General features: G+C 34.5%; 1 long non-coding RNA gene and 2 pseudogenes across 7 annotated transcripts; 1 reads left to right on the forward strand and 2 right to left on the reverse strand.

Annotated features, from left to right (window-relative positions):
* Nucleotides 1–2,813: 2,813 nt before the first annotated feature.
* LOC148780593 (putative amidase At4g34880) lies at nt 2,814–41,051 on the reverse strand (annotated as a pseudogene). The gene is made up of 8 exons (XR_016040196.1): nt 39,148–41,051; nt 33,420–33,427; nt 31,019–31,031; nt 29,787–29,820; nt 26,101–26,312; nt 23,333–23,567; nt 19,442–19,641; nt 2,814–3,253 (listed from the first exon to the last, which is right to left on the reverse strand). The product of XR_016040196.1 is annotated as a putative amidase At4g34880 (transcript).
* On the forward strand, nt 29,920–36,652 carry LOC110007885 (uncharacterized). 6 transcript variants are annotated; one of them, XR_016040197.1, is made up of 3 exons: nt 29,920–30,139; nt 32,637–32,796; nt 33,720–35,226. It is a non-coding gene; the product is annotated as an uncharacterized LOC110007885 (long non-coding RNA). The 6 variants fall into 6 exon arrangements; XR_016040198.1 differs by having other exon boundaries at nt 29,938–30,008; XR_016040199.1 differs by lacking the exon at nt 29,920–30,139 and adding an exon at nt 31,609–31,626.
* Nucleotides 41,052–48,496: 7,445 nt separating the features above from the next.
* Nucleotides 48,497–58,621, reverse strand: LOC18441754 (putative amidase At4g34880; annotated as a pseudogene).
* Nucleotides 58,622–60,929: the final 2,308 nt, after the last annotated feature.

Here is a 60,929-nt window from a genome sequence, read left to right on the forward strand (position 1 = left end):
TGACGTTGACTTTTGAACCCAGAAGAACATTACCGGAGCGGACTATCACATTGTTAGAGCACACAAGTGTCGAACCGCCCTTTACAACAGACGGACCGGCCATTTCAATTGACGGACCGTACTTTACACAGTGCCAGAGCCCTATAGCCGATCGCACTAAACACAGTGCCAAAGCCTTACTGCCATACCGAACTTTACACAGCATAGGAGTGTTATACCGGACCGTATTGACCAGAGCCCCTATTTTGGTGGGAGAGAGGCTTCGGTCAAATAAAAGTAAGGGATGGTAGTTTAAGTATTTTTTTATTTTGTATTTGGCAAGGGTTATAGAAAGTACATTTTGGAAAAAAAACGGGAGAAAAAAAGCTAAAACTGAGAGTAAGTTGTTTTTAGAGGTTTTTTTAAACTTTTTCAATAAAAAATAAAGTCGTTACACTTATAGCTGCGGTTATTCCGAGGGACAGGATGATGACAACCAACTGCAAAAGCCCAAATGAACAATATAGAAGGGGTTGCGCTCCTCAGATATAGGGAAGTATAAAATATGGTCATTTATCTTTGGTAGAAGGCTTCATTGATACTTTTAGCCGTTTATTGCAAAATCTGAAGAATAAAATATGGGCATTTATGTTTGGTACAAGGCTTCACTGGTGCTTTTAGCCTTTGATTGCAAAATAAGACAACTTAGGTGCGGTTGTGCCACCATGGGAATGAAATCAAAAAAATAATATTCTTGAACTTTATAATATATTCCAAGCTATTAAATTCCGCATTTAACAATTAAAACAATTGTGATCTTTGTACCAAGCCATGTGTTGTACAATCCCTTACAATCTTGAAGGACAATGTACCTATTAATAAGTATCTTGTCAAAAAAAAATGTACTTATTAATAAGTAACATTGGTGAGAAAGTTCCCTTTCCACTCGTGACAAAGGCATGAAAAACTATTTTTTGCGTCAATACCGGCGGGTTCCAATCTTACTCCGGTCCATAACGATTTACCTCATCTATTTGTTTAGTTTAATATATAATGGGCATGGTTTGTATAGAGCTTAGGCTCTAAACAATCAAGTTAGAGCCTACCTTCAAATAGTATCGAGAAATGTAGTTTCAATACTGAAAATATTTGTGATAGCGCTAAAATATATTTTCATATTTATTTATAAGGTTCAAAGCATCAAAAATAGTGTAGATTGATAGATATATGAAAACTTGAAAATCTTGAAAATTGACGGTCCAAAAATGTATTACAAACTACACAATTTGCAAAACTTGAAATCTATTTTTTGTCATGTCCATGCATCTTGATGTCCATATAATGAATTTGAGGATATTTCGGCATGAAAACGACTTCTTTTAGAAAAATTTTGGAGGTAGGCTAAAATTTGATTGTTTAGATTGTCGGCTCTATATAAACTTTTCACATATATAATTAGTCGTCAAGGCACTGGTTGACAATTCAAACTAGTCAGACATGCCTATGTACTCCAGCCTGGATAACCATATGTAAGGGCCCCTTTTTGTCCAAGTATTTTACCGTCCAAAGAAAACAACAATTATGAGTGTTACAGTCGAATATGACCATAAGTATATCAATGAGGTAATCTAGGTAAATTTATGAGAGACATTGAGATATTCCTATGAAATCATTAAACATGTAAGCATTTCCCTCGTGCCACTAAAGGAGGATAAGGTTCTTTGATGTGTGCATGAGATCTTCTAGCAAAAAAACAAAAAATAATTAGTTGCATGATATGCAACTTTAAAGATAAAGAGGCAACACTAGCTTATTGTTTAGACACACACAAGGAGGTTGAGACCATTATAAGGAAGGTTATGTCTATGGTTGTTGGCTCATTCTTGCCTCCTTCTAATGATACTTGTGGACTTAGCGATTGGGCTAGAAGAGGATGGGATTTGTCTCGTCTCCCTGAGATAAAATGTTTTGGAGGTGATCAAGTTGTATTCATGCTTAGATCGAGAGTGAGGTGTTTCAAGTGCTTCATCATAGATTTTGGACGGGATGAGATACGCTTCCTACATTGGACCAAGTTGCATTCATCATATGTATACTATTTGGATCCAAATCTGGATCTAGGTGGATCCATACCAAATCTGAAAAATTCTTACCCTTAGGTTAAGGGAAATTTTAAGGTCATCACTCTTTTTAGACCTCACTTTTAGCTATTAGATGTGAAATCCAATAGATTAAGTGTGTCAAAACATTCAAAAATTTTTGTTTTGGACTTCGGGCCCAAACAATGACACATCCTCAATCGTCCGATTCTAGATCTTACAGTTAATGATGATTGTGACATCCTTATATTAAAAATAAATTGTCTCATTATATATATTTCCTTGCCAATGTCATTCCACTGAATAGTAATTTTTTTTTTTTTTTTGGGTAATTACCATTGAATAGTAGTCCACCATGCTAAAATGACACTTGTTCCAAAGCAACGTTCAGAGACTTTTATCCTAAAAAAATCGAAAACTGGCCTTAAGCTAGAGTCATGGAGGTCCAAAATTTAAGAAGATTCTTCCAATATAAAGAAAGTTAAAACAAACAATAAGCTTTTTGGATTCGTAATTATGAATTATTATTACTTTAGAACCTCAAAAGACGAAAGATATGATTTAGCTTCACAATCTAATGATCAATTCATCATGCAAGAACACTTCAAATAAATTGCCTAATACATTACGACTAATCATCCGAATAAGAGCACAACAGTAAATCTACATAAAGGGCAATGATTTCATGTCACTGTATGCCAGTCGATTCAGTTTTTCATTCTGTATATTCAGTGACCCACTTACATGTCCTACTCCTAGGCCCCCATTTATTAAGCTAAAAGAAGGAAAAGTGGGTGATTGTATTGCATGAAAGATGAGTATCTATATCACTGCTTGAAAGTTGGGGGCTTTCTGATGTGTGTTGCTTGCTCAAAGGAATAGGCAATCTCAATCAACTTTGGCTCTGAACCCCTTAGGCCACCAAAACAAATTCCAAATGGCACACCTTCTTCGTCATAGCCGGCGGGCACAGTGATCCCAGGATAGCCTCCAATGGCTCGGCTGTTACCTGGAGTCATTATCGCATCTAGTTTCTTCTCTTTCATCACCTTTTTAAGACCATTTCTTGATAGATTTGCCAGATTAGACAGTGCATTCTTTGCTTCTCCGATATCAGTCTTGTTTAAATTTTGGGCCTTTATGAAAATCTCCTGCCCGTACTCTTTTATTCTTTCCTGTCCCAATCAAACATTCAGTTGTATACGTTGATTTTCTCATCAAGGATTTCCAAAGCCAATCTTTAGCATGCATACATAACAGCGAGCCCTCTCAAGTTGCAACCCAGTTAAAGTAATCAAGAGGAAATAGAAAGAACTTTGATAGAGTTCGATCATTAATTACCATTATGAGGACTGCCTATAATTAAGCCAAGATCATCTTTGCTACTTTAAAGTGGTAAATTTGCATTTTTAAGAGGGAAAATATCACTTTTCATGTCCAAGTCACCTCACAAAATCATCATGGAAGCTAAACCATTCAACTTGACATTAGAGGAATTACTTTTTATAAGTTTTATTTCACTCAAGGACATTTTTATATATTTATTTAAAAATACCCAAAATGGGATTGGAAGGCCTGAACATGTAAGTGGATTTTAATAGTTAGAAATTATAAAGTATCTGGACCCAAATGACATAAATACACCTTATTTGATTATACTCAAGAACTAAAAAGAAAAGTTTCTAATGAAAAAAAAATGATTTATCTATTGCTAACACCTAACAAAGAGGGTTATCACTTCGTTTTGATTAGACCCATTAATTAAAGAGTAACGACAATAGTAGCCCTCTTTTTTCAAACTTGGGAATGATTTTCATAAAAGCAATGTTTTCAGTTCCTGAACTTGAACAAGGTGGGTTATACCAGTCAGTTTCTCGGACCTCTTATTTCAAGTATAGAGACTAAATTACCCCTTTATATTTAGAGTTAGCAACCCATAAAAGTATATCCAAGAAAAAAAAGGATTGTATATAATAAGATTATTTATCTTTGGTACAAGAAGATCACAATTATTTATAGTCATTCAATGTGAAATCTGATAGCTTGGGTATGTCACAAAGTCCGAAAAAATTTCTTTTAAACTTTGAGCTTGGTCAAAAGAGTAAATGCAGCCACCCAATTTCACATCCAGTGGTTAAGATTAATTGTGACCCGCTTGTATTAAAAGCAATGGACTTATTATGTACTTATTATTAAAAGCAATGGACTTATTATATACTTTTCCGTTAAAAAAAAAAATTTAAGTTTTTGAGCAATTGAGGGTTAGTTCATTGGTCATTGGACGTATGCAATGTTGGCATGTGCTAACATTGCAAATACCCCTGCTTATTCTATTTTAGAAACCCTAAACAAGAGAATCTAACCTGACCCAACCAACCGATCAATTCCAGATCCAATGCCCTGGATTCGACTTGGGTCCTGGTTGGATCTAGGTCATTGACCCAGACCCGACATGATCCATTCATACTCCTACATTGGTGAGTCAAATTATCAAAATTTCTCTACTTATTTAGGCTTCTAAAAACATAGCAGGGACAAATTGTGCATTTTTAAACGATTCTTTTAGGATACCTCAATGAAGTAAAACTTATAAAGTAGGTATTCTACTCAAATTGTTGGGATTGCATTTTAAGAAGGATGTGGTATGCATAGGGTTGCAACCTTAAACAATCAAAGTGAGGTGCAACTCTAAATTTTTTCATAAGATATAATTTTTCCATAAAAAATTCTTATGATTAGCCTAATAATCCATTTTAATCTCTATTTATAGAATTTTAAACTCAAAAAATGGTTCAAATCAAGTAGATATAGAGATGCATGAAAATCTTAAAAATGGATGGTCCATATTATATAATGCAAGATGCACTATTTTTTGGACTTAAAATCTTTTTTCTTTTCCATATTCACATATCTTAATATTGAGATGATCAACTAGAGGGTTTTCCAATATTAGAACAGTCATTTCCGGTAGATTTTGTAGGTTGATCTTAATTTTACATTTTTAAGGTTGCAAACTTATATAGGCTCAAGTGGTTAGCAATTGATGTCAGCAATGCAGTAGTTTGAATTTAATTCCTATCACTTAATTTCCCAAAATAATATTCTACTCATATCGGAATAATGATTAAAATAATATTCTACTCATATCGGAATAATGATTATGTGAAACAACTTTAAATAAAAAATTTTACCACTAAAATTATGATCAAGAGATATGTTTGTGGCAATAAGCCATGGCCTAATTTGAAAGGTAAAATCAATTAATGAACTTAAGAATTTTACGATATCGGGTTTATTATCTTTTTTTTTTTTTTTTGTGCACATTTCAAAGGGTTTTTTTTCTTCGTTTTGGGAAAACTCTTGTAATTCCTCCCAATGTGAGAAATAAATGTGAGAAATAACCTTTCAATGTATTTCATTAATCAATAAGATTACAATGCAATTGTGTATTTATAGGGAGGGTACAACCAATACTTACTAAAACTATAGGATATAGTTTTTATAGAGATATATCATACAATTAGACACTGATATATCTCAATAACCAGTTGCCATATCTGTTATAGTTGTCATGTCTGTTCACACTCTCCCTCAAACTTGAGAGGATTTGAAAGGAATCATGGAGAGTTTGGAAACAAACTGTGAGAAAGAATGCAGGGGATGAGACTTAGTGAAGAAATCAGCGAGTTGTGCTGCGATGGTCACATATGATAAGAAAATTATGCCGGCGAGATATTCTTGTCGGACATAGTGGCAATCGACTTCAATATATTTGCACTCATAGAATTCCGGATTTTTAGAAATATAAATGGCACTCTTGTTGTCATAATAAAGTGGAATGCGAGTTGAGATAGTGACACTCATATCTACAAGCAGCCAACATAGCCAAACACTCTTGATGGTGGTTTATGTCATAGCTCGTATTCAGCTTCCGTAGTTAATTGAGCAGTGCGTTTTTGTTTCTTGCTTTTTTCAAGAGATAAGAGAATCACTGAGAAAAATGTAGAATCATGTGGTAGATATGCGATCACTCGGATTCCCTGCAAAATCACAGTCTGTATATGCCCAGAGCTCAAGAGAGGTAGAAGAGGAGAAGAATGAGGCTTGGTGATGGGTATCCCTAATATAACGATTGATACGTAAAACGACAGCGAGATGTATAGAATGCATGACACTTAAAAGCTGACAAACTATATGCACTACATAAGCAATATCAGGCCATGAAATGGTCAGATATATAAGTTTTTAAATCAGTTACCTATAAAAGGTTGGATCAGGAAGAGCTTCTTCATCTAGCCCGAAATTTGACATTGACTTCAAGAGGGGTATCAACTTTCTTTGTATCATTTTGGAGTCGATCTTGAGAAACAATCTATGAAGCATATTTTAGTTGTGACAACATATAGCCACGAGGAGAATTAGGCAACTTCTAGTCCAAGAAAATACTACAAGAAACCTAAATCTTTCATTTCAAAGGTGTTATTTAGCTTTTGTTTAATTTTATGAACGGTGCCCATATCATTACCAAAGATAATCATGTCGTTGACGTATAGTAACAAAAGAACTCGCCCTTCAGAAGTCTCAAATACAAAGAGTGTTGGATCATTATGACTTTATCGAAGTCCACCGAAAGAACTTCATTACAAAATTTCTCAAACCAAGCATGAGGTACGTGTTTGAGTCCATATAGGCCCATCGAAGTTTACACAAGCGTCTTTGTAAATCCACAACGGCAGGATGTAACTTCATATATACTTCCGAATCAAGATCACCATTGAGAAAAGCCTTTTTGACATCTAATTAATAGAGAGGTCATTGCTGAAAATAAGCTACTGAGATTAGTGTACGAACTGTAGTCATATGAGCAACAGGAGCAAAAGTTTATGTAAAGTCGATGCTATATTATTGATTAAAACCTTTTGCCACCAGGCAGGCTTTGTATCATTCTAGATTGTCATCTGCATTGATTTTAATTTTATATATCCATCGACAACCCACAATAGTTTTTCTTTTCGAGGGACGTGTCAAGTCCCAAGCATACATACGTTCGAGAGCATTCAACTCATTAGTCATTGCTTGTTGCCACTCAGGTTGACTGGCAACTTCTTTAAAAGTCTGGGGTTTAGAAAAATAATGAACAGAGATAAGGAATGTTTGATGCAGAGGTAAAAATGTTTCATAGTCAGCAAGTCAGGGAGGTGGAACAGATATCCGAGTGCTCTATCTAAGAGCAAGGAGAGGCAGAGAATCAGCAAGTGCAGGGTTTTAATCAGGACTGTCATTATGAGATGGTGGAGTGCCTTCTTGGACTTTAGAAGGAGGGACACGAGTGGAATGACCAGAGGAATTAGAAACAGAATCAGCGAAGGGTACCAAAACAAAAGGTGAGAGGGTGAGGTATTATTGTTATTGTCAAATAATAGAATGTGCTCAGAAAATAGTACATGTCGGGATACCCAAAGTCTGTTGGTCATAGGGTCATAACACCTATATCCTTTTTGATGATTAAGGTCATCAATAAAGCAACATTTGACCGTATTTGGAGATAACTTATCTCGCTAGGTTGGGGGTAACAAAACAAAGCAAGTGCAAACAAATACAAGTAGGAGGAAATAATCGGGTGGTCGTGTAAATAATTTTTGGAAAGGTGTTTCATCAGATAAAATAAAGAATAACATGATGTTGATGAGAAAGACTAATGTACGAACAGCTTTTGGCCAAAATTCTTTGGGGACAGATGTAGAAAAAAGAAGGAATCTTACAGTTTCTAAGATATGTCGATTTTTTCGTTCAACAACACCATTTTGTTATGGTGTATAAAGACAGGTTTTGTGGAGTTGAATGTTATGTTTAGCAAAAAAATGTTGAAGCAACCCACTGATATATTCCCCTCTAGAATCTAAGCGTATGGCCTTGATTTTAGCGAAAAATTGGGTTTCGACATATGAATAAAACTGAGTGAAGATTTTAAAAAATTTTGTGCAATTATTCATAAAGAAAACCTATGTATAACGAGTATGATTATCAATAAAGGTTACAAAATAGCGTGACCCTCATTTAGATAGAATAAGTGTAGGATCCTACACATCAGTATGAACAAGATTGAACATAAAAGGTGAAACATAAGTACTTCGAGAAAAAGGTAAATCATGAGACTTAGCGAATTTGCAAGTTGCACAGTGTTGGACAGCAGTAAAAAATTTGTTTCATAAGCACCAAGCACATTGCGGGAAAATAAAGACTGTAAACGAGAAGCAAAGATGTAACCAAGACGTTGATGCATAGAGATGTGTCATCAACAGTGGAAACAACAATGGCATATGCAGATAGTCCAGGTAGTACAAATTTCCAACTCTACTCCTAGTCCCCATCAATTGCCTTGACTGCCAATCCTGTATATAGTAAGAAGATATAGAAAAAACAGCATTACAATTTAAACTGGTAATATGACCAACATACAATAAATTCATGGCAAAAGAAAGAACATGGTAAACATTAGAAGCCTTTAAGTTACCAGAAGGGTCAGAGGTAAGAGATATAGAGCCCATTTTTTATACTTTCATAGTGGCTCCATCAGTAGCATAGATAGTATAAAAAAAGACTTACAATCAACTAGGAATAACTCATTGGAGGTCATATGATGATAAGCTCCTGAGTCGATCAGCCAAGAGGTAAAAACATAGTTACCTAAAACAGACGGATTGGGTTTAGATGCCAGGTGTGACTGGGAAAGCATAGACTGAACTTGTTCCAATGTAAATGTCATAGGTGGTGAAGCAGGAGTAGGACTGGGACCTCCCATTTGAGTTGGTGGGTACTTGATCAACGGTGTACTTATATCAACAACAGCAGCGAAGATGTGTTTCTTCTTGTTTGGGCAGGTGTACTTGATATGTCCCAGTTCTTTACTGTAGTTACATCGGAGAAATGTCATATTCTTGGGAGGGACATAATACGAATTGCGCTGATTTTGTTTAAGCACATGGGATCTATGAAGTCGGGTTGCCACAAAAACTGTTTCTCCTTTAAAACTTGAGTTAAGAGATTTGATCTTGGTTTCTTCTGCAATTAGCTCATAAAGACTTTGATTCAGGGTTAGAGAGAGAGTTTCTATGGACTAGGCCATTTCTGACACTCTCAAATTTTGGACGGAGTGCCATTAAGAATTCAATAACTTGAAATTCTTCTCGAGATTTGACAATTATTTAAACGCTACGACTATCTTCAATTATAGGTTCCATAAGTACGAGAGCATCCATATGTGTCTTTATGGAAGAGTACAAATTCTGAATGGATTGCTCTCCCTGTCTGAGGAAGCAAAGTTCCTAGACTAAGTGGTACTTGCGTGCCCAGTTAATCTGATCATAAATTTCCTTAAGAAATTTTCATGCTTCTCGAGCAGTTTTGAAAGTGCTTAGGTTGATCTTTGTATTACTTTCAGATGAACCCATCAACCATGCTATAATGCGAGCATTATTTATGCCCCATTCTTCAACTTTTCCTGGCTCAATAGGTTTTTTCTAGGTCCCATCTATGTATTCGCCGAGACCTTTTCCATGAATGTCATTCCGCATAAATGAGGCCCAAAAAGTTTAGTTGGTGCCATTGAGTTTAACTGGTACAATCTGAAAAGCCTTTGATTTTTTCGTTTGAAGGAAAACGCAAGAGAGAGAGAGAGGTGATTCTTAAGAGACAAAGGGGGGTCTCTCTTGACAGACACACCAAGAGGATCGAAAAAGAGAAATAAATATAAAGCTCTAAAAATTAGGGAAAAATAGGAGCAATTATTAAGTTTGTGGACTCTGTAATTTGATTTGTTCAAGAATTGAGCAAAAAAGAATGATTAAAATCGACACAAAAACATAACAAATAATTGAATGTGAAATGAAGCAGCCGAATGCAAGGTTTTACTCCATTGCCACAAGTCCAAGCATTGATGAGAGAGAAGAAATTTAGTGAATGCAAAAGACATTGCAATTAGAAGAGAAGACTTGAGATAGAGAAAGACAAGCAAAACTAGAGAGAAAGAGAGACATAGGCTTGGAGAGCTATTGAGAGACTGCAATTTAGAGAGAGGGAGAGGCTTGTTAAGGTAGTGAGAGAGATTCTGGAAGATCTAGAGGGACGAAAGTTTAGAGAGTGAGATGGGAAAGAAAGGATCGCAAGAAAGCCTGCACGTCAAGGATACCTATTACCTGCAACTTAAAGAGAGAGTTAGCAACTCAGAACTTGAGAGAGAGAGCCTGCAACTTAGAGAGAGAAAGTCAAGGATACATATTGCCTCCAACTTAGAGAGAGAAAGTCGGCAACTCAGAACATGAAAGAGAGAGCCTGCAACTTTAGAGAGAAAAAGTCGGCAACTCAGAACTTGAAAGAGAAAGCCTGCAACTTTAGAGAGAGAAAGTCGGCAACTCAGAGAGGAGTCAAATATTATGTAACTTTGGAGAGAGAAGAGGGAGAAGGCCTAGAATTTTAGAGAGAGAAAGTCGGGTCTGAGGAAGAGAGCCTATCTACCCAAGCATACGAATCAGTAGAATTAGGGTTTCTTTTTTTTGTTCGTTGTTTCTTTTAGAGAGAATGATACTTTCTTAGAGAGAGAAGGAATGATTAGAAGAAGATGGCAACCAGCATTGTTCTGTGGCGGAAGGATGTCTTCTTTTTTGCAGCAGAGGAAGTTCAAGAATCGGTTTATGTAATGGAATCAGTTTATGGGACGAAAACCTAATAAGAGAGGTCAGAGAGAAGGGATATACAAGAGAAATAAGAGAGGGATTAGAGAGATGAGGATAAAAAAGATATGAGATCTGAAATTAGAGAGGTCAGAGATAAAGATGAGAGAGATATGAGATCTGAGAGAGAGAGAGAGAAAGAAATTAGAGAGATCTGAGAGAGGAAAAGACCGAGAGAGAGAGATGAGAGAGAAAAGATCGAGAAAGAGATTTTTGGGGGCAGATAGATGTGAGAGAGATTAGAGGAAGACTAAGAGAGAGAATAGAGAGATCGTGAGAGAAAGTTTAGAGATAAAGAGAGAAAAGTACCAATTTAGAGAGAAGGAGTAGAGCACCAATGGCAGAGATTTCTGAGCCAAGGTGCTTACACAAAAAAGCAAATCAAAGAGAGACCAGAGAGATTGAGAACAGAGAACCTTGCTCTAATACCATGTGAGAAATAACATTTAGTGTATTTCATTAATCAATAAGATTACAATACAATTGTGTATTTATATAGAGGGTATAACCAATACTTACTAAAACTATAGGATACAGTTTCTATAGACGTACGTCATACAATTAGACACTGACAGATCTCAGTTACCAGTTGTCATATTTGTTGTAGTTGCCATGTCTGATCACAATAAAAACATATTTTCTTTTAAAACGTCAAATTAAAACCTTCCATTTTAATTTTCTCAAAATACCCACAACTTTTTTTTTTTTTTTTGAAAAACAACCCCAATATATTTTTGTGTAAACAATCACTACAAAAAGGGTAAACTCTAAAAAATAACAAGAGACACTCTCTCTTCAACACCATGACATCCGGGATAAATATTTGTAATATCTAAAAGAGGAAAATATATTTTCAAAGAAGTAAATTTTCATTAAAAATGAAGCAATATTTTGAAAAAATTAATATAAATATCTCTTTGTTTAGGCTATCTAAAAACTCTCTTAATTTTTAAAATTTTCAAACTTGTCCCTTTTTTTCTTTCTTTTGACTTTTAGCAAAATGCCTGCAATTTGGAACTTGGAGCTCCATGTGAAATTGTATAATATTTCTTAAATTAGGTCGCTGTATTAGGATAATTTTCTAGCTTTTTTTATATATCATACAGGTTGTATAATTTTTATTTTTATTTTGTATACTACCCCTCTATTATATGTGGGATTTTCTCCCACAAGTTCAACATATAAATATAAAAGGACAATATTTTCACATGGTATCGGAGTTTTGGCTAGTCTTGTGATACCACTCTTTTGAAATCAGTATTTGAATACCGGTAAATATTTAAATACCGCCTGTAATACCATCCTACAAAACCACCCTTCAAAAACGCCCTACTAAAACTACCCTCCTACGAAACTATCATGCAATACCACCTTGCAAAACCACTATGCAAAAACCACCTAAAATAGTCAGATCTGAACCTACCTACCATCTGAAACCACAAAACCACTAAAATAGCCAAATAAACCACCTATTTTTTGTTTTGTTTTTGTTTTTATCTTCTTGTCTCTCACGTTGTTGCCCGCTTGTTTTTTTTTTTTTTTTGCCAGTTTCTTTTGTTCTTGCTCTCTCTGTTTACTCCATCTCTCTTTTCTCCTTTTGTTGGCTTTTCTTTTATACCTGAATAAAAAAATGCACCTCTCTCTCTATTTTTGTTGGGCATCCTCTCGGTTACTTTTGTTGAGTATTCTCTTTCTCTTTATAAGGGCAAAAAGTGCACCTTGAGCAAGTGCACATCTAGGCTCCTTACTATTTCGAAAATCTTGCATTCATTTGATAGATGAAAGCCTCTTTATTTGGGTAATTTTTTGGTTACTTTTGTTGAGGTTCTTTATTAGTTTAGAAAAGGATGTGCTTTTTAAATTTTTTAAAGAGGCCTATTTTGTGAAGCTGTCACATTTGAAAAAAAAAAAAAGGAAGAAAGGAGGAGTTCCTTGTCCCTATTATTCACCCAACTACTTCCATGTTATTTCTTATCCAATCAAAGCTTGATCCCGTCATATAAGGTGAATTTGTGATAGTTCTTTTATCTGTTGCAATTAGAATCTTTTGCTAGTAATAGTTCAACAGCAGTGGCACTTACGCTGAAACAATTACAGTCATTGCTCTCACAATCACGTTCGTCAAAAGGAACTACATCTGCTTTTCCAGGTCATATTGTTTCACCTTCCTGGTTAATAGACTATGGTGCTTCTTGGCATATAACGGCTAATGAGTCTGTCCTAGTCAATTGCAAATCTTGTTTTGATACTATTCGCACTGCTAATAACAGCCCTATGAAAGTTTCTAAAGTTGGCTCAATTACTACATCATTTGATCCTTCTGGTAAATTGAATGGTTTTTCTATTTATCATGTTCCCTTTGTTGTTATGAATCTGCTTTTGTTGGTCAAATTACTCGTTCTAATTGCAATGTTGTGTTCACTTCCTTTGGATGTCATGTACAGGATCGACAGTTAGGGAAAACTGATTGGGACTGGGTGCAAAGTTGGTGATCTTTACCATCTTAATTTAAAAACTCCTACTGAGACCTTTTGCATGTGTTGTAATACCTAATAAAGTATATGTATGTCATTAATGTTAGAGTCATATTTCTACCTCTCGGTTAGAATTTTATTTTCTCGTGGTTTTATTAATTCTATTTCTTCTAGAGCATTATTTACTAATAAATACTGTGAGTCATGCAAACTCTCTAAAATACATGCGTTACCATTCACTCACAGTAATTTAATTTCTACTTCTATGTTTGATCTAGTACATAATGATGTCTGGAGACCAGCTCCTCTTATATCAAAGAGGAGGTCACGGTATTATGCCATTTCTATTAATGATCATACCAGATATACTTGGGTTTTCTTTACAAATAACTGCAATGAACTATATGACATTTTTGTCTGGTTCTATTCATACAATGAAACTCAATTTTCTACCAAAATCTAAGGCCTACAATCAAATTCTGATGGGGAGTATATTAGTGGGATGTTTCTAAAGTTTCTTTCTGACAAAAATAGTCGACATTAAAAATCTTGTCCATATACTATTGAACAAAATGGTAAAAACTGTAATATCTTAGAAGCTGCATGAGCTCTTCTTTTGTCAACCTTGATTCCAAATGAATTCAGGGCAGAAGTTGTTCGCACAACTATTTATCTAATTAATATTATCCCTTCTGTTACATTGCCTAGATATTCCCCTTTTGAATGACTATTTGCTCAACCCCTAGACCATTCTACTCTTCATGTTTTCTGTTGCACTTGCCTTGTTCTATTGCTTGCATATGAATGGGGTAAATTGTTTGCTAAAGCAATTAAATGTTGTTTCTTGGGTTATCCTGATCACCCAAAGGCCTATAGATATTATGACCCACTGAATAGGAAAATTTTGGTATCCCGACATGTGGTATTTTCTGAACATATGTATTTCCATTCCCCTCCAGCAGTTGATGGCTCCTCTTCCACTTCTTTTCTGGTCCCTTTCTCTGAAGATGTTTTTGATGCGTCTAGAACCTCACCTATACCTCCTACAGATGGTCTGGCTATAGAACAGTCAACTGCTACTGATGAACCACTTCAGGTACCTGTACCTACTGCTCATGTACATATGCCTTATGTCCGCCGTAGTAAGTATGTGTCTTACCTGCTCATTTTGTTGAGTATGAAACCTTTTTAACAAAGTATAAAGCCATTCTTGCTTTTGTTCATTCTTACTATAAGCCACGGACTTACAAGGAAGCTACCACACAACATTAATGGCGACATGCCATGATAGAAGAATTGATTGCCCTTGATATAATGCATACTTGGGATATTGTCCCTTTTCCTAAAGTAAAAGTGTCATTGGTTGCTGGTGGGTGCGCAAAATCAAAACTAAAGCTGATGGCAATATCGAGAGCTATAGGGCACAACCTATGGCTAAAGTTTATAATCAACAATTTGGAATTGATTTTATTGAAACCTTTATTCATGTTGCCCACATGACTATAATTCGCACTTTGATTATGTAGCTACTATATCAACTCGATGTCAAAAATGTGTTTCTTAATAGCGATCTTGTAAAAGAAATTTATATGAAGTTACCTCTTGGGGTTTTAGATCTTGACGATACCACAACACACACTCTATGGGCTTAAACAAGCTCCTCATACTTGGTTTGAAAATTTTAGTTACATTGTTGTCTCCGCATTTTTTAGACAGAGCTATCATGACCCTGCCATATTTGTCTCAGTCATACCCAGAGGATGTGTAATTCTCCTACTCATGTTGATGATATAATTATATTTGGGGATGATGAGGCCATGTAACAATCCTAAAATTAAAAAAAAAAAAAAAAAAAAAAAAAAAAAAAAGGAGAAAAGATGCTTTTAAATAGGTGATGGTCTGTTTGAGTATGATGGTCCTTGGGGACTATCACTATTTTCAAAAACTTTTACTTCGTTTAACTTTTGCTTGCCTGTTTTGCTTGCCTGCTTTTACCTCCTGCTGCTTGCAGCTGGCAACGTCCTTTAGCGGACGTGGTTTTCGTACGATAAAAGTCTGCTTTTAACGCGACACCTCAGGTATGAGGTAGAGCGTAAGAAAATAATATAATAATACGTTATAAGAATTTAAATAGGGGATGTGAGCACTCCCACCCTGAAACAAAATTTTGAGATCTCTCTCTCTGGTCGAAACACAGTGAACTTCTCTCTCGAACCGAATTTTTTATCGGAAGCTCCCTCTCAAATAATTGTGGGTAAGTGACATCGTCTTTCTGAAAAATAGTCTATTTTTAATAAATAGTGATATTTCCGTCTAGGATCTTTATTTTATCAGTTTTATGTGTAAGTGACCTCATTGTCTAGAAAAATAATCCATTCTTTTTAAAAATGAAATGAAATAATTATTTCTGCTTATTATCATGAATTTTAGGCGCGATAAATTTTATGCGCACGTGACCTCATTATCATGAAAAATAATCTTTTTAATAAAAATTGTGATATTTTATCTATGTTAGAAATTTTGAATGCTGTAAATTAGAAAAATAAATTTATTTATTTTTCTTGTTTATTGTTAGAAATAAATGTGATATTTCTGCTTTTAGTAAAATTGTGATATTTCTTTCTACTGTTTTGAATATTTAGACATTGTAAAATTCGTGTGCAAATAACTGTCGTATTATTTAAAAATTGACATTTTTACAATTTATTATAGTATTGTTGTGAAATGTTTATTTGCAAATTAACATCCCATAAATTGTGATAATTCTGTATTCTTGAATTTTTATAAGAGTTTTTCTATACATATTAAATTGGCAATTATGCTAGAATGCCTTTACAAACTGCTACCTTTCTAAATTTGAGCCCAAGATATTTGATTGGTTATTTTTGAAATGTTATATAGAGTGATTGTTATTACTGGTTTAAGTGAAATTCATATTAATGATTTTAGTGATATGTTGAGTACATGATATTGCTGCTTTCGAATGTTTAAAGAGATTTAGAAATAATTTAAGTATGCAAGTGGACTCATCCGGTTCGCCGGTGAGGTATAAGTGGACCTATCTGGGACGCCGGTAGGGATTAAGTGGACTCATCCGGTACGCCGGTGAGGTATAAGTGGACCTGCAGGGATTAAGTGGACCTATCTGAGACGCCGATAAGGATTCAGTGGACCCATCAGGACGCTGATGGGGTATATAGGTGACATACTTGGGACGCCAGTAGGGTATTTTGTGAAATCCTTTGAATTATGTACTGTCGTTAAAAGTGTTATAAGCATTTCAATTACTCGGATTATACTTAATTATGCAATTATTGAAAGTGAAATTGTTGATGCATTTCTATTAATAGATCTCATTTTGGAAAATATTGATATCTTTCAATCATGATTATTTTTAGGATTATGATGATCACTTACTGAGTAGCCAAACTCATCAAACTATGGTAAACATTTTTTCAGGATAACTACGGATTCATTTTGCGTGCTAGTCAAGATCAACCTTGGAAGATACTGTTGTTGTGCTAGCTTTCTTTACTTACTATGTAAGACCTCGCCACTGTAAATTTGTCCTATCAATAGATGTATATATGTTTTATCCGTCACATCTCAGGAATAACAGTACTGTAAATTCTTGGGGTGTGACAGGCCACCATTGATCTAATCAAGCAACACCTTAGTTAGCTTTCCAAGATGAAATATTTGGGATTCTTAAAATATTTTTTGGGCCTAGAAGTTGCTTATTCTCCTTGGGATATTTTCTTTCTCAACTCTCTGATATTGTTTCTCGAGTTCGTCTGGCTGTTGATACACCTATTGAGTTGAATGTTAAACTGTGCTCTACATATGGTGAGCTCCTTCTTGATCCTATATTTTATAGACAACTTGTTGGAAGCTTGATTTATCTAACTATCTCTCAGCCAGACATTGCTTATGTTTTTCATCTCGTTAGTCAATTCTTGAGTGCCCCTCGCTTTGTACACTTGACAGTCATTTTATGTATTATTTGTTATACTCGAGACATACTTGATTATGCTATGTTGTTCTCTTCATCCTCCACTCTTAAGCTTCGTGCTTACACTAATTCTGATATTGTGGGGGCCACTACCGATCGGAAGTCTACTACAAGTTTTTGTATTTTTCTTGGTGAATCCCTTATTTCTTGGTAGAGCAAGAAGCAAAAATGTATTGATCAGTCCACAATTGAAGCTGATTGTCGAGCCATAGCTCAAACAACGACATAGATTGTCTGGATTCATTGGTTATTAGCTGACTTGGGTGTGAAACCTTTTGCTTCTACTCCCTTTTATTATGATAGCAAGATTGCTATTTATATTACTAAGAACTCAGAATTTCATGAGCGCACCAAGCATATTGAAGTAGATTGTCATTTTGTTCGACATGAATATTTAGCTGGGACAATCTCTTTGCCATATATCTCATCCTCTGTACAACTTGCTGACTTCTTTACGAAGTTCCATAATGCTCATTCTCAAGCCTTGTTTTCAAACTCTCAATGGTTCGTTTTCAACCATCACGAGTTTGAGGGGGAGTGTGAAATTGTACAATATTTCCTTGATAAGGTAGGTTGTATTAAGATATTTTTTCTTGTTTTTTTTGTATATCATACAGGCTGTATAATTCTCTTTATTTTTTTGTTTACCACCTCTATATACATATATGGGATTTTCAACCACAAGTTCAACACAGAAATATAGAAATGCAATATTTTCATACTTCGAAGTGACTGCTTTGTTATTTTGCCTTCAGTTCCAAACCAATTTTTCTGTTTTAAAATATGATTTGGAACTCGGAGTTTGAAACAACAACTTTTGGCTAAGATTTCCGTTCAAAACTTTGTTGATAAGAAAGGTTGTTTGATACTCCAACTTCTAAATTGCCTACTACAAACAAAAAAAAGGCCATTCGCTGACAGATGAAATAAAATAGGTTGGGAGCATGGAGTATCAAACAATATAAATTTGGGTTTCGAATTCCAAGTTCTGAACTCATAATTTAACCAAAAAACTAACAAAATTGTTTAGCCTGCACCACTTCTGGTGTAGATCCTTAAAGTGCTCAATATTTTTACATATTTAGATACCCTTATCGTATAGTATATTAACCTTTTGCTTAGGGGTATTTCAAGTAATTAATCAAGGGTAAACTAGAAATTCTTAATAGAAACAAAAACATTCATTAACAATAGTGGACAATGACATCACCAATATGGTGTGTGACATCATCCACAAGATGCATTAATTGTTTTTATCTACTAATAGAATGCTACTTTTTTTATAAAATATCCATTCTACCCTTCTAAATGATCAATAATGCCTTTACTTGAAATTTTTGTATTACAATTCAAAAGTATTTTAGTGTCAAAAATATGTTGAGTACTTTAAGGGTCTACACCACCAAATGGTATCGCCTGACAAAACCAAAAACTAAAAGGGAAAAGTTTATATAAGGTAGCAACCTTAAAATGTAGACTCACAGATGCACCTCAAAAATCTATCGGAAAGGGTCTACACCACCAAATGGTATCGCCTGACAAAACCAAAAACTAAAAGGGAAAAGTTTATATAAGGTAGCAACCTTAAAATGTAGACTCACAGATGCACCTCAAAAAACTATCGGAAATGTTGTTTTAATGTTGGAAAAACCCTCTAATCAATCATATCGACATCGAGATCTATGAATATGAAAAAAAAAAAAAAAAGTTTTTGAGTCTCGGAAATAGTGCATCTTGCAACACATTATCTAGACCGTCCATTTTCAAGATTTTCATATATTTATAGATCTACTTGATTTTAACCATTTTTTAAATTTAAAATTTTCTAATTAGGTATGAAAATAGATTTTAAGATAATAATAAAAAAAAATTACAACAAAATTACATGTTATGATAAAATTTTAAGATGCGCCTTAATCAGATTGTTTAAGGTTGCAACCTGATAGAAACCTCAAACTAAAATAGCAGAGTTTTATTGTATTCTAAACAATTGGATTTTCTTGAAAGGCAGCCTTGTAACCTATTATTCTCTTTTCTTTTTCTCTTTATTGCCAATGGCCAACACACATTTAACATTGTTGTGAATCTTAACCAAAAGAACATGGGCATGAAAATAAGTATAGTTAGGAGGAAGTAGAGAAGAGATACCTCTTTTGAATGCCGTATGTTGAAGGCCATTACGTCTGCCAATGTCCTAACTGGCGATGTCACGAGCTCCGATAAGTATGCATTGAGGGCCTTCCTTGAACTCATATGCAAGTGCCACATCCTCCCCACTTTCATCAGGCTCCAAAATCACATTAATTTTTTGTATCTTGATGTTGTCTACCAAAATCGCTCCTTCTTGCCTATGTGTCATTTAATTCACAAAGTTAATCGGAAAAAGTTTATAAAAAGTGTCAACTTTAAACTGTACAAGTAAGGTTCACCTCATAATTCATCGGAAAAGTTGTTTCGTTAATAGAAAACCCTCCAATTAATCATCTCCACTTCAATATGTATGAATATGAAAGAAAAATTAAATTTCATGTATTAATAATAGTATATTTTTTAAAACATTATCTAGACCGTCCAATATGAAGCTATTTAAGTGTTCATATATTTGCTAGATCTGCAATATTTTTGGAGCTTTCAATTTTATAATTGGGGTGATAAATACATTTTAGGGCGATCATAAGAGTTTCAGCGCCTAAAATACATCTTATAATGAGATTTTGGGGTGCACTTTACTGTGATTGTTTAAAGTTGACACCTTATACAAACCTCATCCAAGTTAACTAAATATGATTTCTCAGTAAGGTAATTTCTAATGAGCACATATACTATGCTCCTGTAGGAGCATGTACTACACTTCTACTCCCTCTCTCAAAAAATATGCTTCTGAGGATTTTTCTGAATGAAATTTTGGGATCCACCTAAGAATCAATAGATGATTATTTACAAAAGTAAAAAAAGAAATAGGAAAAAAATTCAATCATTATTTTTTTTGGCAATGTGATCGTTTCCTTCAAAAATTTCACGGTCTTTGTTCAATCTTGAGCATTATTTTTTCCTAGTACATGGAGATTTCAATTGAGAAATTCTTGTTAAGATTAGTCAATGGGTTGAAGAGATTCCGCACCAAAAATTTAGAGCCCTAAAATTACTCCAATATTGGGTTTTACCCAAGGGAGTAATAAATGGACAATATACTGTTGCACGAGTATAAAATCTTTTGACATTTCTAATTAGATATTCCATGTTTTAATTTGTCTTCAAAAGTTTTATTGGAAAGAAAGATATAAAATTAAGAACGTAAAAAAATGGGGCACACAAAGTATTAAATAAATAGAGGAAAGGAAAATTTTGTTTTTCTAAGAAAGTGTAGATTCTTCTTACTTGCAAACTTGAGTGTCTAGGAGTTATTTCTCGTACTTACAGAGAAGTTGGTTGAACATGAATTCCAGAAAAAACCATCTAAGATAAAAATTTTCAAAATATTTATAAGAAATAATTTCTTGAACTTATTTATGTGCCATCATATCTTATTTGTAAAAATCGTAGTGGAGAATCAATAATGAAAGAAGGAAAAACATCGTATTATTTAATAACATGTTTGCTTTTTCTTCTCTCTCTTTTAATTTTTATATCAAGAAATATTATTTTGGGCTGTCAAAAAACTATATACACATAGAATGAGTGTAGAGGAGATCAACATGAATTAGTGTAGCGGAAATGAGGATGTTGAGATAAAAGAGCGACAAGACAAGAAGGGATAGAATTCGAAATGAATACATGCGAAAATTTTTAGAGAAAATTATAAAACCCTCAAAAATTAACATTTCTAAACATCTTACCTCTAATATTTCTTATATCACACCTTAAACCTCAACATTGCTTTTCTTTGTAGTTAACCCCCCAGTTAAAAAGTTAATAAAATTGAAACAAAAATATAATTTTCTTATCTCTTCCTCATGTACCCGCCCTCTCTCTCACTTTCTCTTTCTACCCGTCCTCTCTCTCACTCTCAACCCCCTCTCTATTCTCTCTCTCCACAAAGATGCATGCAGATCTAGAGCTTTTTTAATAGCATGCAGATCATAAATAAGAAATGGGTTTTGAAGAAGGGTGCAGTTTGCATACGGATGTATTCGTAGGTGTAGAGGTAAGGTGCACCTTCAAACTTTAACATGGTATATAATTTTGATGTAAAATGTTCTTAGAATTATTTCAAAATCTATTTTTATTTCTAATTATAAAATTTTAAATGTAAAAAATGTTCAAAAATCAAGTAGATCTATAAACATATGAAAATCTTGAAAATGGACGGTGTAGATAATATGTTGTAAAATGTACTATTTTTTAGATTTAAAATCTTTTTATTTTTCATAGTCATATATCTCGATGTCGAGATGATCAATCAAATGGTTTTACAACATTAAAACTACATTTTCCGATAGATTTTTGAGGGGCATCCGTAGTTCTACATTATAAGGTAGCATCCTCATATAAACTTTTTCCTTTGAAGAATGTCGTTTATACGCGAGCCAAATATGACATCCTGTGATCTGGGAGCTTCGATCTTCCAATTCTTTAATCTTTGTGTTTGTTTGGATCAATCGTGGAATCCCAAGATTTCACTGTGATTTTTTGATAAAAAAAGGAAAAACTAAACATGGTGTCTTCACTTGGTCTTTTAGAGCATTGAATTGAATCTTGGGCATAGCTTTGAAATGAATTGGGCTTTCTAGGGGTTGCCAGAGAAGACATCAAAAAAGTTGGAAAGTGATTGGATTGATGCATTTAGAGGAAGAGTCAAAGAAGATATCAAAATAGTTGGAAAGAGATTGGATTGAGGCATTTAGAGGGAATTTAGAGAGAGAAAGACAGAGGACGGGTGGAGAGAAGTAGAGAGAAAGTAAGAGAGACAGATTACGCGATTAAAGGAAAAGAGTAAAAAAAAGGGAGGAGAATGAAAAAGGGCAACTTTGTCCCAGAATGCATTAACTATTTGACTGGGATAAATATAAGAAAAAATAGTATTAAAGTTTAGGGTATAATACAAGAAACATGTTTTTATACTTCACCTACAACATAGAAGATCTATACTTCTCCTTCCATCCAGCAGTCCAATTTTGATCAAGAGAGCCACTCACCATTTGATAATTAGATCCGTCGTCTCAAAGTATTTTATTTTTAGGTTTTTTATACAATTTATATGAATATAAAATTTGTACGTGTCATCTTCTCATTGGGGCGTACCTATAAAAAATATTGAAAATAATTTTTCAATCAAATATAATGACCAAAATACCCCTTGAAACTTTTAGGGGTATTTTGGTCATTTTATTATATTGAAATATTTTTTTAAAATATTTTTCGCTAGTGCGCGTTTAATAGAGGATTGGACGTATAAATTTTTGTGTCAAAATAGTTTATAGAAAAAACATTAAAAATAAAATAGTTTAGAGACATGACATTGTTATTGGGTCAATCTTAGCCCTCCATTCAGAATGGATGGTTGGATAAGGGGAAGTATATAAGTTTTATGGTGTAGGGGAAGTATATAAAGCTTGCCCATAATACAAAGAGTATTGGAGGATCGGATATGTAGAAAGTTGATTTTGGGAGGGTATATATAATTTTTCTAAAAATTTATGTTTAGCTAAGAATAGGCGATAAGATGAGAGAGAGTAGTATTAGGTGGGCTGGCCATGTATGACGCATACCTAATACAACACCTGTTAGGATGTGCGCGTTAGATCAAATAGAAGGCTTGCAAAGGGCAAGTGGTAGGCCCAAAAAGACATAGTTAAAAGTAGTGAGAAAAGATACGAGATTTATAGTCTCATTGTGGATAATAGCCCTTAATAGAGCATAATGACGTAAGAAAATTTTTGTAGCCGATCCTAATTAGTTGAAAAAATCCTTAACAATGATGATAATCAAATAATATTATTTTCACAACTAGGATTTCAAAATTCTAAATTCCTCCAGCCGAATCCCATGACCATAACTTATAAGACCAAAGAAATTCAAAATGGCTAGTTTGATGAATACCTTAATGTTTGAAAATGAGCTTCAAAAGTCTGAGCTTCCACTGAGTTCTTCGGGAAATCCAAAAAAAGCTTGCCCAATCTTTTCCCTTTAAGACCTTTTGCTTTGAGGAATTGGTTATAACCGCCAACTGGTATGAACTTTGATGCGGCTCCTGTGGCCTTCTTGTCTCTCCAATCGAAGCCCACGATCTCATCCAACACGCAATACCGCATCTGATAAGGTCCTACAAATTGGCCTGCCATTTTTCTTCATATTAATGCTATGCATTCACTGATATATTTCTTGATCAGTGATTCTAAGGGGCAAGTTAGCTGCGCAGCATTCCTAGCACTGTTTTTATATATTGTATCTTCTTTACATTTGTTCTTACCTGTGTAGCAAGACAGCCAGGTCCACTTCGAGTGGGCCGAGTAACTAGGCCACGCCCTGTGGGTGAGACGAGTTCTGCCCAAGTGGGTTGTAAATTATGTGTATATTGTTTACATAGTATTAATTTGTCCATTGTAAGATCAAATATAGCCCAAATAGCCACTTGGGTAGCATGCAGGTTTATCCCCCGAAGTGGTGGGTTGGAACCAATGTTGTCATCTTTGCTTCACTCAACTGAAGTCCTCGGATTTGCCCCACCAGAGAAGCGAACCGAATAGCGAAGAGTATATTAAGAATAGGAAAAATATCTCTATACACCCTATTTTTAAGTTTCTTTTCACAATAGACTCAAAGTTTTAAAAGTTATCTTGAGGCAAAAAATTTGTAAATTTTATTTCTTGTAACCCCTGAGTTAATTTAAACATGATATTTTAGGCCAAACAAATCTTAAAAGACATGTTTTTTTTAAAAAACTATCTCTCAAACTTCTAGAGAAAGTTAAGGGCTTCATGGAGGTGTGAAGATACCAGGCGGAGAGAGAAATGTGTTTAGAGAAACATGAGAGGAGAGAGAGAGTGATAGATGCAAGAAGAGAGAAAAAGCGATAAATTTAGGGTATATAAGTGAAAAAAGAAATGATTGGTATAAAAAAAATGTCTTTTTCACATTCATTTAGATTAAAAACTAGGTTTAAAGTTACCAAAATGTTAAAAGAGATATTTTAAAACTTTAAGTTTATCAAGATATGAAAGCGAAAATGGAAGATACGTACATATTTTCCCTTAACAATACTCTCGTGTCTTAAAATTTACCTAAACAACGTAAAATATGAAACCTTACGGATAGTAAGAAGTACAAAACCAAACTACTGCCGTACATATTTTGACATGTATAAAGTACAAAAAAACAATACAACTCTACATACTTTGACAGGGGTCAAACGAAAAAGGTATTGATATTTTTTAGATTTGAAAGAACTATTTAAGCACTTTTCATATTTTTTAAACTTAAAAGAACTATTCAAGTACTTTCCAATGTTTTTACTACTATGCTCTTAATTCCAAGGTATTAAAAAAATAAATTTAAAATTAGTAGCATTAAAAAATATTTTTATTATTTTTATTTATTATTAAATATAGTAATAAATTTATATATTATTACTTTTTTATTTTTACAAATTAAAATATACATTTCTATTTCTTTTAAAATTTAAAAATAATCCAAAATCTTCCTCCAAATCAACTACCAAATGTTTTATTTTATAGACCAAACTGAAGCGGGCTTGAAAACGAATCTAACAACATTAGTTGGAAACCCCTCAAACCCCATTCCTTCATTGTTTGTCGGACAAACTTGTTTAATTAGCATACGTATTACCAAAGTGTTCATAGTCTGTATAAAAGTAAAATGAGTTTTTTTTTTCTTTTTTTTAAGAAGACATGAGTTAGGAAGCTCGTGAAAATTGAACCCAATATATAAGGTAAAGAGGTACCCTTAGAGCAGCCGCCCAACCAACGCATTATTTAATGCCTTATGTGAGAAACCAGGAGGTTATTCAATTCTATTAGTTCATTTTGTCTTTATTTGTTTTAAACTCGAAATGAATTGGACGAGTTATTTAGACCCACCCGAGTAACTCTTCTCGAGTAAGGGCCAAGTACCTTGGTCAAAATATATACCAAGCTAACTTTTAAAAATCATCCCAGGCTAGCTTTTAAAAATCATACCTCGTTTTTCAGTAGACTGATTCTTACAAAAGACATACCAAACTAATTTTTCATGATTTTCAAATGTAATATTACTATCATAAAAGCATACTTTAACAGGTGAAAGTGAAATTCTACTCTATACATTTTTTAATATGTTATCTAGGTGTATATTATGTATTTTATAGGAGCATCGCAATGGTTATCCATCAAGATGAAGTAAGGAATAGTTCATCTGGTGGGAATGATCCCTATATGGTTGGCAACCAGTTTGGCTTGGGGCAAGTCCAGCCTTGGCTTTGCCCTGACCCAAACCTGGCCCATTGGGGTTGGCTTGGCTGGCTAAAAACAAATTAAAAATAAAACAAATTAAAGAAAAAACAAGAAAAGGAAGAGGGCCGGGCTAGGCCAAACTGGGCTGGCACTAGCCCTAGCCTAGTCTGGCCCTCGGGCCACAGTTTGTGGCCCAAGCCCTACGTCTTCAGGGCCCAAGCGCAGGCCCTGCAGGCTGGGCCAAAAACAAATGAAAAAAAACCGAAGAAAAAACAAGAAACAAATAAAAGGGCCAGGTCAAACTGGGCCGGCACCGGTCCTAATAGTTTATAGAATATGGTCTCCCTTAATTATATTTTATGCCCATTCCACTGCTGGTTGGTGCTATGAAATAACTATCTCAATCAAGAGAACTTTTACCCAACGCTATCTTGTTTTGGGGATATGGGGATTACACCAGCTCTACTGGTGAGACCAAGAGTGGGTTTGATCCGAACTACGCCGTTGGCACTGGAGGGACAATGGCTGGAGCCATCTGTTTCCGTGCCCTAGGTCATCGTTGCTAGGTTCGGGGCCACACCCACAGCTGACCCAATGCTTGACCCACATGCGGCGGATAGGACGTATGGGTTGTGAAAAAGAGGGTTATTATTTAGTAATAAGGATCCAATGCAGCAAGCACATTCACATTATAAGTGCTCCATAAAGAATAGGTGTGTACTGTCAACCAGCTAATCTACTTTCCAAGTTGGCATGGCCAAGCTTGTAATAAACTTGGTAAAAGGATGAGGCTTCTATAAGACCTAGGTTTCATAAAAAATAAAATAAAGCCTCACCTTAGATCTTCATCTGGAAGCACTTTCGGTAACGGAAATTTCTATGATGGTTCTAAAATCAATTTCCAACACCTACAACAAAATTTGAAACTAAAAAAATAATACAGATATTGTGGATCTATGAACCCTTCTTTTAGGTCAAAGTGGACAATCTAGATAATTTGTTACAATCATTATTTTTAGAGCTTGAAATATTATTTTTTTTCCACAATTTTTATGTTTAAGATAAGAGGATCGATATAAAGGTTTTCTAGTGCTTGAATTATAATTTTCGACAAGTTATGAGGTGAGGCTTAACTTATTTTAATAGGCCATTTTTATTGATTAAAAAACATCTTAAGTTAGAAAGAATTAGATAATAATAGTAAGAATAAACAAATTTAGATAAAATAAATAGGGATTATTATAAGACCATCTATTTTATGGGATAATATGGTCCCAAGTCGCTACTAATCCTGGCCATCATATATAAAAGGGAGAGGTTTGTACAAGGTGTCAACCCTAAACAATCTCATGTAAGGTGCTCATTAAAAGATGCATTTTCGGTGCCGAAGCTCTTTATGCTGGCCTAGAAATCTATTTTTCACCCTTATTATAAAACTGAAAGCTCCAAAAAAGGTGTAGATCTAGCATATTAGTGAACACACTAAACTCTTGACAATAGATAGTCTAAAAATATGTTACAAAATTACTATTTTTAATACTTAATTTTTTTTTTTTCATATTCATATATATCGAGGTCGAGATAATTAATTGGAGGGTCTTCTAGTGACAAAACAACCTTTCCCGATGGGTTTTTGAGGTGAACCTTATTTATACGGTATAAGATTGACACCTTATATAAACTTTTTCAATATGAAATTAGACAACTTAAAATATGTCACATAGAGTTCGAAAAAATTATTTTCTAGAAGTATTCAAAGCTACACAAAAGAAATACCTCAACTTTTATTGAATCTATAGAAAGACTTATTTTCTATTTGATTTCTCAATTCACAACATTGTGCAATTCACATTCCATTAGCTAGTATATTAGGCCTAGGCTTTATGAAAACAAAATAAAGCCTCACCTCAAATCCTCATCCAGAAAGCACTTCTGGTGACAAAAATATATAATGGCTCTAAAATCAATTTCTGACGCTGACACTAAAATATGAAACTCAAAAAGTAGAATCGATCTTGCAGATCTGTGAACACTTATTTTTAAAGCAAAATGGATAGCCTAGAAAATATGTTATTATACACTATTTTTAGAGCTTAAAATTCTCGTTTTTTTCACAACCATAATGTTTAAGTCAAGATGATCAATGTAAAGGTTTTTCAACGCTTGACTTGCAATTTTCGATAAGTTATGAGGTGAGGATTTACTTAATTTGATAAGGCTGCAGCCCCTATCAAACTATTTTCCTACAAATAATTTGAAAAGAATATATGCTCTCGTGAGAAAAAATGCGTAGCTTAGAAAATTATTGGGCCCAAAAATTTTGGGGATTTGACCTGCTCAAACTAACAACAAATGAGGAACCCAAAAGAGAGAGAAGTTCAATATTCACCTTAGAACCGCATGAAAATAATTACATCACGGAAAGAAATCCCAAACGAATTCGGTGGAGCTCCATTCAAGAATACAAAATAATGGCTTCTATACGATACACAAGCGAGGTTTAAAACTCGGCCATTTTCGATCCGCATCATCCATTTGGATGGGAATCGATTAGAATCGAATAGGTTTTGCATGGTATAGTTCTCGGAATGATTCCCCAAAAAACTCCCCCTCTTATAAATTTTTCCTTTCTTTAAGCTTGCTTAATGGTTCTTTAGGTCCCTTTCAATCCCCACTGCATAAACGCGTAAGTTTTATTTTTATGCTATTTTATTTTTTTATTGTTTATTTTTTATAACCAATTAGATGTATCCGGACCCGATGCAAATTGCTAATTCACCAATCCAATATGGACTTGTAGGTGAACAAGCCGTTTCCTTCGTTCCGAGTTTTAAAACACTGACACAAACCTTGGATATGCTTTTGAACATAGCCCTTTCTCTCTTGGTTTTGGATAGGAATAATTTGGTGCAGTAAAGTCACTTTTTGAAATTGGAAGGCACATGGCTAGTACAATGACATTGTACCAGTTTTTGCTATTTTCAATCTTGCCCCATGATAGAAATACTCCAAATTAGGCTGATTTACAGAGTAGTAATTAGGGCAGAATTTTTTTTTTGTAAATTAAGAGAGAGCTCACCCTAAAGGAAGGTCATTTAATTTGCCTAAAAAGAGAAGTGTCCAAATTAAGTGGCTATATGCCAACTATTAATTTTGTTTTATTTTTTATTTAAATAATATATTTATCCAAATTTTAGGGTATATTTTTATTTTTATAAAATATAACTAAATTAAAATAATTAAAATAAAAAATAACTAAAATTCTCCTAAATTTATTTTAATCAATACTTTTTATTCTATATATATATATATATATATATATATATAGGTTAGATTCATATAATTTTTTAATAAAAAGTAAAGATAAAAAATAAAAATTAATTTTGACAACCCATAAAAACGTGCTTGTGACTGTTAGACACCATACCAACTCTTTCCAAAAACAGAGAGAAATGAGAGATTTATGGATAAAATTTCATAGGGGAGCAATATTTTCTTTGGAGACAAGAGGCAAAAAGAACATGAGAGAAGCACTTATAGGGGAAAAATGTCATGCGACATGCTTATATGTCAGAGAGATTAATGGAACAGCGTTTAAAGCTACTTAGACTCGGACGCCTACCTTGAGACACCTGTCAGCTGGTATCTAATTGAATATGTAGTCTTTTTTTATTAAAAATTTGTCGCCGGATCGGTAATCGTTGATCTAGACATAGAATCGGTTCCCAACAAGCCCATTGCTTATTGGAATTGTGAATCAATCCTACTCAGATGGACTCACCCGATTCTATCAAGGAATCGGTCCATCAGAACTTGACCACTTAGTTCACATCATTATTTTTATTATTTTTAAAAATTTTTATTTTTATGGACTGAACGCCAGAGAATTGGTCTAATATGTCAATCCAGATCGACGATTTGCCTTTCTAAACCAGATTTTACGAAGGCATGTTTACTTGACAGTTCAACTTTTCATATACAACTAAAAAATGATTTAGACACGGCCTCAGGCGAGTCCCAAAGTGTTGCCTTAAGACTCGCCCTATTCCGATTTAAGCCGTTGTGTTGAGAGAATCCAGGAGTCAAGTTGACTAGCAAGAAAACATGGTTGGCTTACCATATCTGCAACACCATGAATGAAGGCAACCCACTTGTTATATTAATCGCAGGATGAATAAGGGATTACAATTTACCTTTTATCTTTATCAAATGTAAAAGTCTATATATTTGATGGAAACCTTCTTGTAATCCTAACAAGAATAGAGAGTGGTTTCTTTATCGTGGAAGTAGCATTCCAAGCTGAAACATGTAAATCCTTTCTTATTGTGGTGAGTTTTTCTCTTCTAATACTTTTCATGGTATCAGAGCGGGAGAATCTCCTGGTGCTAGCATCTTTTTCGACCATATTTTGTGGTGCGCGCGAACAAAGACCTTTGTTCTCAACTGTGAGCCTCTGTTTGTGAGTCTTTCTCTGTTCTCTGCTTGTTGCATTCTTTCTGTCAAATTTTTTTGGGTGGGCAGATCTCAGATTTGTATTGTTCAAATTTGCTTTTTCTCTCTAGGCGTCTTGCTGCCATTAGAGGGAGCCTGCGATTTGTTGGTTGATCATTGTTTCCCACTAAAATCAAAATACAGGGGCGATATGTGAACCAGAATTTGGGAGTTGTTATAACTATATCCCAAATGAAGTGGGGGTTTGGTCTTGCTTTTATTTTGTTTGTCAATTGACTGCTTAAAACCAAAAAAGAGGCTTGTTTTTTTTTTAAGAGGAAAGTGGGTGCTTCCCTTTTAGAAGTAAAAACTAAATAACTGTCTACCCAATTTTATTTTATTTTCAAGGAAAAAGGCACCCCTTCCTTTTTTTCTAAACTCCTTTAGTTGAATATACCTTGTCTTCCATTCATTTTTTTTTATCATGGCTGATGAAAGTAAACACTTTGAATTTTCTCAAGCTATTGTGCATGAATCGGAAGGAAACACTAGTATAAAACTTACCACTATTCATTTGAATAGCCTGAATTATCATATGTGGTCAAGGACCGTTTCAATGGCTTTAAATGCAAGACCAAAACTAGGATATATTACTGGAAAAAAGGGCCTCTAAAAGAAGATGATCCTGGTTTTGAGGAGTGAGAATCCAACGACCAGCTTGTTATGTCATGGCATTTAAATTCTATGGAGACATAGAAACAATTCTAGCAAATTCTGATAATGCCAAGCACTTGTGTGATCCTATAAAAGAAATATATGGGCAGCAAAATAATATATCTCGTATTTTCAAATAAAATATGAAATCTCTCAAGTTAAACAAGAAAATAGATCTATCACCGATTTGTTTGGAAAAATGAAACCTATGTAGGATAAGGTATCTATATATTGTCCCACTACCACTGACCTTGCTATCATTCAGAAGAGGGTTGAACAAGACAAAGTGTTTTCAATTTTTAGCTGCTCTAAAACCAGAATATGAACAAGTAAGAAGCCAGATTTTATTATCCTCTGAATTACCAAGTTTTTCTAATGTTGTGGCCACTATTTTGAGAGAAGAAAGAAAGAAAAAGGTCATGAACCCAAAAGCTAAGAATGAGATTGATAATTCTGAAAAATCCTCCATGGTTGTCTCTAAAAATAAGCCCGAAAATAGTAACAATGCCTCAAATAACTTTGAAAGGCGATGAACTGGAGGATATCGTAGTGGTCGTGGTAGGGGACGTGGCAGTAGACCACCAACTAGATATGACCACTATAAGGCTTTTGGGCATATATAAAACAGGTGTTGGCTTCTTTACCCTCATTTGTGAACTCTTAGAGAAAAGCCAATTGATAGGCCTACTGCTCAAACTCCTAATGCTGATTTGCATATTTCCATTGCACAGTTAACCCAAGTTTTACAGCAACTTGGTAAGAATAGCTCATCTTCTACATATGATTTTTCTCATGATCCAGGTAATTCCTTTGCCCATTTAAATTCTGCAAATTTAAATACTTTTACATTGATTATTGAGTCTGGAACCACTGACCACATGACTGGAAACTTAAAATACGTATCTAATTTTCAAGAAGTGGCCAATAAAACTCTAGTGTCAATTGTAAATGGCTCAATGGTTCATATCCAAGGAATTGGAAAACCAAATTTTTTTTCAGACTCCTGTAATTCTCAAGTTTTGTATATGCCTTCCTTCCAATCCAATCTTATATCAGTTAGTAAAAACACACAAAATCTTAACTGCAATGTCATTACAAAAAAATTATTTTAGTTCTCCCCTTCAATTGTAACGATAAACTCAGATTCAATATTTACATTATAAATGGTTCTCCTGCAGAAGCATGAGTTTAGATTGAACAAATCATATTCAACAGTCAGATCGACCCATATTCAATCTTGGCCGTTAGTTAACACTGTAGTTGTTAGCCTGTGGGCTGACATGATCCATTCCCAATAATAAAAGTGGCAAGGATATATACAAAGGAAAAAATTTATAGAGAGCTGAGGCTCTAAACAATCAAATTTGAGCCTACATCAAAATTTTTACTAGAAGAGGTTGTTTTGATGCCTAAATATCTTCAAATCGATTATTTCCACATCAAGATACATGGACATGAGAAAAAGAAAACGGATTTCAAGTTTTGGAAATAATTTATTTTCAAACGCATTTTTTGACCGTCTGTTTTCAAGATTTTCATAAATTTATTGATCGACTCTATTTTTGAAGCTTTAAAATTTATAAAAATAAATAAAAATATATTTTAAGGCCATCACAAAGATTTTTGATATTAAAACCACATTTTTCGACACGATTTGAAGGTAGGCTCTAATTTGATTTTTTAGAGCGTAGGCTCTATACAAACGCGATCGACATACAAAACGACAATTATGTAAGGAAAGACCGAAAACTCACCACCAAAGTAAATAAATATCAAATTAACTAAGTCAAATGGACTACTTCTATTCAAAGGAGAAAGCAGAGGGGGATAGAGACTTTCGAGAGCGAGGTTATACCACTGCAGAGGGAGAGGACATTTGTGCTGATTCTGCTGCTGAGAAGATAGAGAAAAGGTCGAAGGAAAGAGAATTCTCTTTTTATCTGAGATTATGAGAGGAACACTCATTCTAGGGTACGTTGAGTTCAGTCTGATTCATAAATATCAATTGAATTCTAGGGTTCTAGGGTTTTATTTCATTTTCTTGAATTTTCTTTTTCTGTCTGATATATTTAGAGAATATCCCATTGCACTGTTATGCATGTCTCTCTAATACTTCTTGTATGGTTCCCTAGGTTATTTTCTTATTTCTCAAATTTTGTTTGACCCAAAACTATCATACCTATTCTAATGTTGCTTGCATTTCATAAATATTTTCTGTTTTTTATGAGTTTAATTTTATGTAATATTCTTAAAGAATCCTCCACTGTAGGGTTACTTAAAGGCATGTACAGAGACGTCATTACATGGTTCCCTTGGTTCTTTTCATCTTCAATTGAACATTTGCTATTTGCTTTTACCTCGGATCTTTAAAGGGCCAGCCCCCATTGTACCTTAAAGTATATTTCAAAACATTTATTTGATGGCTTCCTTGGTTATTTTCATCTTTATTAATTTTTTCTCATCTGACATTTTTGAGGTAGCCCTTACAGGGTTATTTGATCTACCCTTATGTTATGATCAGTGTTCGACTAATCGGGTTGAGTTCCAAGTACTTGGGCTCGCCAGAGTGGCAAGCCCTAGTATCCCCGAGTTGCGTATCCCACTTGGTGATGTTAAGCAATTTTCAAAAACAAAAGTTAAATGATTTGTGATATATATATTTTTTATTTTATGTTTTCTATCATTTTGGCAAAGATTGGAAAGTGCTTTGGCAATATTAGTTATTTTTACCTTATCCCTTGTTTTTTAGATCATTTCTAAAATACCCCTTCTCAAATTGATTGTTTCAAATTTCACTACTTTTTTAACTTGATTTAGATGTTCTTTGTTTAATTTTGCTTTAAATATATTTTCCTATTTTTGGGATTTCTTTTTAACACTTTTTAGCTAGGCAGGAACTAGGCCTTACTTGGGCCGAATTAGTGGGACTTGGGCCGAGTCTGAGTACTTGGCTTGGGCACCGGCTGGATAACCGGCCTGAGTCATTGTTTCGAACACTAGTTATGATGGAGAATTGATGGGTCAAAGCTGGTGGCTTCTCCAATTATGGCGAAATCATGTGAATCGTGTGCTTTTATGCCGTATTGGGAGGTTGAAATAAAGGAATGCAAACAGACAATTGTCACATTAAAGATGTAGACCTGTCTCTGAAGACTGCATTGGCTCAGACCAGTCACGACCTCAATTGATGAAACAACGATGCAGAGATAAAGTTCATAGAAAAACTGTTCCTATACTTGGGGGACCTTCAAATTCACGACTCTCTAGTTCAATGCAATCCACCCTATCGATAGCTTCTTCTGCGCAAACCCAAACGCTTGAAAATGTTATTAATGAAGATTGGATACATATTGAATGGCTGGTTATTTTGCACCATGGCAGCAAATGTTCAGCTCTGGAAAACCAATGCGCATATCATGTCTGTGTAAATGCACAAAGGCTTTGGATGCACATTTCTAGTTGTGAACGTGTTCATTGTCTCGTTACCCTTTGCCCTTTGCCAGCCGCTGAGGAAATTGTGGGGGCACTATTGTCATTGTAGCGAGGATGCTTGCTTTTTTTTTGTACTCACGTGATTACATTTGAACAAAAGCCATCTTTGAACCAGCCATCAAATTCAGGGAAGGTGGATTTGATAAGGAGTAGGGAAGAGGCTATGAGCTCAGAGCTTTTGGGGGATGTGCAACATCCATTGAAAAGAATGACGGTTGAACAATCTGGAAGTGCAATACCCATTTTCACCAATGAAGATTTAACCAAAGAAGTGCAATACCCAATATCAGAGGTTTGTGATCTTGGGAAAGCAAAAACAGGTGTTCAAATCAAAGAGCCTAGTTTTGTTGATGTTGGGAGTTCCCTACCTTTGTGTCATGAGAGTCAAGGGAACAAACTGGAAAATGGTATGGAGCACACTTCTCAGGTGAAAGGTGATATTTCTTTCACTTCCTCAGATGGGTTGTTATCCCAAGCCACCAATGAAGATTGCACTGAGATAAACGAGTGCCGAATGGAAATAAACCAGGAATCTGTTATCTTACTAGCTGATCATGAAGCAGGAACTATGCATGGGATGTAGAAGCTAAGAGGTGCTTCTTTGCTTGAGTATTTCACTCCAGAGCAAATTAGAACTCACATCAACTCTCTAAGGCAGTTTGTGGGTCCGGTTAGTACTCTACTTTCTCAAGGTATACCATTCTAATTTCATGCTTCTCGACGTCTTTGCTATGGGGGGAATGCAGGCATTATGTTTTCTGTGGGATTTACATTCTGAAATATATTAGCCTTGGGGTAACTAATTGCAATCGTCATTTTTTAAGCTTATTGTAACAGTAAGATTTACATGTTTCTCTCTGGGATTGCAAAATTTTAATTTAATAGATATAACTGTCTCGTCCTATGAAATTTACAACCACCGGTCTACTTTCTTTTTTCACTGTGAATGCGGTATTCTGCCTTATTTTTATGATGCATATGATTAAATGGATAAGACTGTCGAGGTAATTAGATTTTCAAGTAGTTATTTGACTTAGTATTATGAGAGAATTGATTTCCAGTATATTTGTGGTATTGTGCTTCTTTTTTTCTTTTTTTAACTTTTTGGGATTATTCTGTCTCGAACATGATATATAAAATATTGGTTTGATCGTCTTGTTGGCACCAATTTTTCACTGTACGCTGGTCTACCTTTGAGTTCTTTGAACTTTGTGTAGCCTAGTTTTGTAAATGATAATGTTAAAAGAAAATCTTGCACATTCTTCACGAAAATTTCACAATATTACTGTTTAAGTGCTTTCTTCTACATGCATGAACTGGGACAGCGCATCTGTGGGCTTCTAGAATAGTTGGACTTTTAATATGCAGTCATCGTTCTTGTTCTTTCTTGTTTTCTTAGTTGGCCTTTTTCGTTTTTGATTGGTAACTTAATTTCATTAACTTTTGGAGAACTTTCATGTACATAAACTTACATGTAAATCTGATTAGTGGGGAATGTGTTAGTTGATTTGTTGGCCTTGAACCCTCCCTTCATAGATTCTGGGTAATTGAGGGCCATGTTAGTATATTGACACTTGAGGAAGGCTTGATTGTATTTTTTATACCCGTCCACAATGTTGATGGTTCGTTTCGGCAGATAGTGGTGTCTCGGGATTAGTATTTGTGTTTTTTCTAGGGTTTAATACATTGTAAACATGCTGAGAAGTTAACTGTACTGATTCTTTGGTGTTTTTCATTATAGTCATTCTAAGATACCATAACATTATAGCCACTCTAAGATGTTGTACATAGTTTTATCTTGTGACCTCTGCAAGCATAAATGTGTTAATTTTTTTTTTGTAATATTAGTTATTTGATCCCAGTTTTCATTGAATATGGTTAAATGCGAGTAATAACTTGCAGATTATCGAACTTTTTATGTTTTCAATGTATCTAGACTAAATCGAAGGCAGAACAATGTCAAGCACTGCATAATTCTTCAAATCAAAGTCGTTGCCAGTTGTGTTGTATGGAGAACATTTGCTGTCATGGTGCAAAATAACTCGCTATTTAACATGTATCAAATCTTCATTAGTAGCATTTTCAAGCGCTTGAGTTTGAGCAAAAGAAGCCATCGATATGGTGGACTGCATTGAAATAGAGAGTCGTGAATTCGAAGGTCCTCCAAGTATAGGAACAATTTTTTTATGAACTCCGTCTCTGCATTGTTGCTTCATCAATTGAGGTCTCTGCATTGTTGCTTCATCAATTGAGGTCGTGAGTGGTCTGAGCCAATGCAATATTTAGAGATAGGGCTACATCTTGAATGTGACGATTGTTTGTTTGTGTTCCTTAATTTCAACCTCCCTCAACCTCCCTATACGGTATGAAAGCATAGACGATTCACATGATTTTGCCATAATTGGACCCAATGTAAATTGCTAATTCAGCAATCCAATATGAACTTGTAGGTGCACAATTCGTCTCATCGATCCGAGTTTTAAAACAATGACACTAACCTTGGATAAACACTGATGCAAACCTTGGATATGCTTTCGAATAGTTTAAGAAAGGGAAATTATTGTTAATATATTTATATTTTAATAAAATCGCAAAAAAATTCCCAACATCCCAAAATCTCGCCTATATCTTTTTTCTCAAATTTCGGTTTTTTTGAATGAAAATACTATTTACGGTAGTTTTTCTACCGTAATATATTTTGATCTTTAATGTAATTTAAATATCGTTACAAATTGAGATAGTATTACGGTATATAAAATACCGTAATAGTGTGAAGTTATATTATGGTATTTCGAGTATTGTAATAATTATTATTTTTTAATGGTATTGTTAATAGCGTAATTGTTTGAATTATTATGTAATGTGTGGGGACGTCATTCTTATGATAGGTATTCTTATGATAGGTTGGAAAGCTTCAAACTGAAGTTAATATCAAGGTTACCTTTCATCTTCATGTTGTAATTGTCTTTAAATTATTGAAGTTAAAGAAAAAAAAGTTCAAATTACAATTGATCTTACTAATTCAAATAAAATAAAGTTTCTTGCTAAATAAACCTTGGAATAGGAAAACCCGAATAAAAACTCTGCGCAATGAAATACTATCATCCAAATATGGAGAAATTTTAAGCAAAAATCTTGTATATCTTATGTTATCAATATTTAAGATTGAAGGTACGTCAGACATGGTTGAGAAGAAGGGAAACAATGAAAAAGGACGTAAAATATTCAAAAGAAAAAAGAGAGGGGTAACCTTAATATTAGCTTCGATTTGAAGCTTTTCAACTTATTACGGTAATAATAATACAATAAAAATTTAACCACATATTATGGTAATTTAATTACAGTAATAATTCAAATAATTACGGTATTAAGAATGCTATAAAAAGATGATTAATTATTACGGTACTCGAAGTATCATAATATAACTTTAACGGTATTTAAATTATCGTAAAGATCAAAATGTATTACGTCAAAAAAAAAAAAAAGCTGAAAATTGAGAAAAAAAGGTGGGAAGGAGGTTTTGAGAAGTTGAGGTTTTTTTTTGTGATTTTATTAAAATTTAAATATATTAACGATAATTTTCTTTTAAAAAATATGTTTTTTTGTGGTTTTTGATAGGAATAATTTGGGGCAGTAAAGTTATGTCTCGTCACAATGAACGGGTGGATAGAATTGCATTGTACCATGAACGGGTGGATAGAATTGCATTGTACCACTTTTTTCTATTTTCAATCTTGTAAGGAGAAGTGTCCACATTATGTGGCCATATGTCAAATATTAATTTTGTTTTATTTTTTATTTAAATAATATATTTATCCAAATTTTAGGATATATTTTTATTTTTACAAAATATAACTAAATAAAAATAATTAAAAAATATTTTAAATAAAAATAACTAAAATTCTTCTAAATTTATTTTGATAAATACTTTTTATTCAAAATATTTTTGATCATTTTTAGTCTAAAAATGATGTTAAAGCCCAAATTGCAGATCAGATCCATATAATTTTTTAATAAAAATTAAAAATAAAAATAAAAATTAATGTTTACAACGCTTAAAAAGGTGGACTGTCGACAACGTTTAGACACCATGCCAACTCTTTCCAAAAAAAAGAAGAGAGATAAATGAGAGATTTATGGATAAAATTTCATAGGGGAGCAAGATTTTCTTTGGAGACCAGAGGCAAAAAGAACACAAGAGAGAAGCACTTACAGGGGAAGAATGTCATGAGCCATGCTTATACGTCAGAGAGAGAATAGAATAGCGTTGAAAGTTACTCAGACTCGGGCGCCTACCTCGAGTCACCTGTCATCTGGTATCTAATTGAATACGTAGTTTTTTTATTTATTTAAAATTTGTTACCGGATCGGGAATCGTTGATCTAGACGGGGAATCGTTGATGAATCAATCCTACTTAGATGGACTCACCCAATTCTATCAAGGAATCGGTCCATTAGAACTTGACCACTTGGTTCGTACTCATTATTTTTATTATTTTTTAAAATTTTTATTTTTATGGACTGAACGCCAGAATCGGTTTGATATGTCAATCCAGATCGACGATTTGCCTTTCTAAACCAGATTTTAGGAAGGCCTGCTTACTTGGCAGTACAGTTAAAAATGATTTAGAGAAGGCCTCAAGCCGAGTCCCAAAGTGTGGCGTTAAGAGTCACTCCGTTCCAACTCGAGCCGCTGGTACGAAAACTGAGAATTAATACAGGGAAGAACATAGAACTGGAAAATGATATAAGAAAAGGACCCATCTGTTACCTTAGGTTGACCTCCAATGGCACCTCATCCATCAGGCGCAGCATACGACCTAAAAATACGCCCATTCACTGAGACTCGCCTTCCCTAACATGATAGCACCAGCCCTCCTCAACCCCCTAACCACGCCCGTGTCCCGTGGCACCACCGAGCCAAGCAACACAAGTGATCCAGCGGTTGTGTTGAGCCGGTCTCGTGTGGCTATGTTACCCTTTAGCAGCACCGGTATCCCATGTAACCCTTTGGCACACTCTCTTTGCCAGCCTGGTCCAGCGCTTCCAGGTTCACCTTGAGGACGGCATGTAAGAGTGGGTTGAGCTCATTAATTTGTTGCAAATAGAACTCAACCAGGTCTCTAGAGGTGAGCTCCTTGTGCTTGAAGGCTTGTTGAATTTGGCTCACTGTTGCTTCCTTGATCTCCATGGCGAAGGAGGAAGAGAGAAGAAGGTGAGAGATAAGGAGAGTAATCAGGCATAATGAATGTGGCATCATTTGGGAGTGAATGGTTTCTGATGTGTTTTCTGGTCGGATCACTTTACTAAATTACATTCGAAGTCTAGATCAAACTGTAGATGTATTTTGCACTGTGGTATACTGTAAATTCCGATCCGCGGTTCTGACCTGACAATTTCATAGAGATGCAAGAATGTGCTCGGTAGCATACCCATTCTCTTTTGCACCTACTCGCGCTTTGTGGAGGGGGTGGAGATTGAATTGGAGAGGGGGATAATCTCAACCACTGTTATCGGGATCGGACGAGTCACTTTAGTGGTAGGAGTGTTTGGTCAAGTTAGAACTAGTTGGATCTCTAGTTGAATCTGTTAGGCTGGATTTTGAAAACATAACCAAAATATAAAACATAGTTTAGGGCGAAGAGAAAGACCTCTACATGTGATTTTATGTGATCTAGCTAGAGTATATATTCTTTTGTTTTTTCTTCTTTTTCTTTTTCTTCACGACTTAGATCACTCACAAGTAATCTTTTTACAATAAATCAACTTCAAAAGAAATAAAGCTTGGATCTTAAAACTTGTTGCTACTCAAAACCTTGCTTTTAATAATCAAAGAAAGATACAAACTATGCTTGGGAATAATAAAAGACGCAAAAGATAAATATATGAATAAACAATAAAAATAATGTCAGAGATTATCTCAACTGAGCTTCTTACACCCCATACCAAGTCACCACCTTTCGATGACGCAGGATTAATAGTCAACCTTCAATCTCAAGCATCGGAAGGCAATTTAGGCCAAAACCCTCCAATGGAACAAGAACTTCTTTCAAACAAAATCTCAAATTTAGGTAGAACCCCTTGATAACCTAGTTGAGAGAGAGAGAGAGAAAAAGTTGCTATAAGAGAGAATTTCTATGTGGGGAGAGGGAGATACTTTATTTGGGGCATACCCCTTATGGGAGTCTTATGAGAGAGAGAAAAGAGATATGGTGTAGAGAAATATGGGTAGGGGCCACCCCCTTTTATGATGCTTCAAGGGGTTGTAAGAGTTTCTTAGAGTTTTCCATGGCTTGTCTTTTCTTATGAGTTTGAATATGCACCATTGATCTTGAGTGATTTGTGGGTAAGAGATATGAGCATTCTATTCTATAGATAGGCCATCAAGATCATATGGAAGGTTCTAGAACCTTTATCCCTCATTTTCTAAACCATTTTCCTATCAATTAAAATAAAAAAAGAAATATCAATTATAATATTGTGCTTTCCATACTTATGCACAAGCCCCTTCACACATTCCGTATTATGTTTCAAAACTTTTGAAAAAATCCAATCTTTTCAAAACACTTAATATCGTGGGCTTCAAGCTAAATAACTTGATCACAATAAAATGGAAAGACTCAAGAGGTGGGGCATGCTACCCATGATGGCATCTCATGCGCCCCATCAACTTGTCATAGAGGGTCCATATGCACAATTGGGCCGCCATGCAATTTCAAAAAATATTAAATTAAAATAAATATTTTTAGAATTTATTAAAACTATTTGAATATTTAAATCAATGTAAAATTAATATATCTGTTTTTATAAGTCTAAATTATATTTATATAATACCCAGAGATCCAGAAAACTTCAAATAACAATTCTAAAAATAATATAACATCAAAACAAATATAATTAAATACTTTTGTTTGGAAAATGACCCATATGGTATAGGAATAAATAAATAAACACTGGGGCACTCTATCGTATACTGTAGATTACGGTTCACACTTGCTTTCTCAAACCGACCCAGTGTTGCCCATGACCCATAGTCCATGCAAGGGCTCATTAGTGGGTCATCAAAGTCTAGTTAATGGGCACGGGGTCGTAATCTCAGTATATGGATTTCAATTTCTCTCTTAGAGATATACTAAAGTCACCTAGACCTGATGCGACATATATATCTATGGCGCATAGGCGTAGTCTCTCGCACATGCACAAGCTTCATCCTGAAAGGTGGTTCACTTTCCCGAAACGGCTATCGTATGTGCATGCCGTGTGATGGTACGCAGATGAAGTTTTAGCGTCCATCTTTAAATGTCACCATCACACACAAATGTCACACACTCCCTCGGTTCACTCATCCAGACATATTCCGATCTCATCAAAAGATGACTCATTATAACCCTTATCGGTTTAATCTCTATGCCTATATAACATGAGTTTTTCCCAACCAGCTAGCCTAGCATGTCAAGCTCAGTCTGGTATCAACAAACATCGTTTGTTTAGTATGGTCTACAAATGGCCACACTCCCACTGAGTTCATGTTCCATTATATAAAAGTTCAATTATAAGCACTCTTAAAACCTTTAATTGCCACACACACGCAACATTTATTGATCTAGATAAATCTTATGATAGAGTATCTCGAGATTTGATTTGGTGGGTGTTGGAAAATAAATGAGTCTTCAAATACTACATTGATTTGGTAAGAGATATGTATGATGGAGCTCTAACTAGCTTTCAGTAATAACCTGTCTACATTAGGGGTTATCATTGAGTCTATATCACTTTGTCTTAATTGCGTACAACTTAATTAGGCATCTACAAGATGAGGTACCGTGGTATATGTTGTTCGCATAAGACATAATTTTGATCGATGAGACCCAAAGTGGCGTCATCACAAAGTTAAAACTTTGTAGGGATGCTCTATAATCTAAATGTTTCAAAATTAGCCAAACTAAGACAAAGTATATGGAATGTAAGTTTAGTAATAATAGGACTAAAGATGATGAAGTAGTTAATATTGACGGTCAGGAAATACCAAAATGAGCACACTTTCGATACCTTGGGTGGATAATCCAGGAAAATTGAGAGATTGAGGAAGATGTCACACATAGACTTAGCTGAATGGGTGAAGTGGAGATGTGCAACTGAAATTTTATGTGATCACCGCATATTAATGAAGTTGAATGGGCAAGTTCTATAAGACAGTTGTGATACTAGCCTTGCTTTATAGGGCAAAACGTTGGGCGTTCAAAAAATATATATCCATAGAATGAGAGTAGCGGAGATGATGATGTTGACATGGATGAGTGGCAAGAAGGGATATAACTTGAAATGAATACATTCAGGAAAATGTGGGGCCAATAGATGATACGATGAGAGATAATAGACTTAGGTGGGCTAACCATGTATGACACACTCTCAGTACAATACTTGTTAGGAGGTGCGAGTCAGTTCAAGTGGAAGACTTAAAAAAAATAAGGAGCAGGTCCAAAATGATATAGTTGGAAGTAGTGAGAAAAGATATGAAACTTATGGCCTCACTGAAGTTATGACCCTTAATTGAGTAGAATGACTGACTAAGATTCGTGTAGCTAATTCCAATTAGTTGGGAAAAGACTTTGATGATAATGAGTGAAAAAATATAAAAAATTATTTAAAAATCTTAAACATAGTAGGAAATAATGCACTATTTTTTTTGCTGATTAAACCAGTTGAAACTGGCCCGTTAGACTGGCCAAACGCTAATTTTTATTGCTCGTTACCTGACACAACTTTTACTTTGGACTAGACCGATAAGTAATCCAACTAGGCAAATAGCCAATCTGAATTGGTCTTGACCATGATATGTACGTTATCTATGGGTTAGTTTTCTTTTTCATTTTTTAGCTCGAATTACGCATAAGCTTTCCTGGTTTGGACATTTTTTTTTTTTTGGGAGGCACTTCCTATCTTTAGTACTAATAGGTCCTTTAAAGGGTTTGAGGGCATTAAGGCAGGTGAATTATTTTCTCCCTCAAAAACTCGGGTTTTATTCTTTGTAAACAATTAAGGGAAAATAAAGGAGTTGTCCCTCCCGGGTGCCAAACCTTGAGGAGATGTTTCTTGCCCACATTTGGAACATTCAAGAAAATGATGTTGGACCATGGAAGAAAGAGGAAGTCTTTCAGTTGTGTTTTAGAAAGTCAAGCCTAAAAGGGCTTTTAGTGAGGGTTTTACACTAGTCGATGGAATGCAACACTGTGTCCGGTTTCTTGGCTTCAGATTTATAGGAGTCATTTTTTCTGGAAAAGGTCGCGCCGATCGTGTTTTTTGCTTATAATTGACATTACTATTGGAATTGAGATTGGATTCCTGAACCCATTTTAAGCCAGAATTTGGAAAATCTCAACTCCACCAAAATAGGTGGAATCGACATTTTATGGAAACGACTCATGTTTTCATAGACCCATCGCCTTGTGGTAAGTTAGATTGAATAAATATTTTGAGGCTTGTAGGCTTCTCAACCCTAATGACTGAAGACCTTTCGTCTGTGAATGAAAATGAAAGCCTAGCGGCATTGAGAATAACTACCATATGCTGCTGAAGAATAAAAACATATCAAAATTTTAGAGAAAGAAATTATATTAAATTTTAGAGAGAGAAAATATATTAAAATTTAAGGAAGAAAACTATATCAAATTTTAGAGAGAGAAAGTACATGTAATTTTTTAGAGAGAGAAAACACATGAAATTTTTTAAAGAGAGAAACTATCTCAAATTTTTAGAGAGAAAAACTATCTTAAATTTAAAGTTCTAGAGAGAGAATCTTAAAATTTTAGAGAGAGAAACCATATAAATTCTTAAGTTTTAATTTTTGACATAGTTTTTAATTATCTTTAAAACTTAAAACTTATATTAAAATTTTAGAGAGGGAAACTAGATCAAATTTCAGAGAGAGAAAGTACATGAAATTTTTTAAGGAGAGAAAACGCATGATATTTTTTATAGAGAATTTATTTCAAATCTTAAATTTTAATTTACCCCCATACTCTAGTCAGCAGTCATCACGTTGAGATTTTCATTCCCACCGACACTACCTACTAACATCTTCAAAAAAACTAACTCGTAAGTTATTTGATAAAAAGGGAAAGGTTTCTCTATTTCCCCTACAACATAGAAGATCTATGCTTCCCCTACCATCAAGTTGTCCAATTTTGATCGAGAGAGTCACTTACCGTTTGATCTTAGATCCGACGTCTTAAAGTATTTTATTTTTAGTTTTTTTTATACAAATTGAATGAATTTAAAATTTAGTATGTGCCATCTTCTCATTAGGGCGCACCTATAAAACATATTAAAAATAATGTTTTGATAAAATATAATGAGCAAATTACCCCTTGAAAATTTTAGGGGTATTTTGGTCATTTTATTTTATTGAATTTTTTTTTTGAATATTATTCGTTAGTGCGAGTTTAATAGAGGATTGAACGTACAAAATTTGGCACCAAAATGATTTATAAAAAAAAATTTAAAAATAAAATGGTATAGAGGTGTGACATTATGATTGGGACAATCTTAGCCCTCCATTCAGAATAGACGGATGGATAAGGGGAAGTATATAAATTTATGTGGTAGGGGAAGCATAGAAAGCTTGCACAAAAAAAAAAAAAAAAAAAAAAAAAAAAAAAAGGAAAGGTAAGGGCGTGTCTAATATCGATGCCGAAAAATTAAGACAAAAGGGTTGACAACATTTGGATTATAAACCCAAGATAAAGAGTAAGAAATATTTAAGTACTATAAAATTATTGATTAAAAATATAATAAATAAAAATTAAAACATAACATTTATGATATAAATGTTTTAAATGAATTAAAAATTACAAATTTTAATATAAAGATTGGATATAAATGTTTTGAAGAATAAAAAATAGTTAAAATGGTATTTAAAAAGCATAAAAAAATCTTGAAAGCTAATGCAAAAAAAAAACAAACATAGGATAGTTTAATCTCATAGTTGATTTTTACTATCTATATTTTGAGCTTTGTAGATCTCTTTTCTTCTCTTATTTTTATGGCTTCAAAAGCACCACTTCCGTCATACCTAAAACATATGTCCTATATTTTAGAGATTTGTATCATGTTATATAATCCAAAACCTATATAAAGCCTAATATTTTATTATTTGGAGTAGAATTAAAAAATATTAATGTTGTTAGATTCGCTTCGAAGTCTTGTTCGGTTTGGTTAGAAAAATGAAGCAATTCGGTGTTTCAGCCGATTCGGGGAAGACTTTAGGCGTTTTGCTTTTAATTTCATATAAATAAATCAGATATTTATATAATATATATACAAATAATGGAAAAATTTAAAATATTAAAAAATTTTAAAAATTAAATATTTTTGAAAAATACTATCTCTTTTCTGACCGAGCAACTCAAAGCTTCGGTTGAAGCAGCTCGAAGCAGCCCGAATATGATCGAAGCAGCAACACCATGCTTCTATTCGCTTCGGTTTATGCTTAAAATCCGAAGGTTTCAGCCGAAGAGGCCGATGCGACGGGAATTTGATGACATTGGGAAATATAGTTGAACTTGAGGAAGAAGATAATGCCGAGGGCGGAAAGTCTGTTCTTTTGGTTATCTAGATTTCTCTAAGGCTTAAGTGTGCATCTCTTAGACCCAATGTCTCTACTTTTCTATCTTTATATTATTTTCTTTCAAATCTAAAGAGATATTATGTTTTTCTTTATTTTTTATTTTTTATATAACTTTATTACGGCTTAATGCATAACGTATTAATAACACTTGCAACGCTGGTGCATGGTACTAGTATCGGCAAGGCCCTAAATAATCCAAATAAGACGCACCTTCAAATGTTGTCTAAAGATATCGTTTAAGTATTGAAAGCCATTATGATGGCCTGAAAATGTATTTTCATCTCTAATTATAAAATTTAAAGCTTTAAAAATAGTGTAGCTTAAGCATATCTATGAAGACTTTGAAAAACTTGAAAGTTGATATCTATGAAGACTTTGAAAAACTTGAAAGTTGACGGTCTAGACATAAGATATACTATTTTAAAGACTTGAAGTCCATTTTTTTATGTTCATGTATCTCAAGGTTGTTATGATCTATTTAAGGGTTTTTCGGCATCAAAATAATTTTTTTTAATGAATTTTTTATGTGCGCCTTGATTTCATTGTTTAGGGAATCAACATTATATAAATTTTTTCATAGAAATATAGATACATTGCAATGTCTTATGTTTAGAAATATAGATCCCTTTGAATATCTTATTTTTTCTTTGAGTGGTAAAAATAGTTTTTTTTTTCTTCTCTTTTTATTTAATCAGCTGAGCCCTGCCATTGGGAGAGGCATTTGATTACTGGAAAAGCATCAGTGAAAGTGGAACTCTAGCATGCCACTTATTCTAAAGGTGAGTGGGTGGGAGTTTCGTTCCTAAACCAGAATATCATGATGCTCAAATGGAACCCTATCAATGTGCCAGGACTGCCTCGGCCAATGAGCTCGCCCCTTGGCCGAGGCAATTTACTCGCGGAATTCTCAAGCCATCCTAAGAATCTTTTACGTCAAAATTGCATCCTATAAGAAAGTTTGAAGATGCATCAAAATTGCATCTTATAACAAAGGTTGATGATGCATCTTATATTGATTGTCTAAGGATGCAACATTATGCAAACTATACGTTTTAAAAATAATCCAAAAAAGAGAGGAAATATTGAAATAGGGATTATACCTAAAACTCTCTGCAATCTTTACCAAAAGCATCTAACTATTACATAACAATCCAACATTTATAAAAAATTTTAAAATTTTTTGAATTTTTTTATATCCTTGAGTTGTGTGTACAAATTGGGGAAACTCAGCCTTGTTGATAGGGCGAGGCCAAGTTGCTCTCTCAACTCCAACTGGACTCCGGTGGTCCCAATATGCTCAGCCCTATAATATATGGAAAAATATATACTGAGACCATTTACCTTTGGTACAAGATGGTCATAATTAATCATGACCATTGGATGTGAAATTGGGTGGTTGCATTTATTCTATTGACCAAGCTTAAAGTTTAAAAGAAATTTTTTCAAACGTTGTGACACATCTAAGCTATCAGATTTCACACTGGATGGTCATAAATAATTGTGACCTCTTTGTACCATAGATAGATGGTTTCATTGTATACACTCCCATAATATATTCATGCATGTTCCAGATTTTGAGAAAGATTCCTTCTAGAATAGGAGAAACCTAAAACCGACTCAAAGCTAATATTAAACACTTTTCGATTTCAATCAGCATAGAAAAAATCGGGCCGTTAATTCGAACCGGCCATGATTTCTATTGGTTTTGGTGAACTAGCTGGGTATTTTAAAAAATTCAAAAAATATTTAAAATCCCAAAAAATAAGGGATTTTATTTGTAATATTTTTCATCATTTTGACAAAGATTGAAATTTTTTTTAACTATCAATACTTATTTTTATATGTTCCCATCTGTTTTGAAATATTTCAAAAATACTCCTGGTGACAAATTGTCTTTAAGATCTTTGTTTTCATTAATTTTCAATTTCATTTAGATGTGCTTTATTTAACCATCATTAAAATATATTCTCATATTTTATTAGATTTATTTTGTATTTTTTTAACACTTTTTTGACCACCCGGGACTTGCTCGGTTAGGCCGGCTGCACCAGCTGGTTTACCGATTAAGAAGGTTGAACCTCTTCCGGCACCATGTCTACTTAACCGTTCCGATTTGAGTTTTCCAGCACTAGTTTTAATAGTCTTTTAAGTTATTATTACTTTAAAAACTAATGAGTAATTTTTTTTACATTATGCGAGGGCACCTTTCATTAAGGTTCTTACAAATTACAAATAAACAACGATGAGACCATAAAGGGAAATCCACATTGAAGTTTGGCATGCCAGTCTATTTAGTGGCTCAATTACATGACTCGCAACCAAGCTCAAATTTATTAAGCTAAAAGATAGAAAATTGAGGAGTTGTATTTAATGAAAAAACTCCCTCATATCATTAGGTGACATTAATTGGCAATCAATTGCCGTGAAAAAAAGGCGTTTGGACCAATTGGTGTGGAAAAAACCCTCATATCTAATCACATTAGAGAGTTTTTTCATCACATTAGAGAGTTTTTTCATGTGAAAATACATCCACAGAAGTATTTTTACAGGCCGTCATACCACTGCATCAAAATTTAAAGTTGGGGGGGGGGAGGGGTTTCTAATTTGTGTTGCTTGCCCAAAAGAATAGGCGATCTCGATCAACTTCGGCTCCGAGCCACTTAGCCCACCAAAACAAATCCCTAATGGCACACCTTTCTCCTCATAGCCAGCAGGCAAAGTGATCCCAGGATAACCTCCAATTGCTAATATGGTATAAACTGGAGTATTAGCAGGAGCCAGAATAGCATCTACTTTCTTCTCCTTCATCACCTTCTCAATACCATTTCTTGATAGCTCTGCTAGATTGGATACTGCAAGTTTCGCTTTCATAATGTCAGTCTTGTTCAAATTTTCGGCCTCTATGAAAATCTCTTGTCCATACTCTTTTATTCTTTCCTGTGCCAATCAGCCATTTCAGTTGCATAAGTTAGAATTCTGATCTTCTAACACGTCTTCAATCTGATAATGCTCATTTTTTTGAATTTTAATGTTTTGAATGCGTACAAATGGCAAATTTCATCTGAAATTCCAACCCAAGATAAGTGAATCACGAGGAGATGGATACAGAGGTCAATCTTTATTTAGCATGTTCATGTTATTGCACATAATTAAACCAAGGTCATCTCTATTTATTTAGAAGCAAGTGTTCTTTATTTCAACAGTATATGTCTTTCTTCTCTCCCCTTATCTCATATGCATAATAACAGAAATATTGAAGAGATATAAAGGGCTGTAATAAAGCCGTGTCCCAGAATTGTATAGGGTAAGGATGGCAACAGGCCTGGCCCAGCCCTTGTCCCTGTTCCCATAGGGCCGGCCAAGGCCTGGTCCTGGCCTTGTGAGTGTCAGCTGGACCAAACGCAAATGAGGAAAGTACAAAAGAATAACAAGAAAAAAATCTGCTGGATTGGGCCGAACTGAGCTGGCACTGGCCCTAGCAGAGCCCTTGGGCCATAGTTTGTGGCCCAGGCCCTACTTGTTTAGGGCCGGGCCACCCATTGCCGCGGCTATAAGTATTAAGTTTTGCAACCATCAATTTTGAAAGGCGACATCAATTGATAAAATGAATAATTACCCACTAGGAAGCCACTTTTATAAGTATTCTAAATTTGTTCTTCACATTTCAAAGTTTAATTTTTGGAAAAAGTTTATATAAGGTTGCAACCTTAAAATATAGAATTACATATGCACCTCAAAAATCCATCGGAAAAAGCTGTTTTAATGTGAAAAACCCTCTAATTGATCATCTCGATACCAAGATGTAAGAATATGAAAAAAAAAAAGAACTTTTTGCAGCACATGATCTAGATCATCTAGTTTCAAGATTTTCAAATGTTTATAGATCTACCTGATTGTAATCATTTTTGGAGTTTAAAGCTTTATAATTAGATACAAATTTTTTTTTAAGATAATCTTAATAAATTTTTATACCAAAATTACCTGTTGTGATAAAATTTAGAGATACACCTTAATTGGATTGTTTAAGGTTGCAACCTTATAGAAACCACACCCTTATTGTTTTGGTTTCCTCCCTAATTGCTACCTAAGTGACAACTTATCTCCTATGAATTTGTTCTTAAAATTGCAAAGTTTATTTTTTTCGGTTTCCTCCATACTTGCTACGTTAGTAACAACTTATCTCCTCTAAATTGAACTTATCTTTATTTCATCAAAATAAGATCCGTCACTTATAAGAACTCTGATATTATTTGATAAAATGAATTTACCAAGAGATTTTAAAGCATCCTGCTATAGAAAGACTTTCCCAATAATAAGATTTATTTAGGCCGAAACGAAAATTGGCAACACAAATTTGAAAGGAAAATTGTCTTTTGCCTGAAAATAGCTTCAAAATCTAAACAAGTCAAATCGGAAGAAATTAGCAACGAATTGATAATGGACATAAGATTAAAAGGACTAAGCTAGCTATTGCTTTTTACATTTTAATTTTGATAAACATAAAGAAAGTTATTCTCAAGTTTGTAATTTGTAATAACATAAAGAAAGTTTTTCTCAAGCAGTAGTGGCAGCAGCAGTAGCAGCAGTAGCAGTAGCGGCAGTAGCAGTAGCGGCAATAGCAGCAGCAGTAGCAGCAGAAGAAGCAGTAGCAGTAGTAGTAACAGCAGCAACAACAACAGTAACAGTAGCTCAAGCAGTAGTAGCAGTAGCAGTAGCAGTATCAATAGTTGTAGCTCAAGCAGTAGCAGTTGTTGTACCTCAAGCAGTAGCAGTAGTTGTAGCTCAAGCAGTAGCAGTAGTTGTACCTCAAGCAGTAGTAGTAGCAGTAGCAGTAACAGTAGTTGTAGTAGATAGTAGTAATAATTGTAATAACCAGTTAATTTCTAGTAGCTAGCACACATTTAACATTAGGGAAAACTTTCTATGTTCCCCCTACAATATAGAAGTTCTATCCTACCCCTACCATCCAGCCGTCCATTTTTTATCAAGAGAGCCACCTACTGTTTGATCTTAGATCCGATGTCTCAAAGTATTTTATTTTTAGCTTTTTTAATACAAATATTTTGAATATGAAATTTGGTTCGTGCCATCTTCTCATTGGAGCACATCTATAAAAAATATTAACAATAACTTTTCAATAAAAAATAATGACCAAAATACCCCTTGAAATTTTCAAGGTATTTTGGTCATTTTATTTTATTGAAAATATTTTTTTTTTATATTTTTATTTCGTGCGAATTTAATAGAGGAATGGACATCCAAAATTTGGTGTCAAAACAGTATATAAAAAAAATTTAAAAATAAAACAATGTAGAGACATGACATTGTGATTCGGGCAATATTAACCCTCCATTAAAAAATAGACGGTTGGATAAGGGGGAGGATAGAACTTCTATTTTGTAGGGAGAACATAGAAAGCTTTCCCTTAACATTTTACCTTCACCAAATGAACTGCATTAAAGTTCCAACAAAGTAAGGGAGGAAGTAACAAAGAGAGACCTCTTTCGAATGCAATTGATTGAAAGTGATCACATCTGCCAATGAACTAACTGGAGAAGTTACCAGCTCTGATAAGTAAGCATTGAGTGCCTTCTTGAATTCATATACAAGTGCTAACTCTTCCCCACTCTTTGTAGGGTCTAAAATGACATCAATATGTGGTATCTCAATGTTGTCGAGCAAAACAGCTCCATGTTGCCTGGGTGACAATTAATTCACATATACTCAACATAGCTGTGTTTTTTTTCAATGAGGTAATTCTTAATTAGTTTTTTGAAGCTTTGGTTTACCTTGAAATGATTTATGAAAAATGGTACATCGTTTTTTTTTTTTTGGGCTAAGTGGTGTGAGGATCTTAAACTTTCTCTTATCCCATCCCAAGCCCGGGTAAAGGAGATAGATTGTATTAGGTAGACAGCCATCACAAAATTTTATCAAATTTTTTTATGAATCCTGAAGATAATGGTAGAATTTTCTTTCGAATTATAAGATGTATAAAAAATGGGACATACAACACATCAAATAAAGTAAGAAAAAGGAAAACTTTCTTTTCTGTCCTTTCAAATTTAATTTTTCCAAGAAATAAAAATTTCCTTATAAATAATTATTTGAATTTCTAAGACTTATATTTTTGTTCATACTTACAACTTTGGGTGTAGAAAGTTGTGTTAAAAGCACCTGCCACCAAAAAAGTTATGCTAATAACTTCAGAAATAATTCACATGTGATTTTCGTAGCTTACATTTATATGCCATCATATTATTATTTTTCATAGAGTATAGAGAATAATCATATTATTAATTAGCAGGTTTTTAATTCAAAGAATGTTTTTTATTCATTACAAGGATTTTGAAGTTCAGGTTCCGACTACTAAACCCCTTAATCATAACTCATTGGGCAGACAGGTCAATTTGATGAATACCTTAGTGTTTCGTAATGAACTTCAAATGTCTGAGCTTCCACCGATCTCTCGGGGAAATCGAAAAATTTACAAACCCCAATCTTTTCCCTTTAAGACCATTTGCTTTGAGGAATCACTTATAACCTCCTGCTGGTATGAACTTTAATGCTGTCCTATTTGCCTTCCTGTCTCTCCGATCAAAACCGACAATCTCGTCTAACACGTATACTGCATCTGATACTGTCCTACATATTGGCCTGCCAAATTTCTCCACGTTAATTTTATGAATTGCTCAAACCTTTTTGCAGTAAATATCGTTTCTTCATTAGTGAAATATGCTGGTGATGGTGGAAATGATCCTATAAATTATATATACATAGATTGAGAGCATTATTCAACTAAAAAATAAAACTTATGGAATGCTAGCCACTAGTGCTGGGAAATTGTTACTTCAAACTAGAAAATCTACCTTATGTTGTCTTGTCTTGGAGAAACAGGGATAACACCAGCTCTACTAGTAAGACCAACAGTGGGCTTGATTCTGACCACTGCATTGGCAGTTGAAGGGCAAATGATGGAGCCGTCTGTTTCGGTTCCCAAGGTTACAGTTGCTAGGTTAGTGGCCACACCCACAGCTGACCCACTACTTGATCCACATGGGTCAGCAGATAGGACATATGGGTTCTGCAAAAAAGAGAGTTTAGTGCTTGAACCATTAGTATCAATGGGTAGAGCAAGCATATTGGCACTATAGGTCCTCAATGAATAAAGGGATTTTATATTAGGAAGCCATCTATTTTTGCTATGTCGAGGTTACAATCAATTTTAGCCATTGTATGTGAAACCCAATGAATAAAAGTGTCACAATATTTGATAAATTTTGTTTTGGACTTTGTACCTAACAATAGCACAACCTCAACCATTCAATTTCAAATCTAACAATGATAATTGTGACCTCCTTGTATCAAAAGTAAGTGATCTCATTATATACATTTTCATAAAGCAAGTTGGCTCAATTCAGCTTGGAAGGAGCTATGTTTGAGGCACGACAAGCCAAGCCCCATAGCTCATTTATGAAACAAGCGAAGATCAATCCCAATCGAGTTGAAAATAGTTGTGAGCCAACCCCATAGATTGAACTATTAAACATTGGGTGGAAGCATTTTGGTGAACTTCTTTTCGATGTATTATATTATATATTTTATATTTTTTGTTATGTCTCGGTGAGGTGAACCTGTTTGCAAATTTCAATTGATAAGAATTTGTAAAATGTTATTAAAAATGAAATATTGTGTATGCATGTCTGCCCTTTGGATCTCGAGGGTTAACATATGCCTGTAGTGTTTTAAATCCTAGCAATTTCCGATTTGGGTTGTCGATTCATATGTGGAATCAGTTCGGACTGAACTGGTTCTAGAATGGTATAAGTCCCGACTTAGTTCCCCTACAAAACTTCCCTTTCCATTGTTTTTCATTCTTTCTTTAAGCTAATCTAATGTTTTTTTTGGTCCCCGCCTAAATCCCCACCCCATAGACCCCTATTTTAATTTTAATTTTAATTTTTTAATTTTTTTGGAGCACCGATCTAAATGATCCGGAATGATTCGGATAGCGATCCAGCCGATCCAGATTGGGATTGGGGGTGGATGATTTGCGCCGCTGATCCGTTTTTTCAACTCTGTGTGCCTATATAGGAATGACCTGTGTCAAAATGTTAAATCCGTGATACTTATAAAAATCTCAATTTGTTCTTCGGTATTCCAAAAAATTATTTTCATTGGGCGTAGTAATTAATGAGAATTTTAACTTCTTTTAGTCCCGCTAGCCAAGGACCCACTAATGACAATTTTCTTGTTTAAAAATAATGGGTGCAGTTGTACCGAGCACGAGGCTCTAAACAATCAAAGTAAAGTGCACCTTCAAATAATTTCGAAAAATGTGGTTTCAATACTGGAAATCTTTATGATAGCGTTAAAATATATTTTCATCTTTAATTATAAAATTTAAAGCTTCAAAAATAGTGTAGATAGAATAGATCTATGAAAACTTGAAAATCTTGAAAATTGGTGGTCCTAAAATGCATTACAAGATGTACACTTTCCAAAACTTGAAATCCATTTTTTTCTTGCGTCCATGCATCTTGATTCGAGAGGATCGATTTAACGATATTTGGGCATCAAAACAACCTCTTCTAGTAAAATTTTTGATGTGGGCTCTAATTTGATGTTTAGAGCCTTGGCTCTATATAAACTTTTTCCTAAAATAATAGGATCCAATTTAGAATAATGAGATAATTACTTATAAGTCAAATTAAGTTCCAAGAGACTTAAATTTCATAATCCCAAAATTAGACATTCTCTCTTCAATCCAAGTATACTACTTTTTATCATAGATATGATATATGTTTTTATCATATATCCCTATAATTTAGGGCTATAATAGTACACCTGTATAGTGTTTTTCTTTTTTCAAAACTGGGTTGAAAAGGTTATATTTTCAAAATTTGTAATATAATAATATTACTCTAAGATGATCTGATACGATAGAGTAAGGGTATGTTTAGTAACTGAGAAAGCTATTTTTCTGAAGAATATTTAAGAAATTACAGACATGAGAAAAACGTAAAAGTAGAAAACTCAGGCATAAAGTTGAAAACCCTCGTTTGGTATTTATTTGTGAAAATCGGATGGAGCTCAGGCTAGATCTTACGCATAGAGAGATCTAGAGGGGAGAGAGATCGTAAAATTCGAGAAATAAATAAGGGATAAGGGGGATCTTGCATTTCCTCATTTTCTAGCGCCATTTTTCTCTATTCCCAAACAGGGGAAAATGTAGTGCCTCACAAAATATGTTATCTTCTCCTAGCTAACAAACAGGGCCTAAAGTACGATGTGCTCCAACAGGAGTATATGATGTTGCTGAAAAGAGGTCATCCTATATTCTTTTGCAAAAAGACATGGACGCGTTAGACGTATCACTTGTGGATAAAATCGTAAACTAAAGAGCATAATGGCAAGTAACGGACAAACGTTTCTTTGGAAAAAAAACATTATGTATGTGGGCATGTGAGAATGAGATATGTGCATGGTAGAGGCAAGGGAGAAAGTAAAAGAGCGCATTTAGCATCTCCTACCTGAACATGCTCCTACCGGAACATGCTGTGCATTAATTCTTATCGCCATAAACTTGAGATGGAGTTTTGATATGAAAATCGACTTAAGAATCACCCAACATTTAAAAACCCGGACCGAAAGGGTGAACCATCCATTTGAGATACTGTTCTAGGTCAACAAATCGGCAATTCAAATCAGCGATATGGCTGAGAGAAACGCCCAATAAAAAAATTTAAAATTGATAAAAAATAAAAATAATAAAATAAGAAAATAATAAAAAACACAATATGGGGCCGGATCGGTCAGTTCTCTGACAAAACCGATTCCTGATAATTAGAGAACTTGGACGGCCCACTGATTCATGGGTCGGATCAGGCGATTATGAACTGACCTACCGGGTTTTAAAAAATTGAAATCACCTGAAAATTATTAAAAAAAAAAAAAAAAAGGATTTTGGGTTCTTCAACACTTAGACCTTGCCCCTCTAAAAATTGGATGGTGGCTAATCAATCTTCAAACTTTGTATTTCTCAAGCATGTAGTATGTGCAATTTGAATTTTCCTTTCTATTTTGGAGGATAACTATGTTCACGATCTTAGTACCCAAAATTTTGGGGTCATAAAAAAACTCTTAGCTTGAGTTTTATCCGAGGGAGCAAATGGGCAATATGCTCCTTTGTAGGCAACATATCTTTTCACAAGAGTGAGTATGGCATGCTCCAGTGGCAATATATGTAACATTAACTCCCTTTACAAATGAGGTACTCAAAGATCATTCTTTTGAAATGAAAATTTGAGAGTCACTTAAGCATTCATCAAATTATTGGTTTCATGGAAGTAACCTTTATTGTTGTCTATTTGATCTTGGTTCTCGGTTACTAAGGAGGGTTGGGGTATTTCACAACCTGATATTTTGTTGAATTTGCCAAACCTATTTTTGATGTATAGAGTTAAGATGAGATCAAGGTGTATTTGGGTGGCACCAGAAGGGGTCTTAAGTTAAATCTCTATGGGAGCTCTCTAGGTAATATAGGTTTGGCTGATGTTGGGGGTGTGATGCGTGACTGTTATGGAGATATTATCTTATAATATGCTGGTCATATTAGTGTAGCCACCACTAACCAAGCAAAGTTATTGGTATTGTTGCAAGAGATTAAATTTTTTTTTGCTAGAAATTGGGGGGTAATTGCATCATTAAAGGGGATTCTTTGAATGCTATTAAATGGTGCAAGAAGAAGTAGTGTATTCCTTAAGAGCTAAAGTCTTCCTGGTTGCAAATTATGGACCTGGTGGCTGCTTTTTCAGTCACATTCTGTCATGTCTATTGTGAGGCGAACTCCTTGGTCGACTCTCTGGCTAAAGGAGAGGCCTCTTTGCCTGCTCTTAGTGTTTCCTCTCATGTAATGTCCTTTGAGTATTTATTTAATAAAGTAAGAAACATTAGTTAAAAAATAATAATAAATTGATAAGAAATTTAAAGAAAGGTTCCATTTTATTTTAAAATTTAAATACATCCATATAGCTTATAACTTTATATTTTAAACTCAAGTACCACTTTTCATAGTGCATATTGTATTATTATTATTATTATTATTTAACATCAGAAAGCTCAAATATTGGTGGGTGTCCATAATCTTACCATGACATATTTGAAAATTTTTTAAAAATAATTAAATAACTATAAAAGGACCAAAATGTCTCTACAAGGTTTAGTGGTAATTTAGTCATTTTATTTTTATTTTTATTTTTGTATTTTTTACTAGCATGAACGCACAAAATTTCAGCTTAACCTGGTGTGTAGAAAAAAAATAAACCTTAAATATGATGTTCGCTTTTAAAAATTGGACTTGAGTGAAATACAAAATATATGAGCCTATTCTAAACTTCAATTATAAAATGAGATTTTTATGTAAATTTCCCACATATTAAATCACAACGAACTAAAAAATGCACTAAGTAATGATTAGAGAAATCTCGGGGCTCAAACCCACTTGATTCACTTGGAGCCGATTGGGCGTTACTAGATGCCTTAACAAAAAACCAAGCTACTTACATGGGAAAGGCTTCTATTCTTACCCTCCTTTATAGTATAAAAGATATATATTCCCTTCCTTTCGGACTGTTTGATTTAGTACGAAGCTTCAAAGTATTTTATTTTTAATTTTTGTTACAAATTGCATGAATATGAAATTTGGTACGAGTCATCGTCTCAATGGCTACATCTAAAAATAATGTTAAATTTTTTTTGATAAAATATAATGATCAAAATACTTATTGAAACTTTCAAAAGCATTTTGGTAACTTTATTTTGTCACAAATATTTGTTTTATATTTTTACCAATGCGAGTTTAAAACAAGAGTGGACGCACATAATTTGGTGTCAAAAATATTTTGTATAAAAAAGACCAAAAATAAATTAGTGCAGCGGCGTGACATTGTGATTGGGGTGATCTCAGCTATCTTTTCATAATGGAGAGTTGAATAGGCGAATTATATAAATTTTATGCAGTACGGGAAGCATAAAAAGCTTACTCCTAAAAGAAGGCATAAATTGCGTGTATGTTTTGATTAGGACTGGACTGGGTAAGGCAATCGGACTCGCCCCATCCAAACCCTCAGTGGGGTCAATGATCCTAGCGAGTCTAATGCGTGAGGGGATTTCCAAACCATTTGCTCTACCCATTAGGGGCCTTAAACGTCCTAAAATGTGCCCATTCACTAAGGCTCTCCTTCCCCAGAACGATAACACCCGCCCTCCTCAGCCTCCTGACCATGCCCGCATCTCGCGGCACCACCGAACCGAGCCAAGCAACGCAAGTGATCCAGCCGTGGTGTTGAGCTGGTCTCGTGTTGCTATGTTACCGTTTAACAGCACCGGTATCCCATGTAACCCTTTGGCGCACTCTCCATGTGTGGCCTCTCTCTCTTTGTCAGCCCTGTCTGCTTGGTCCAACGCATCCGGGTTCACCTCGAGCATTGCACGTAGAAGCAGGTTGAGCGCGTTAATTTCTCAGAGATAGAACACGACAAGGTCTCTTGATGTGAGCTCCTGGCGCTTGAAGGCTTCTTGAATTTGGTTCACTGTGGCTTCCTTGATCTCATAGGCAAAAGAGGGAGAGATGACATGCAAGAGCAGCAGAGCAATTTGGTTTGAGCAAGTACCCATTGTTTGTGGACCGTCAGTGTACGTTGCAATATTTTATACACTAGCGGATGGTCCTCCTACTGTGGTTCAACGTGCTGTCATTTTCAGGTCTGGCCTTCTTTGTAGATGGACGGTGGAGATTGGACTGGAGAGGGAGTTTCTCACTGTTGATCTGCAATAGACCATTGGAGGAATGGCTAGATCACAAACACTAGCCAATATATGAGGGTTTGAAGACGAGATTCTCTTCAAAGTCTTTTATTATTATTATTTATTTTATTTTTAAGTAAGTAAGTAGGGATAATAGGCCCCTAGTCGTTTTTGAATTAGTTAGTGGTTTTTGAAGCTATGAGTAAAAGCCACAACGTGCAACTGAGATATGGGGTGTACTACCACCACGAACTCAGCTTCTCTCCCTCGTCTAAGACTTCCTCTCGGCTTTATGCCATGGTTTGGGAGTGGAATTCTTATACTGCCACAGAATGCATATATTTAGCTTGGAGGAGGTTGTATGCCATGGTTTAAGACGACATTCTCTAATAAGGTTTTTTTGTTTTTTTTGGGTAATTCAATAGGGAAGACGACCCTTACTGATTTAAATTAGTTAGTAGTTTTTGAGGATGTCAGTTTGAATGAAATCCCCCTTTTTTAAATTAGTTAGTAGTTTTTAAAGGTGTCAGTGAGAATGAAAGCCACAGCGTATAATTGCGGTATAGGGTATACTACCACTAAAAGAATATCCCCTTCTTTTTTTTTTCCTTTGTATTGAAGTGAGTTTTGCCATTTTTGAACTTCCGAACTGCTCTGTTCCCTTTTTGAACAGCTGAAAACTAACCGATTCCTTTATTTTATCCCTTTAGATTCAATTGGAAATTTCTTTTATGTGTATTAATATCTTGGGCTAGAATTTTCATATATTTATTGGTTTACGGCTGACTTTAGTAGAAAACACAGTTACCAGCTTGATATCCTACATTGGCTAAAGGGCTTGCTTGGAGCCCGTAAACCTAAACCATAGGGCCAGTCAGTCCTAATCACTTCCCCAGAACTATCCTAGACCTAAAACGTAATTTTGTTCCCTTCCAAGGACTCCATTCCTAGTTTGAACCATAGTTACCGGGAGCGGGAACAACTCCTGATTTAGAGAGAGGGAACAACTTCCGGTTTAGAGAGCGGGAACAACTCCTGCTTTAGGGAGCGGGAGCGTTGGATTGATGGCTGCCAAAGCTACGAAGTTCGAAAAGTGAGTTTTGGTGAGGGTAAAAGTAGCGGATCGAGATCTCGTATGAACAGATAGTGTGTTCTCAATACATCGAAATCTAGATCTTTATTTAATAGGTACGCGTTCCATGTCAAATGGGATTGTATTCCTATATTCATTAAGATTGCTTGCGGTTCCATCGACAGCATGATAGCGCCCCCATCTATGAATAACCATGTTCCTATTTGGAAAGGATAGAGCTCCATTCAAGGAAGGATCGCGTTCCATGCATGATTAGTCTATGCTCCCATCGTAGAACTCCACTTGTATGAAAATTTGGGTTAAAATATAATTATTTTATTTTAAAAGTTAATATTATTTAAATAGGTTCTTTTAGGAAGTTCCGAGAATGTAAAGATGAAGTTTCGAGAATGTAGGGATCTAATTTATTATGAAACGAGATCTACAATTTAAGGAACGCGTTCTGTGGGACAGTGGGATCGAGATCCTTTGTGCATGGGATCGAGAATCCTATAAATATGAGCCAGCTTCTGAAAAATTTAAATTGAGTTTCGTTCGAGATCCCGGTCATGAAACGCATGAGCTAAGTTCTGGAGAGGGAGCGCCATCCTAGTTGGGCGCTCCGGTAACTATAGTTTGCATCGTGCCAGTGACATAGTATTAGCCGATGGTGCACCATATCCTGTGCTCCATATGCCTCAAGTAACATCTAAACTACCATAGGATCCCCATCATTAGGAAACGTTAATTAGTTAGCCCTAAAAAGCCAACTTTCGTAATTACACTAATCCTTTAGGCAAACCTTCGAGGCAAACATAACCCTAACTATAGACCTTCTAAGATATCTTATAATTCTAGTAAACCTCGACCCAACTCTTGCAAGACCTTAAACTCACCAAAATCCTTAAAACCTAGGAATGGACTGAAGGCATAGGTGTTCAAGGTGTTGGGTGTTACAACATAATGATTTTAATTTCAGTCTTATTATGAGTATAAGACTCTTATCCAAATGATATACTTTATTTAAAAAAAAAAACAAAACCTCAAAACCGTACGTACGATGTACCATTAGGTGGAGCTCAGACGAGCGTACCTTGGCTTAGTACT

This window comes from Amborella trichopoda, chromosome 9, assembly GCF_054954075.1.
Source record: "Amborella trichopoda isolate Santa Cruz 75 chromosome 9, AtrichopodaSantaCruz75HAP2 v2.0, whole genome shotgun sequence".
NCBI classification, from domain to species: domain Eukaryota; kingdom Viridiplantae; phylum Streptophyta; class Magnoliopsida; order Amborellales; family Amborellaceae; genus Amborella; species Amborella trichopoda.